Source organism: Gossypium hirsutum, chromosome A09 (genome assembly GCF_007990345.1).
Source record: "Gossypium hirsutum isolate 1008001.06 chromosome A09, Gossypium_hirsutum_v2.1, whole genome shotgun sequence".
NCBI lineage: Eukaryota > Viridiplantae > Streptophyta > Magnoliopsida > Malvales > Malvaceae > Gossypium > Gossypium hirsutum.
The window spans coordinates 53297715-53369803 of record NC_053432.1 but is presented as its reverse complement, the minus strand read 5'-3'; the positions used below and the strand labels follow the sequence as shown (position 1 = coordinate 53369803).

The 72089-nt window shown below is 36.4% G+C and overlaps 1 non-coding gene across 1 annotated transcript; it reads right to left on the bottom strand.

The window, feature by feature from the left end:
* Positions 1 to 54472: 54472 nt before the first annotated feature.
* Positions 54473 to 54579, bottom strand: LOC121206820 (small nucleolar RNA R71). Its single transcript, XR_005901993.1, has one exon. It is a non-coding gene; the product is annotated as a small nucleolar RNA R71 (small nucleolar RNA).
* Positions 54580 to 72089: the final 17510 nt, after the last annotated feature.

Sequence of the window (72089 nt, the reverse complement as noted above, 5' to 3'; positions counted from 1 at the left end):
GTCAATTTTCACACCCTCTAAACCTCAACCCCTGTCGGCAATACCACTGCAAAACCACCATACCAAATCATCTTCCTCTTCACAGTTTCAAAAGCCGAAAACACCATAGTTTTTAGGGACATATAGCCGAATCTTTAGATCTCTAAGATTCGATTTCTGCTAGTGTTTAAGGGCTGGATCTACATCAGATCGAGTAGAAACTGAAGTGGAATCGTTTTGGTTGAAAGAACCTGTGGTAAGTACTCAAATCTATTCTTTATTTCAGGTTTTAGAAAAGCCAAAATCCCTAAAGGCATAGGGAGGCTATCGATTGGAGCTTAAGGCTCTAAGGGTTGTAACAATTGATTTGTTTTGGTGTTAGTGTGATCTAGAGGTTGCTGATCGAAGGCTTGGACAAGTAGAATGACTAGATCTAGATCTAGTCACTAGTTTTGGCAAAGGTAGGATCTCAAGGGCCATACGTATTAATGGCCGATTATGGTAAGTAATTTTATGATGTTTGCCATTATACTTTGGATCTGATATGTCTAGTGACCGATTGTAGGATATTGTAGGAGATTTCAGTAGCATTTGTCGTAAATCAGGTGTGTAAACGACACCCACTAGTAGACTAGATCTGCGAAAATCGAAAAGTCGAAATGTCGAAAAGTCGGCTTTTCGAGAACCTGCGAGCGTGCGAGTGCTCGTGGGATTGTTTGTATTGATAATTTTGGTAACTTAAATGGTAAGATTTCAGAGTGCGTAATTTCGTGCACTTTAGTATATTTGGGCTTAATGGGCCGAAATTGGGTTAAATGGGCCAACGAGCCCAATTCGGTAAAAAAGTTCGGTAAGTGTTTCTGTTAATATGTTAATAACTGTAATGAGTATGAAACCCTAAAAAGACTGATAAAATTACTGAAATACCTCTGTAAGGTAAAATTACCGTAATACCCCTAAAGGGGTAAGTTTACGATTACACCCTTAGGGGGTAAATAACTATTCTTACGCTATAATCTGACTGTCTTTCTAAAGCATTCCTTGTTAATTATATATATTCTGCATACATGTCATACTGCATGGGGTTGGGTTTTGTTATGGAGGAAGAACCCGTTCTAGTGGTTGTGCTACATATTCTGATATAAGCAGCTTTGCTGCGGATTATAGTTAGTGCCGCAACTGGTGCTAACACTGTAAGTGTAGGGATGGCGTGGGTGATTTATTCCCCACAGGAAGTGTAGGGATGGACTGAGGCAAGTGCAGGGTTGGATGGGGTTATCGTGCATTAATCATATGAGACTGTTTTGAAATGGGCCCAACTGTGTTAATATGGCCAAGGCCCAACATATCTCGACTTGTAATAGGCTACGGCCCAAATTGACACTGATATGGGCTAGGCCCAGTATACTCTGATACTGTAAGGGGCTATGGCCCAGATTAATATTGATATGGGCTAAGGCCTAGTTAACTCTGATTTCTGAATAGGGCTTAGGCCCAGTAGAGCTTGAATTGATTTAGGGTCTAGTTGGGTTTACTTTACACACTAAGTTTTCCAAAATCACCCCCTTTTTCCCATCTTTGCAGGTGAGCCTTAATCGGTGGACTTGGAGCTGGAGGGATTTAGAGTGGCCATGTGGACTGTTTAAAATAAGTGTTTATACTTTCACTTTTATTTTAGATTATTTCCTTTATGTTTTCGGGTTTTAATTTGTAATAAGGCCGCTTTAATTATTTTAGTTGTTTTTAGTATGTTTTGTTAGCTTAGATATGATATTGTTTTAACTGTTTGAAATTGAATAGCTCTATGGCGCGTTTTAAAAAGGTTACTTGATTTCAAAATATCGCGATAACAAAGCAAGGCTTCCATAATGAAAATGTTTTCAAAATTAATAACCTTTTCAAATGGCTTTAAATGAATTGGTTTTCCCTAAACAATCACTCAGTTAAAGTGTGGCAATGGTTGTGTGCATGTCTAGGATTGGATCCATGATGAGCTGGGTACTTAAGCAGTCTAATGGACTCACTTCCTCTTTTCTGGCATCCTACCTGGTGCACAGTTTCCATTCACTTTAATCTAAAACAAAAATATTCTTTAAACACTAAGAAAGACTTTAGATAAAACATGACTTTTCTAGTAATGCTTCAATGTGACACGCCAGATTCGGGCGTAACATCTAGGCCGGGTTTGGGGTGTTACATAACACCCTGAATTTTCGACCTAGAAGTATTAAGTCTTAAATGGGTGCAATTAAGAGGCTGTACATAAATGTTTATTCGTGCATGTAAGTGACAAAAATGCATGCTTGTTTCAGTGGTTAAGTGTTCTGAGAAGTATCTGAGAAGTCTTAAGCTCAAGCCCTGGCTTTTGTAAAATTTTGATTTTACTTGATTAAAACCCTGTCTCTAGTCAGTAAGCTTCTTAAATAGATATGGATAAAACATGACATAAAAAGCCTGCTAGTCTAGTGGTAAATGGCGTGTAGAGTGTTCCAAGAGGTCTGAGGTTCAAGTCCTGTTGACCCATGGGAGTGTTTATTTTGCTGCAAGCATGGTGGGGGAGTTCTAGGTTGGCCGAAACTCTGAGGTGTTTGAATAGAGTTTGAAAAAAATTTAAATAAAATTCAAACTAAGTGGTTGAGTTGTGGAGGGATCGGTTTGAGTGATTTGAGGAGAGATTTGAGGAGGAAAATTTGGGAGGTTGAGATGGTGCAAGAGTTGTGCCGAATTGATACTCTAATTAAGGGGAATTCAGGTATGGTATGTTGGCTACTCAAAAATTTCGGCTGAGGTAGGTTATACCTCTAGTTTTCGATGTTGTTTCTCTTTTGGTGGTTGAGTTGAGCTAGGGGCTTTTGGTGCCTTCTTTGGTTTACTGATTTTTTCCTCTTCTACTTTTCTTTTCAAATGTACCTCCTTTGTTACCTTAGGCCGAATGTTGCAAAGGTCAATGGGGTCTCCTGGTTTTTTGTTTCTTTGTTGGCCGACTAGTATCCTTCTCCCCAATCAGTTTCTGCTCTCCTTATAACTGAATCTTTCCCTCTCCACAAGTCTCTTTCCTTTCTCTTCTCGTCTTCTCTTTGCTCACTCATTTTTCCCTTTTCTCTCTATTCCTTCAGTTCTTTGGAATGTCCCTCATTGCATTGTTAAAACCGAATACTCCTCCCACCATTTCTCTCTGTTGGTTCTCTACTTTTTGGTGTTAGCCGAATACTCCATATCAGGTTTGAGTGCACATTTATTGTTTCCTCCCTCTTTCTACGTAAAAGTATATTACTTAACACCTTTCTATGCTGCCGTTTTGCTAGGAGTGTGGTTGTCTTAGGCCTTGATTTTGTAGAATCGTGTGCTTTCGGCTTTTGTTAGGGGGTGGAGCTGATTGGCTTTTTATCCTTTACTGACTTGGTACATTTGGTAAGTTACTATACTTTTGGATCAATGGCTTACGAGTGTGGTTTAGTTAACAAATGACGATTGGGATGCAGGTAGTCTTTAAGGATTCCAAGCAATCTCTTGCAATGGTTAGTGTGTGATCGATCTGGACAAGTGATAGGTAATCTTTTGAATATAAGTGTTTTGATTAGGGTTCGCTTCAACTCGTTTGTTAGCGTATTAACCGAAGCTTCTATTTGAAATAAGTTGGAGTGCTTGTGGGTTGGTTGCACGTTTTCGCAAACAGGTGTGTAAACATTGCCCAAACTGTAAATCGACAAAAGCCGAAAAACTCGACTATTGACACTACACGAGCGTGCGCTCACTCGTTTGGTAATCCAAACACGTACAATGTGGGCGTTTGATCGTAAAGGCCACCATGATCGTTTTCATGAGCTTAGGCCGTTTTGGGCCATGTTGGGCCGAAACGGGCTGTGTGGGCCCCACGGGCTTATGGACCCCACATGGGTAAGCTACACGGACATGTGGAGATTATTGGGCCAGGCTGTGTATCTTATACGACCAAGAGCTTCTTTGGGTTTTGTGGGCCACACAAGCATGTGGGCCCACATGGGCTACATTATAAGCTTTGGGCCCATTTTTACTATTTGATTGTCAAGGTTGCACAAGTTGCCCGAAACGACTGTGGACCTACTGTTGGGTCAGTAAGTATACCTAGACCCCAATTTGATAAAATGACCGTTATACCCTTATGAGGTACTTGACTGATATACCCCTATGTGATGTATGACTGTTTGAGCATGCCATTTTTACTATATATACATTTATATTATGTTGCATTGCATGGGGTGGGATATATGATATTGGAGGAAGTGTACTGAAAGGCTATAAGCCTATTACTGGCATCTCTGCTGCAAATACTATTTTAGTGCCACAACCGGTGCTACTTGGTGTGTAGGGATGGGTGGGTCGATTTTATCCCCACATGGTGTGTAGGGTTGGTACGGAGATGGTGTGTAGAGGCTGGACTGGGTAGGAATTTCTGATTGCATATCATACTGATTCTGTTATGGGTTTAGGCCCCACTGGTACTGTTATTGTAATGGGCTAACGCCTAACTGATACTGGACTTTTCTGATACGGGCTTAGGCCCCGATTGTATTTGCCTATTGTATGATTGACTGTTTCATTAATAAGGGATTACACACTGAGTTTTCGTAAACTCACCCTTCTGTTTATCTGCTCAGGTAATCCTTAGGCAGATCGGTGCTGCGAGGGACTCGAAGGTAGCCACACAACAGCTTACGCTTCCGTATTTATCTTTTAAATTATAAGTAGTTTAATTTGGGTAATTTTATGAAATAAGGCCTCTTTGGATTTTATTTTAATTTAGGGATTTATATTTGTTTTGTTTTAATACTATTAGCTATAGGAAAAACACACGGGTTTTCAAAAAGATAAATGTTTTTCAAAAATACCTTAAATACGTAAATAGTTTTAAGAGCTACCGTAATAAAACAATGTTTTACAAGTAAATGCTAGAACGCAACTGTTTTAAAAAAGCTTCTGCTACAAATGAGATTTTGAAATTAATAACGTTTTAAAGTAAATACTTTTAATAGCGACACAAGTTTTAAATTATCTTTTAGATCACACAAAGAGGCTTAATGAAGATTGGGCTTTGCAAACGATATCATGCTTTACGAAAAAAAACACTTCAATGTGACATTGCCAGATTCGACCGTAACATCCAGGCCGATTTAGGGGTGTTACATGAAAAGATGGATATGCACATATACAATGAAAAAGATGATAATTTATAATGTGACGGATGAAATAAGCATGGAATTTATTTCTTAATATATGTTATGTTTCATAGATTTTATGTTTACTTACTATCTAATAACTATGTGGACTCAAATGTGTAGAATATGAAATGGATATATAAAACCTAAATGATTATTAGGTATATACAATGATTTACTATGCTATATTATGTGTGATAAATGAAGTTTGAGGTGTGAAGGGTAATGAAAATGAAATTTCATAGTATATGATGAAAGTAGTTGATTATTTGAAAAGCTTGAGATGTTATATGCCTTGGTTAAATTTATATGTGCATTGCTTCACCTACTAATCTTGTGAGGTGCTGTGTATAGGAAAAAGAAATTTGGACTATGGCTAAATGGAATTATTTATAGTTGTTTAATTAATGCACTTGGTAAGTTTAAGTTCCTTATACGAACTTACTAAGCATTAGCTGCTTACCTAGTTTATTTTCTCTATTTCTGTAGGTCATCCTAAAGCTTGACTGGTTGGAAATTTTGTTAGAGCATGATCACACTATCTAACAATCCATATTGGTAAATTTTGGTTATTTTGGAAAATGGTTATAAATGGCATGTGTTATAAGTGTAGTCTCGATAATTGGTTCATTTTTAAATGGTGCCAAGTTCATTCATTTTCATATCTTTCGATGAAAGCTTAAATGATGTGTATTCATATGAGATGATAGTAACTATGCATGCCCTCATGTGAGTAGAAAGAAGATGATTGTGTGATATGTTTGATATGGTTATTTGGCATGTATAGGACTTTAATAATGGTAGTTCTTGAATGTCTTTGGAGTATATATATTTTGTTTGATGGATTTATAGTGTTTGGAAAATTTATGTTCTTTGGTCACTTTTAAGTATTTTGTAATATGAGGTGCATTTGAATGGCATATTGGTTAGACGAATTAGGTTAATTGAATTGGTATGTTTATATGTTCTTGAAAGTTGTTTAGGTCTATTGAATGAATGCAAAAATGGAATGAATGATTGAGTAAGTTTTGGTCTCTAAATAGCTTGTTTTTAGGGTTAAATTATGGAGCGTACGGCTTGGGACATGGACTGTCACACAACCATGTGACAGACATGGCTTGGCTTCACGGCTGTGTGTGTAACAACCTGGATTTTGTGGCTAGAAGTTTTGAATTTTGTGGTTAGGGTCAGAATGGACCTGCTGGTTTGGTGGTTGTATGAGTGCTAGTATACCTTAAGGTTCTGGGTTTGAGTCTGTGTGTGTGCATGTCGGGTAAACTTATGTAATTTTGTTTTGCTAAATAGTAGTTTTTCTTTAATTTAAAATATAAAACCATTTAGTTATATTTTATTTGGAATATTATTTTTTAAAACTTGCTGGACATTATTTTCCTCTTATTTTTGTTTTCTTTTATTTTTATTTGGTTTTTGCTTTTTTTTTCTTCTTTCTTTCTCTTGGGAAACAGTTTTTGTTGCGTATATTTTGAAGAATTTCACTCCTCCGTTGTCGAATTAGGTGTGGGTTTCCTACTCTTTCTATTTTATTTGCAAGTTTTAATTTGACTCTTTGAAGAATCGACATTTTTCGGGGCTATTTTAGGGTGGTTTTGTGACCATACGGGTGACCACACGGGCATGTGCCGGTTCACACGGCCTGTACTTTTAGGACTTAGGGTTTTCCGGTGAATGCTGTTGCCACACGACCGTGTCACAGGATTTGGGGATTTTTTTCGATTTTCACACGATCGTGTCCCTTGGGTACACAAACTTGTGTGATTAAAAATTAGGGATTTAGTGATTTGGTGCCACATGGCCTGACCATACGGCCGTGTGGATAATTTAGGGATTTAGGGATCCCACACGTGTGTGTGTTTTGAACTCACAGCCATGTCTGGTGGGCATATAGGCGTGTGACACCTTTACAGGGCCATGTCTTCCCTGTACTCTATTTTAGCACAATTGGACAATGAGTTACATGGCTTGTCCACACGGCCGTGTCCTTAGTTCATAGGGGTGTGTGCCTCTGCCACATAGCCGTGTGCCTCCCTCCACACAGGCATTGCCCCACACGACCTGGGTTTTTCCACATGGCTGGAGCATATGGCCATGTGGTTATAAGTCACTAATGTTGGTATTAGTGTATGTTTTGTTCTGATTATGATTCTGTGTGTTCTGACCCTTGGCGAGTCTTTAGTGAAGGTCGTTAGGATTCTGATCTGGGCTTCAGCTTATGGGTTAATTGTGACTATTGCGTGTGATGTCTGATTCTAAACCTAGTTTGTTCGGTGTGTGTGCATATCCGAAATTGTTTGATTGTATGTTGATGTGTTCATTGTTTCTGTGGGATTGAATGGATACATACATTTGCATAAAGTAAAATTTGGGGGGTTGGTTGTGAAGAGAAGGGAGACTGATTTTGGTTTGATCTGACAGTTGTACTGCATTTTTTTGTATAGTTGTTTACCAATTGTACTGCATGTACGTCATCTTGCTGCATACCATTATCTGATTTGGTAGTTTAAACTACAATATGACTGAACAACAGACTATTGCATTGCACTGTACTGCATATACGCTAGCCCTGCTATGTATTATATTCTGAGTGGCTTAGTTCACATTCTTGGAGTGTAGGGTTGGATTGGCCTTTCGTGTAACACCCCCTACCCGTATCCATTGCCGGAATAGTACGAGGCATTACCAGAGTTTATTGAACATTTTCAGATAATTCTGAGTCATTTATTATTCATATTTTGAAAATAATCATAACGTCTCTCTATTGGGCCCTTGAAGCCCTAAACATACATTAAAAACCAACCGGAATTAAATCAGGATCATAAAAAATTTTGCAAAATCTTAAATATTTTCATCTAAGTACTTATCATTTCAATGCTTCTTATAATTAAACATGTTACCATTCAATCAATAGCTTGACACTTGCCTAAGCGTCAAACAACCTCATTGTTAGTAAAATTGCACATATTTCATATAAATTCAACATTGATATACTTAATTTCTCGACATGTCATGCTTGAGTTTAATAATTGTCTTTACTTACATAATTTCCTTGTATCAACATATCAAAGATAATCATATATGTATATGTCATGAAACATATCATTCTCTTACCGTTTCTTCATAAGTATATATCAATCATTTCATTATACCAATATTTCATGCTCCATCATTTCCATTTATTTTATGTATATTTGTTTCGGTAAAGTTTATATCAAACTTAACATAAATTATATTCCATGAACTTATTCTTATTTCGTTTATCTATCTTCATAATTATTTCATACAACTATTTTGTACATACATTTCCATATGACCAGTTCTTGTAAACATTTCACACAACCATTTCATGTAACCATTCGTCATCTGATACATATTACCTGAATATCAATTTTTCAATAGATGTCATCGCGTCTCCCATCCACGGTCTTATTTATCTTTGACATGATGCTATAGTGTCTTTCAACTATGGTCTTACTCATTTTCTGTCAGGTTGCCATGGTATCTTTCAACCATGGTCTTTTTCATTTCATGTTACATTGCCATGGTATCTTTCAACCATGGTCTTATTCATTCCCGTCATGTTGCCATGGTATCTTTCAACCATGGTCTTACACATTTTATATCCTGTTGCCATGGTATCTTTCAACCATGGTCTTACACATTTCATATCATGTTTCCATGGTATCTTTCAACCATGGTCTTACACATTTCATACCATGTTGCCATGGTATCTTTCAACCATGGTCTTACACATTTTATATCCTGTTACCATGATATCTTTCAACCATGGTCTTACACATTTCATATCATGTTGCCATGGTATCTTTCAACCATGGTCTTACACATTTCATATCCTGTTGCCATGGTATCTTTCAACCATGGTCTTACACATTTTATATCATGTTGCCATGGTATCTTTCAACCATGGTCTTACACATTTCATTTCAGAAAGCACATTCCCGCGAACCTCATCCTTACAGCGGGATTACCAGTCCAGGCTAAATCCCCTGTAATATAAACTCATAGAGTATTGTCAGGATTACCAGTCCAGGCTAAATCCCCTGCAACGACAATTACTCTAATGAGCTTGGATCTGAATTACTAGTCCAGGCTAAATTCAGACCCTAATTCGGATTACCCATCCGGGCTAAATCCATTTTACACGTATTCTTCAGGAGGGCTATATCAGAATAGGATCACTCGTCCGGGCTAGATCCTTTTTACCGTCAATTCCTTTTCCAATGATCCATCGAATTCCATTCCATTCAACTGGGATTTATTTTCAATTTATATCGAGTATTATCAATATTTCATCAATTACCATGAATTGAACATTCAAATCATATTTTCATCACATAACCACATATTTCAAGTATTTAAAAATACAATTCAAGTTACACAAACTTACCTCATTGCTTGTTTGTGTTTATAATTTCATTAATCCGATATCTTTTCTTTTCCACGATCAAGTCTCATATTTGAGTCATCCGGATCTTTATAAATAAATTTGATCATCATTTTCATTCATTTCATATTCTAATGCATTTAATTAATGCTCTAGGCAAAATTACCATTTTGCCCCTAAACTTTTAATTAATGACGATTTCATCCTTAGGGTCAGGAAAATAAAATTCTTGCAATTTAATCCTTATTTCCAGCTATTATTCTCATACATATTGATAACAGTCCATGAATTCTATAAACTATCAGAATTTTCCATAATTTCAACTCTTTTCAATTTAATCCCTAAAACATGTTTTCCCCCGATCTTGAACTAAATTAATAATTTCATTCAATTTTATAATTTAAATAATAAAATAATCCATTTCATGCAATTTGGACATTTTTGACATTTTTACAAAATTGCCCATAAAGTTTTACTTTTATTCAATTTAGTCCCTGAGCCTAAAATATGCAAATTAGCCATGCTAGATGAATATTCATACATATTTTTCCTCCTCCTCCTCTCCATTCCACATCCTTAATGTATATACACACTTGTAAGTAACATTATCTATAATTTTTATTATTTACTTTTATGAATATTCAAGTTGTCTATCTGCGTCATAATCACTAAATTATTTATATATAGAGATATAGAACTTCAAATTAAGATCCGATAATTTTTCCTAAAACTAGACTCATATATCTTCTTTCCATAAAATTTTCAGAATTTTTGGTTTAGCCAATAAGTACAGTTTATTCTTTAAATTCACTCTTATTCTGCTGTCTGACAGTTGTGACCCTTCTTCACTAAAAATTAATTATCTCCTCATAAAGAATTCGAATGATATTCCCATTTGTTTTTAGTGAAAATAGACTCATTCAGGATTATAAATATACAAATTTCAGTCCATAATTATTTTTATCCAATTTTTTATGATTTTACAAAGTCAAAACAGGGGAACCCAAAATCATTCTAACCTTGTCTCACAAAATTCATCATATCTCATGATTTACAATTCCATTGCTTACATAATTTCTTATATAAGAAACTAGACTTAATAATATTTAATTTCATATTTTATTCATCCTATAATTAGATTTATACAATTTTTTATGATTTTTCAAATTTAGACTACTGCTGTTGTCCAAAACTATTTTAGTGCAAGATATTAATTACCATGTTATAACACCCTTATTTTCTTTTTCTACACCATTTCTCATCACTTTCTCTTATTTTCTCTTCACTAACATATCAAGAATATAGGACCTTATGTAATAAAACTCTACTATTATATTATTTCCATACTTTGTTAATAATAGCAAACTTAAAAACATATTGAAATCTTGATGTACTTACCTTGTTCTATTGATACTAATCTTTAACTTGATTTTCTCTCTCCTCCAGCTTCTATTTCTTGAATCCAACTTGATATTCTAACTCCTCATGGTCTTCTTAACATTTTTCTCTCTTAGTAGCTATGGAAATTCTTTTGATTTCTAGGTGAAAATGGTAAATTTTTGGTGGAAGGACCAAATTGTAAAGAAAGAAAACTTATTTTCTTCTTCCTCTCTCTCACGTTGGTTTGCATGGGAAAGAAAAGATGATGATTCTTCATCTTCCTTTCCTTATATATACTAAATAAAATAATAATAAAATAATAAAATATCATTTAAAAATCAATTTAAAGTATTAATAAACTAATATTTATTTATTTAATTTATCTAAAATATCTCCAACATCATCATTGTCTCTAGATTTCTCTCTCTTCCAATTGACCATTTTGCCCTTAGTGATCTTTTAAAATTCCATTATTGAGTCATCACTTAATTTGGTAAAATTACAGTTTAGTCCCTCATAATTCTTCACGTATTCAATTTGATCCTAATTTATCAATTTTCCTTGGTTTATAGATCATTCCACCCTTAAAATATTTGCACTATTAGTCCTTCAACTTTTCATATTTACATTTTAATTCCTCAAATTTTGAGTATTTACTCTTGGGCCACAAAACTTTCCTCACTTTTACAACTTAGTCATTTCTTAAATCAGTATATCATAATATACTTCCTAGTGACATAACTCAATTTTTCCTCTTCTTGTCACTTTATTTCCTTATTTTACTATATTAAGGATAATATCTTATTGTAGAAATTTTCAGGGTGTTACATTTCGTGGTCCAAATTGGTGTGATTGGTTGGATGAGATTTAACAGCTCTTTTGCAGTGTGATCGGGGAACGGAAATGTGTGTTGGCTGGATGGGTGGGTTTTAGTTTTTGACTGCATTCATGTGAATCAGTTTAGGTGTAAGATTATCTGTCCGTATTCTGTTTGTCTGAACAACACGTGTGTTAAGTGTTCTGTGTGTACTTTGTGTGATCTGTTTTGATTGCGTGTTGGGGTGTTGGTTCCTTGTCCGGTATCTGTTTCTGCTTACATCTGTAAGTATGTTTTGTTTTGTACTGCCATCCGGTGTTCTCTTCTAAAATCTATTTTTAACCGTTTTGGAACTCCTAGAGCTCATGTAGCTCACCCCTTTAGTGCTTCCCCTTGCAGGTATGTTTCTGAACTCTGATGCTGGACGTGGTATGCGGAGGTCTCAGATAGTCTCGGTTGAAAATACTTAATCAATTCTCTTTCCAGTTTTGATTTACAGTTTTAATTTGTAGGGTTTTATAAAACTGTGGTACAAGTTTCGTTTTAAGTTTTAAATCGTACATTTTTTTGTACATTTATTAAAATTTACTATAAATTTTTTGATTGGAAGCTAATGTTTAATTAATTTCAGTTTCTTAAACTTTAAAATGTTGAAGTGGAATTTGAGACAATTTGTTTTGGGTAAAATTTTCCTTCGATCACTTTGGTGGTCAATGTAATATTCGAAACTCGGTCTAACTGTAACACCCCGTGCCCGAGACTGTTGCCGGAGTCGAACACGAGGTGTTAACGAACTTAATTCATTTATTTACACAGTTCATTTTAAAATTTCCAGACAAGCTGGCTAACTGCATCACTGTCACCTTAAAAATCATATCTCAAGTTCCAAAACTTGAAAACTGATTCCGTGAATTTTCCATGAAACTAGACTCATATATCCATCTACAGATTTTTTTCTAGAATTTTTGGTCAGGCCAATTAGTACAGTTTATTAGTTAAAATCTCCCCTGTTTCAGGGTTCGACTACTCCGACCTTCATGCATTACGACTTAGATATCTCCCTGTACAGAGCTTCAATACTTATGCCGTTTGTTTCTAATGAAACTAGACTCAATAAGGAATCTATACATATAAAGTATGACTTCTAATTATCACTGGTTAATTTATGGTAAATTTTCAAAGTCAGGACAGAGGATCCAGAAAACGCTCTGGCCCTGTTTCACGAAAACTTAAGCATCTCATAAAATACGGCTCATATGGTCGTTTTGTTTCTTTCATATGAAAATAGACTCATCAAGATTCGATTACATAATTTATTCACTATTTAATTTCATTCCTACTATTTTTAGTGATTTTTCCAACTTACGTCACTGTTGCTGTCAGCATCTATTTTAAGGTAAATTTTACCTATTTCATAATTTTCTATAAATCAAATAGCAAATTGACATACATTATTATCAAGGGTAATCCCGATTAGCCATGATGTACGTAGCACCAATAGGACCATAATTGGCCATTCCAATGGCTAGTCATTACCAAACATTTCCACACCACTTAATAACCATATCACAAGACCATAATGTTATACTTCGAAATATACGAGCCATTTTCGCATGGCTATACGAATACACATTACCAAAGGGTACTTAATTAACAACAAGGGTCAGCCCTATACATGCCATTTTCAAAATTGAACTAAAAGAGTACCAAAAAGTGGCTTAGATAGTGTGGATGACTTCGACTTTGACACTCCCGAGTCCGATAGCTGACGAACAAAATCTATAAAATAGAAAATCAAGTAACAGAGTAAGCATTTTAATGCTTAGTAAGTTCAAGTAATGAAATTATTTACGACTAAAGTATAGCATTCATATGACTAAATGAATAATTGCATATATGCATGTTCTCAAAAATCATACTTACTTCACGCTTCAACCATTATATTCATACACAGGGAATCAAACCTAACTAGAGGTCGGAAGTTCGTTAATCAATTGAGCGAATACTATTTAAAAGGAATCAACCTTTTCGATGCATATACGAAACATACCTTATCGTTTGGATTTTATGAGCGTATTAATTGAAATTATTACAGCAAGATCGCTCACTTCCAAACTCAAGTGCCTTCAGGATTTAGCCGGATATAGCAACTCGCACAGATGCCTTCGGGTCTTAGCCTGGATATAGTCAATAGCACAAAAGCCTTCGGGACTTAGCCCGGATATAATCACTAGCACAAATGCCTTCGGGACTTAGCCCAGATATAATCAATAGTTGTGACAGCCCTAAAGTGACCCTAGTCGGAAAGCAATTTCGGGACCGCTAAACCGAGTCACCAAATTATTTGAATATGATATTTATTGTCTAAAATATGTGATTATGAATGTGTGAAAGTTTTAAGCTCCGATTTAGTAAATTGCATGTGAATTTAGTCAATAGGACTTAGGTGTGACACTTTTGAAATGTGATAGGTTAATCTATAAGGATCAATTAGTGCATGAAATCAAAGGGTGGACTTGCATGTCAATTTTTCCCCCCTAATTAGTAGTGGCCGGCCATGAGCATGAGGGTGGACAAATTGTTATGGCTAAAACATGTCATAAACATGTTGGGTTTATGCTTTATGCCGTATGTGCATAGAGATCGTGGCATAAAGCAAACTAAACCATGCTGTTTGTATGTGGCTAGTGAGCCGAAAATGGGATTGCTTAATACGTGACTTGTGTTTGAACTCTAATTATGAAAATGAAATATAGATGTGTCATGATTTATTGATATGTGCATGAATATTTGGATGATAACCGGGCTAAGTCTTGAAGGCATTTTGCGCTAGTGACTAGTTCCGGGCTAAGTCCCGAAGGCATTTGTGCGAGTTATTACATCCGGGCTAAGTCCCGAAGGCATTTGTGTGAGTTACTATATCGGGCTAAGTCCCGAAGGCATTTGTGCGAGTTACTATATCCGGGCTAAGTCCCGAAGGCATTGGTGCGAGTTACTATATCCGGGCTATGTCCCGAAGGCATTCGAGCAAGTAGCTATATCCGGTTAAATCCCGAAGGTACTTGGCTTGGGAATGAGCGACCTTGCTGTAATAGTTTCAATTAATACGCTCGTAAAATCCCAGCGATGAGGTATGTTTCGTATATGCATTGAATTAGTTGATCCCTTACAAATAGTATTCGCTCAGTCGATAAATGAGCTACCGGCCTTTGGCTAAGTTGATCTTTTGTGTATGAATATAAGGGTTTGTAATGTGAAGTAAGTATGATATTGAGAATTTGTGAATATGAAATTATCCGTTTAGCCATATGAATGCTACACTTTAGTTGTGTCTAATTTCATGGCTCAAAACTTACTAAGCATTTAATGCTTACTCCGTTTCTTTGAATCTCTGTTTTATAGATTTTGGTTCGTTAGCTATCGGACTCGGGATTGTCGAAGTCGAAGTCGTCCACACTATCAAAGCCCCTTTTGGTACACTTTTGGTTGAACTTTGAAATGGCATGTATAGGACTACCCTTTTTGATGTTGGTCATGTACCTTTCGGTATTGTACAAATTTGGATAGCCATGCGAAAATGGCTTATATACATATTTCGAGTATAATGTTATAATCATCTTGTATGTATATAGTTATTGAGAGGTGTGGATATGCTTGGCAATGATTGGCCATTGGAATGGTTAATCATGATCATAATTTTTGCTATATATGGTAAAGGGCTAGTTGAATCATGGAAACTATGAAATAGGTAAAGTCTACCTTAAAGGCAGATGCTGACAGCAGCAGTGGCGTAAGTTTGAAAAATCACTAAAAATAGTGGGAACGAAATTAAATGGTGAATAAATTATGTAATCGAATATCGATGAATCTAATTTCATACGGAAGAAACGAAATGATCATATGAGTTATATTTTAAGGGATATTTAAGTTTCCGTGGAACAGGGCTAGAGCGATTTCTGGATCCCCTGATCTGACTTTGGAAATTCATTATAAATTAACCAGAGATAATTAGAAGTCATTCCATAAATGTATAGATTCCTTTTTGAGTCTAGTTTCAATAGAAACAAACGGAATAAGTATTGAAGCCCTGTACAGGGAGATATATAAGTCGTAATGCAAGAAGGTCAGAGCAGTTGAACCCTGTAACAGGGGAGATTTTAACTAATAAACTGTACTAATTGGCCTGACTGAAAATTCTAGAAAACATTTTTTATATGGATATGTGAGTCTAGTTTCAGGGAAAATTTACGGAATAAGTTTTCAAGCTTCGGAACTCGAGATATGATTTTTAAAGTGGCTGTGATGCAGTTAGCCAGCATGTCTGGAAATTTAAAATGGACTGTGCAAATAAGTGAATTAAGTCTGTTAACCCCTCGTGTCCGACTCCGACAACGGTCTCGGGTACGGGGTGCTACAATAGCACAAATGCCCTCGGGACTTAACCCGGATATCATTCGAATACTCATGCACATATATCAATAAATCATGACACATCCATATTTTATTTTCATTACTAAAGTTCAAACACAAGACACTTATCAAACCTTACCAATTTCGGCTCAATAGCCACATACAAAGAGCATGATTTTGAGTGGCTTTCTAACATGATCTCTATACACATTCGGCCACCCGTCATAAGTATAAACTAATCACCACAATATATAATTCAAGTGGAATCATTATATCTCCGTTTATTCGTTATGCTTATATGACATGACTTAATCAAGTTTCATTACTCGAAGACTTACCTCAGACGTTGTCGAACGACTTCAACGGCTATTCGATTACTTTTTCCTTTCCCTTATCTAAAATTGCCCCCTATGCTCTTGAGCTTAAGTTCAACAAATTTTAAACTAGTCATTAATCGACTATTCAAGTATTACTTTCAGAATATAATACATATAGATTCGACTTTCACACATATAGATTATAGTAAGCTTTATAAAAAAAATCAATAAATAATTCATTAGCAAATTTTCATTAATGTTTACAATATAATTACAATTTCCCTATAAGCTGACTTCCTGAGCAACAGTCACTAAAGTTTTTATAACTGGAGCTACGAAACTCCAAATCAATTGCCGTAAATTTTTCTTAACAGAAGACTCATTTATCTATTATCCATAAAATTTTAAAAATTTTTAGTTTAGCCCAACAATACCAGTTTTTTCTTAAAGTTCACATTGTTTCTCTGTTTGACTAAACTGACTACTCTTCACTACGAATCAAATTTCTCATTGTACAGAATTCAAAATATGTTCTCTTTTCTTTCATTTGAAACTAGACTCATTAAGGAGTCTAAGCATATAAATTTTATCTTAGGGCCATTTTTGTACAATTTATACTGATTTTATAAAAACAGAACAGGGAATCTAGTAGTCATTTTGACTCAGCCCCACAATACTTCAAATATCTCAAGATCAGTAACTCTTTTGTTTTTATAGTTTCTTTTGTAAGAAACTAGACTCTTCAAGCTTTAATGACATGATTTATTCAGCTTCTAACTCAACTCCTACAAATTATGTCGATTTTCCAAAATCACCTTACTGCTGCTGTCCCCAAGCAGATTATTACCAAATCAAATACTAACATTTGCATTTCTCCTTAATAGCTAGCTTAGCAAACCTTAATTTAACATATAATTGTTCATAACACAATTAAAGCATCCTCTCCATTCCATCAATTCAGAACACATACATTACCCAATAATATCCAAAATCATATTCGGCCTTAGTACACAACTTGTTAGCCGATTTTTCTCCATTTAGCAACTAATGCACATATGTGCTTGTTTGTTAGACTCTACTTCACCTAACTACCATTTTCTTTTTCATCCAGATAACATGAACAACAACCATTTCTTGAACATTTTTTCTTCAACAATTCTTCATAAAACATAAAGACTATAACCCAATCTCATCCTTTAATAACTAAAACCGAATGCTCAAGGCACCACACCATTTCAAATTTTGGTCATGGGTTAAGCAAAGAACTTAAGAACTAACTCAAAATATACTAAAATTTCAAGATTTAGCATGAACTACTCACCTTATTTTGAGTTCAAGATCACCGAATGCTCTTGTTCTTTTCTTTCTTTAGAATCGGCTAGGAAGAAACATGGATCAAGACTTTGTTTCTTTCACCCATTTTCTTCCTTTAATTATCATTTCTTTATTTTATTACATCATCCATACTAATATGGCATCTAGCTAATTAAAGTTAATAGAAAATTCACATTTGATTATATAATTTGTAGCATGGCCGGCCACTACCTATAGTTTGGCTAATTTGACATGCAAGTACAAGCACTTTCCCACATACATTAATAGGCCACTTTAGCATTTGCCTAGCACATTTCTAAATTGTCTCACATAAGTCCCTACTAATAAATTTCACATATACTGACCAAATTAAAGTATGAAACTTCCACACATTCATATTCACATATAATAAGCATCAAATATGACAGTTAATTATTTTTATGATCGGTTTTGTGGTCCCGAAACCACTTTCTGACTAGGGTCACATTAGGGCTGTCACAACTCTCCCCCACTTAAGAAATTTTCGTCCCCGAAAATCTTACCGGTAAATAGGTTTGGGTATCGTTCTTTCATAGAGTTCTCGGTTTCCCAAGTAGCTTCTTCGATCCCGTGTTTGAGCCACAACACCTTTATTAACGGAACCCTTTTGTTTCGCAACTCTTTCACCTCACGAGCGAGGATACGAATCGGTTCTTCTTCATAACTCAAGTCAGATTGAATTTCAACCTCTGATGGACTAATTATGTGCGAAGGATCAGATCTGTAACGTCGAAGCATCGAAACATGAAAAACGTTGTGAATCCTTTCAAGTTCAGGGGGTAAAAGCAACCTATATGCAACTGGACCAACTCGTTCGGATATTTCAGACGGCCCTATGAACCTCGGACTCAGTTTGCCCTTACGGCCAAATCTGAGTATTTTTTTCCATGGTGAAACTTTAAGAAACACTTTGTCTCCCACCTGATACTCAATATCTATTCGTTTTAAATCCGCGTACGACTTCTGACGATCTAATGCTGCCTGCAGACTTTCACGAATTATCTTTACTTTCTGCTCAGCATCTTTAATCAAATCAACTTCGAAAATTTTACTTTCATCGAGCTCGGTCCAAAACAATGGTGTACGGCATTTACGACCGTACAAAGCCTCGTAAGGTGCCATCTTAATGCTTAATTGAAAACTATTGTTGTAAGCGAATTCAATCAAAGGTAAATACCGCTCCCAAGAACCACTAAACTCAAGGATGCAACATCTCAACATATCCTCGAGTATCTGAATTATCCGTTCGGATTGACCATCAGTCTGTGGATGAAAAGCGGTGCTAAAATGCAACTTGGTACCCAAAGCTTCTTGCAATTTCTTCCAAAATCGCGAGGTGAATCTCGGATCTCTATCCGACACAATGGAAATAGGTACCCCGTGTAATCTTACAATCTGAGAAACATACAATTCAGCTAGTTTATCCAGTGAATAATCTGTACGCACGGGAATAAAAGGAGCTGACTTTGTCAGTCTATCAACAACAACCCAAATCGCGTCTTTCTTACTTGCCGACAATGGCAACCCAGATACAAAATCCATCGTGACTCGATCCCATTTCCATTCAGGTATCATGATCGGCTGAAGTAAACCTGTAGGTACTTGATGTTTCACTTTCACTTGTTGACATATTAAACACCTCGAAACAAAATCGGAAATGTCTCGTTTCATACCATGCCACCAAAACTGACGTCTCAGATCGTTGTACATTTTCGTACTCCCCGGGTGAATTGACATTCGGCTACAATGAGCTTCGTTCAGAATCATCGAAATAAGTTCTGAATTTCTTGGAACACACAAATGACTTCTGAACCTCAAACAATCGTCATCATCTATTTGGAACTCTGATTCCATATTCGAAACGCATTCAGCCCGTTTTGCAACCAATTCATCATCGACTTTCTGAGCTTCACGAATTTGGTGAATCAACAATGGTTTGGCCTTTAATTCTGCTACTAACACATTGTCGGATAGAACAGACAAGTGTACATTCATAGCTCGTAAAGCAAACAATGATTTACGACTTAAAGCATCCGCAACCACATTAGCCTTTCCCGGGTGATAGTCAATGACAAGCTCATAATCTTTTAACAACTCGAGCCAACGTCTTTGTCGCAGATTCAAGTCTCTTTGAGTCATCAAATATTTGAGACTTTTGTGATCCGAATATACATGACACTTCTCACCAAATAAGTAATGTCGCCATATTTTCAAAGTGAATACGATGGCAGCTAGTTCGAGATCATGGGTTGGATAATTTTTCTCATGTGGCTTCAATTGTCTCGACGCATAAGCTACAACTCGACCTTCTTGCATCAATACAAAACCCAACCCAAGTAAGGATGCGTCACTGTAAATGACAAACTCTTTGCCTGATTCAGGCTGCACTAGCACTGGAGCTTCAGTCAAGTAAGTTTTTAGTTGATCGAAACTTTTCTGACATTTTTCTGACCATTCGAACTTAACATCTTTCTGAAGTAGCTTCGTCATTGGTGTGGCTATCATCGAGAAACCCTTTACAAACCGTCTGTAGTAACCGGTAAGTCCCAAAAAGCTCCGAACCTCAGTAATATTTCTCGGGGGCTTCCAGTTAAGTATGGCTGAAATTTTGCTCGGATCAACTCGAATACCCGATGTAGATACCACATGTCCCAAAAAGCTAACTTCTCTCAACCAGAACTCACATTTACTGAACTTAGCATATAACTGCTTATTCCATAAAAACTGCAACACTAACCCAGGTGTTCAGCATGATCGGTTTCATTTCTCGAATAGACCAAAATATCATCAATAACACAACTACAAACCGATCCAAAACGGTTTGAAGATCCGATTCATCAAATCCATAAATACCGCTGAGGCATTAGTGAGCCCAAACGGCATCACTAAGAACTCGTAGTGACCGTATCTCGTTCTGAAAGTAGTTTTGGGTATATCCGAATCCCGAATTCGTAACTGATAATAACCCGATCTCAAATCTATCTTTGAAAACACTGAGGCTCCCTTTAGTTGATCAAACAAATCATCAATACGCGGTAACGGATATTTATTCTTTATTGTCACTTTATTCAGCTGACGATAGTCGATGCACAACCTCATGGTTCCGTCCTTCTTTTTCACAAACAATACTGGTGCACCCCAAGGTGAAAAACTCGGTCGAGCAAAACTCTATCTGTCAACTCTTGCAACTGAGTTTTCAGTTCTTTTAATTCCGTTGGTGCCATACGATACGGAGCTATCGAAATCGGTGTAGTCCCAGGTACAAGTTTGATGCCAAACTCTACCTTCCGAACAGGTGGTAACCCGGTAATTCTTCAGGAAAAACATCCGGATATTCACAAACCACTGGTACCGATTCAAGTTTCTTTCCTGATTTTTCATTATCAAGCACGTATGCAAGATACGCTTCACACCCCTTTCTCACATATTTTTGAGCTAACGTCGAGGATATTATTGTTGGCAATCCATTCAAGACAGTAGACTCAACTCGGATTATCTCATTATTTGCACACCTCAAATCAATAGTCTTGCTTTTGCAATTCACAACCGCATCATGCACGGTCAACCAATCCAAACTGAGAATAACATCAAATTCATCAAATGGTAAAAGCATCAAGTCCGCCGGAAAACGGGAAACTCGAATTACTAGGGGACATTTCTTACACACCTTATCAACAAGCATACAATGACCCAAGGGATTCGACACTCTAATAACGAACTCAGTAGACTCAACAGGTAAAGTCTTACTGGATGCTAGAGTCTTACATATATAAGAATGAGTAGAACCAGGGTCAATCAATGCAATCACATTAGTATCAAAGAGAGTGAATGTACCGGTAATAACATCAGGTGAAGAAGCATCCTCGCGTGCACGTATAGCATAAGCTCTGGTAGGAGCACGAGCCTCAGATCTGGTGGTAACATCTCTAGATCCTCTCTGACCGCCACTAGCATTCCCCGCATTTTTAGATGGTCTACCTCGAGCAGTAGTAGCACTCGGTTTCCCACTCTGATTTACATTCTGTTCAGACAATCTCGGGCAATCTTTAATAAAGTGGTCAACTGATCCGCACTTGTAACAGGAGCGATCACGGAATCTACAACTCCCCGAATGCCATTTACCATAATACTGGCACTCTGTTCTGCCTCGACGATCATTTCCAACACTGGCGACCGAAGTAACTCGTGTACTCACAGGGGGTCGATCACGGTCTCGTCTAGAAAAGCCCAACGTTTCTCTAGATCGGCCTAAATCATCTCTAAATTTCTTCGATGACTGTTGAAAGGGCTTTCCCGAAGATCTCTTACGAAACTCCTTTGCTCCCATATCAGCTTTTTTTTTCTCCTTACTGAGCTCTTCGGCTTTGCAAGCTCGCTCGACAAGTACCACGAATTCTCAGATTTCTAAAATGCGAACATACAGCTTTATATCATCGTTCAGTCCATCTTCGAAACGTTTACACATCACAGCTTCTGAAGAAATGCATTCTCGCGCGTACCGGCTAAGCCTTACAAACTTTCGTTCATAATCAGTAACCAACATGGAACCTTGTTTAAGTTCAAGAAATTCTTTTCGTTTTTGATCAATGAATCTCTGGCTGATATACTTTTTTCAAAACTCGGTTTGGAAAAACTCCCAAGTTACTTGCTCTCTGGGCACAACAGAAATCAACGTATTCCACCAATAGTAGGCAGAATCACGTAGCAAGGAGATCGTACACTTTAGGCATTCATCGGGTGTGCAAGATAGTTCATCAAGTACCCGAATAGTGTTGTCCAACCAAAATTCAGCTTGTTCGGCATCATCTCTGTCTGTAGCCTTAAATTCAGTAGCCCCGTGTTTTCAGATTCTGTCAACTGGGGGCTTATTTAATCTTATCTGGTTAGTTACCAGAGGTATCACAGGTGCAGGGGTTGTATTATTCGGGAGTGGGGGTTGTGGAACAGCCGTATTAGTTCAAATGTACTGATTGAACTAGTCATTCATTACGCTATAAAAAGCTTGTCTAGCTTCGTCATTCTGATTACTAGCAATAGGTTGAGAGTCCACCGGCGCTGTCCCTTGTGCGGGAGCAGGCGCTACACTCTCAAGATCATCAGCTACCGCTTAATTGGGATCGGGATCCATTACTATAAACAAACACATTTTTAACTGTCAGAAATCACCACACTATCAAATAGACACATAATGGCATGTATAGCTAGACCCGAACGTATTTCGGTAGTCCTAGAATCGACTAAACCGTGGCTCTGATACCAATAAAATTGTAACACCCCACGCCCGAGACCGTTGCCGGAGTCGAACACGAGGTGTTAACGAACTTAATTCATTTATTTACACAGTTCATTTTAAAATTTCCAGACAAGCTGGCTAACTGCGTCACTGTAACCTTAAAAATCATATCTCGAGTTCCAAAACTCGAAAACTGATTCTGTGAATTCTCCATGAAACTAGACTCATATATCCATCTACATATTTTTTATAGAATTTTTGGTCAGGCCAATTAGTACAGTTTATTAGTTAAAATCTCCCCTGTTTCAGGGTTCGACTACTCTGACCTTCATGCATTACGACTTAGATATCTCCCTGTAAAGAGCTTCAATACTTATGCTGTTTGTTTCTAATGAAAGTAGACTAAAAAATGAATCTATACATATAAAGCATGACTTCTAATAATCACTGGTTTATTTATGGAAAATTTTCAAAGTCAGAACAGGGGATCCAGAAAATGCTCTGGGTTTCAGGGTTCGACTACTCTGACCTTCATGCATTACGACTTAGATATCTCCCTGTAAAGAGCTTCAATACTTATGCTGTTTGTTTCTAATGAAAGTAGACTAAAAAATGAATCTATACATATAAAGCATGACTTCTAATAATCACTGGTTTATTTATGGAAAATTTTCAAGTCAGAACAGGGGATCCAGAAAATGCTCTGGCCCTGTTTCACGAAAACTTAAACATCTCATTAAATACGGCTCATATAGTCCTTTCGTTTCTTTCATATGAAAATAGACTCATCAAAATTCGATTACATAATTTATTCACTATTTAATTCCATTCCTACTATTTTTAGTGATTTTTCCAACTTACGTCACTGTTGCTGTCAGCATCTATTTTAAGGTAAATTTTACCTATTTCATAATTTTCCATAAATCAAATAGCAAATTGACATACATTATTATCAAGGGTAATCCCGATTAGCCATGACGTACGTAGCACCAATAGGACCATGATTGGCCATTCCAATGGCTAGTCATTACCAAACATTTCCACACCACTTAATAACCATATCACAAGACCATAATGTTATACTTCGAAATATACGAGCCATTTTCGCATGGCTATACGAATACACATTACCAAAGGGTACTTAATTAACAACAAGGGTCAGCCCTATACATGCCATTTTCAAAATTGAACTAAAAGAGTACCAAAAAGTGGCTTAGATAGTGTGGATGACTTCGACTTTGACACTCCCGAGTCCGATAGCTGACGAACAAAATCTATAAAACAGAAAATCAAGTAACAGAGTAAGCATTTTAATGCTTAGTAAGTTCAAGTAATGAAATTATTTACGACTAAAGTATAGCGTTCATATGACTAAATGAATAATTGCATATATGCATGTTCTCAAAAATCAAACTTACTTCACGCTTCAACCATTATATTCATACACAGGGAATCAAACCTAACTAGAGGTCGGAAGTTCGTTAATCAATTGAGCGAATACTATTTAAAAGGAATCAACCTTTCTGATGCATATACGAAAAATACCTTATCGTTTGGATTTTATGAGCGTATTAATTGAAATTATTACAGCAAGATCGCTCACTTCCAAACTCAAGTGCCTTCGGGATTTAGCCGGATATAGCAACTCGCACAGATGCCTTCGGGTCTTAGCCCGGATATAGTCAATAGCAAAAAAGCCTTCGGGACTTAGCCCGGATATAATCACTAGCACAAATGCCTTCGGGACATAGCCCGGATATAATCAATAGCACAAATGCCCTCGGGACTTAACCCGGATATCATTCGAATACTCATGCACATATATCAATAAATCATGACACATCCATATTTCATTTTCATTACTAAAGCTCAAACACAAGACACTTATCAAACCTTACCAATTTCGGCTCAATAGCCACATACAAAGAGCATGATTTTGAGTGGCTTTCTAACATGATCTCTATACACATTCGGCCACCCGTCATAAGTATAAACTAATCACCTCAATATATAATTCAAGTGGAATCATTATATCTCCGTTTATTCGTTATGCTTATATGACATGACTTAATCAAGTTTCATTACTCGAAGACTTACCTCAGACGTTGTCGAACGATTTCAACGGCTATTCGATTACTTTTTCCTTTCCCTTATCTAAAATTGCCCCCTATGCTCTTGAGCTTAAGTTCAACAAATTTTAAACTAGTCATTAATCGACTATTCAAGTATTACTTTCAGAATATAATACATATAGATTCGACTTTCACACATATAGATTATAGTAAGCTTTATAAAAAAAATCAATAAATAATTCATTAGCAAATTTTCATTAATGTTTACAATATAATTACAATTTCCCTATAAGCTGACTTCCTGAGCAACAGTCACTAAAGGTTTTATAACTGGAGCTACGAAACTCCAAATCAATTACCGTAAATTTTTCTTGACAGAAGACTCATTTATCTATTATCCATAAAATTTTCAAAATTTTTAGTTTAGCCCAACAATACCATTTTTTTCTTAAAGTTCACCTTGCTTCTCTGTTTGACTAAACTGACTACTCTTCACTACGAATCAAATTTCACATTGTACAGAATTCAAAATATGTTCTCTTTTCTTTCATTTGAAACTAGACTCATTAAGGAGTCTAAGCATATAAATTTTATCTTAGGGCCATTTTTGTACAATTTATATTGATTTTATAAAAACAGAACAGGGAATCTAGTAGTCATTTTGACTCAGCCCCACAATACTTCAAATACCTCAAGATCGGTAACTCTTTTGTTTTTATAGTTTCTTTTGTAAGAAACTAGACTCTTCAAGCTTTAATGACATGATTTATTCAGCTTCTAACTCAACTCTTACAAATTATGGCGATTTTCCAAAATCACCTTACTGCTACTGTCCCCAAGCAGATTATTACCAAATCAAATACTAACATTTGCATTTCACCTTAATAGCTAGCTTAGCAAACCTTAATTTAACATATAATTGTTCATAACACAATTAAAGCATCCTCTCCATTCCATCAATTCAGAACACATACATTACCCAATAATATCCAAAATCATATTCGGCCTTAGTACACAACTTGTTAGCTGATTTTTCTCCATTTAGCAACTAATGCACATATGTGCTCGTTTGTTAGACTCTACTTCACCTAACTACCATTTTCTTTTTCATCCAAATAACATGAACAACAACCATTTCTTGAACATTTTCTCTTCAACAATTCTTCATAAAACATAAAGACTATAACCCAATCTCATCCTTTAATAACTAAAACCGAATGCTCAAGACACCACACCATTTCAAATTTTGGTCATGGGTTAAGCAAAGAACTTAAGAACTAACTCAAAATATACTAAAATTTCAAGAATTAGCATGAACTACTCACCTTATTTTGAGTTCAAGATCATCGAATGCTCTTGTTCTTTTCTTTCTTTAGAATCGGCTAGGAAGAAACATGGATGAAGACTTTGTTTCTTTCACCCATTTTCTTCCTTTAATTATCATTTCTTTATTTTATTACATCATCCATACTAATATGGCATCTAGCTAATTAAAGTTAATAGAAAATTCACATTTGATTATATAATTTGTAGCATGGCCGGCCACTACCTATAGTTTGGCTAATTTGACATGCAAGTACAAGCACTTTCCCACATACATTAATAGGCCACTTTAGCATTTGCCTAGCACATTTCTAAATTGTCTCACATAAGTCCCTACTAATAAATTTCACATATACTGACCAAATTAAAGTATGAAACTTCCACACATTCATATTCACATATAATAAGCATCAAATATGACGGTTAATTATTTTTATGACTCAGTTCTGTGGTCCTGAACCACTTTCCGACTCGGGTTTAGGGTGTTACCGTGTGTCACTTATTAGTTCATGTCAGTGAGTTACGTGGTCTAGCACACGGCATACGACACGGCCGTGTGACCTAACTCAGTGAGTTACACAATTTAAGATACGAGTTGGGACATGGCTGTTTGTCCCTTTGTTAGAACACCAAATGGTTTGGGCTATGTCATGCGGCCTGGCCTCAGGCCCGTGTGGCTCCTGCTTTCAAGGTTTTCAACTTTTTTCCCAAATTTTTTGAATTGTTTCAAATTGGTCCCAAATTGTTTCTAAACTATTTTTAGGGCCTCGAAGCTCGATTTAAGGCCAAAAGGTATATGTTTGCTAGGTTTATAATGAGTTTTATGTAATTATCGTGAAATGATATCAGTGTTCTGATTGTATGATAATTCTTTGTAACCCTAATTCAACAACAGATGGAACAACACGTTTTTAGTCAAATTGGAATAGTGATTTAAGGACCACAAATTCAAATTCAAAATAATTATTTTTATTATTATTTTAATGTCTACAGCATGATAATATGTTTGTGTGAAAATTTTATTAAGAAATTTTATCATTTGATTAGTCAATTTGATAAAAAGGACTAAATCGCATAAAGTGTAAAACTTGAGTTCTAATAGTTAAAGGTGTCTGTTAGCTATGGAACATTAAAGTGTAGGTCCTTATGTTGTAATTAGACCAATATAATGGTGGGTGGACAATTATGGGCATATATTAAGTGAGATTTAATGTTTTAAACCAAGGTTAATATAGTAATTTGTAAATAACTTAAGTTAAAATAATAAAAACATGATGTCTTCATCTTCATTAAGCTATCACCATAGAAATTAGGGATTAAAAACACCATTTCAAAGCTTGGAACATTCAGCCATGGTATATTGAGCATGTAAGTCCATTTTTGGTCCGGTTTTTAATGATTTCTATGTTTTTGAGATCGTTGCAACTAGGTCTAGCTAGCCTAGGGACTATTTTGCAAAATTTTTAAAGATTTTTAATGTTTCCATTGATGAATAAGCATATGTTTTGAAGTTTGATGATATTTATACAAGTTTTGTTAAGTGATTTTTAGTGAAAATGCAAATTAGGGGCTAAATTGTGAAAAGTGTAAATTTAGTGGTTAAAATGTGAAATAAATGAAAAATATGGGCTGTTAGGACCTAATTGAAATTTATCTATCATGGTTTGTGGTAGAATTTCATGAATTTGTGATTTTATGAAGTAAGGACTAAATTGTAAAAGTTGTGAAATTCTAGGGTTAAAAGTGTAAATGTGCTTTAATATGAATTTTGGACTAAATTGAATAGAGAAATAATTAAATAAGCTAATTTTGATTACATATAGATCAAGAAAAGTGAAATACAGGCTTAGATTGGGAAAAGAACAAAGTTAAGGAATAGTTGACTCGTTTCACCGTTTTAACACCTGAGGTAAGTTCGTATGTGATAAATTTCATTATAAATGAATTTTATATGCTTTGATATTATATAAACTGTGAATATGAGATTACAGACATGTTTGACAATTATTCGACGATGATTCGGCATTCGAAATCCTCGTTGAACCTAAGGAATATATTAGGATACTAATGACATGTCATTAGGGGATACTTTGATTTGGCTTCGAGCCATGATATTGGCACTTCGGGTGCTAGCTTCATTGATTTGGCTTCGGGCCAAGATATTAGCACTTTTGGTGTGAGATAGATTGAGTTGGCTTTGAGCCATGATATTGGCACTTAGTGTGCGAGACTCTTGAGTATTCGACTTCTATTCCAAATGGTTCAACGGGTATATTAAAGATGTGAATTGATGAGAAATGGATACGTATCGGTACAGGTATGTATGGAAAACTATTTGAACAATGAGTTAAAGGAAGTTGAGAGCTTATGATCATTTATGTGGTTAAATTCTATGTTAACTTGGTGATTAATGTTTAAATGCAAGATATGTTATTTATTTTGAAATGTAAATGAATAGTGATATTTATTTCTTATTTTCATATGAGCTTTTCATATGAGCTTACCGAGCTATAAAGATTACATTGTTTATTTTCCCATGTTTTATAATGATTTCTAAGCTAGCTCGAATTTGGGGATTTTCAGAGACTATATCACACTATCAAGCTATCAATTCGGTACTTTTAAGCTTATGTTTTGAATATATGGCATGTATAGGATTATGGTCATTTTTGTTATGAGTTGATAATGATTTTGGCCATTTGAATTCATTTGTAAATGTTTATGTTTTGGATTGTCTATATAGCCATGTGAGTTGGCTTATATTGGTGATTTTGATGATGTATATAAGTGTGCAAATGACCTTTGTATTGAGTTTGGTAATGGTCCTATAAATGCTAATTGTGATGGGTGGTTTTTGAATTAGTATTTGGAGTATGAAATAGTCCATGTTTGAGAAATGATATGTTTGTGATATTAGGTGAAATAATGCATGTTTGAATGTATCTTTATTGATGATTTGAGATTTTGGGTATTGGTATGAAATTGTTTAGCATAATGTAGATTTTGTATGCCTTGTTGTGGTTGGAAATAAAATGGTATGATTTGTGTTTGGATGAATTTAAAAGAATGTCTATTAATGCTATGATTTGGTGCCTTTGAGTTTGATGTAGGTGAGCATAGGTTTGGGTGGAAAAATGGCTTGGTAAATAGCCTATTTTTGCCCACACAGGCATGTGTCTCAACCATGTGCGATGCACGGTCAGATTACACAACCGTGTGTCCTCTAGTGTTGAAATTGAAACCAAGTCAATATGCTCCACACGGCCTCACACACTGGTGTATGACCTGGCCGTGTGGCATAAATCAATATACCTTATAGGTTTGGCACGGCCTAGCACATGGCCTAGCACATGGGCGTGTATGGCCATTTTTAGGGCACACGGGCTAGCTACACGGGCTTGTGTGTTGGCCATGTGACCCAAGTCAGAGTGTTACACAGGGTTGGACACGGGCTGGGACACGACCATGTACTCCCATTTCAAATGTTCATACAGCTTGTGACTCGGGCTTGTTTGTTGGCCGTGTGAGACACACGGTCGGGTCACATGAGCGTGTGTCATATAACATCCCAAACCCGGCCTAGACGTTATGGCTGGTCTGGCGATGTCACATGAATTGGAGTTCAAAATCAAACGTAACAAGTTAAAACCATTTCTGTCTGTTAGCTTTTATTTATCTTTCATCACTTTCAAAACTATTTTCTCGTTAACTGTTTTGTTTAAAAACATATTTTGTGGCAGAAGCTTTTAAAACCGTGAAATTTGAAAAAAAGCCGCTCACTTTTAGGAAAAACGTTATCTCTATTTAAATCAAGTTTTTGTTGAGTTTGCAGTTTAAAAATCCACGAAAATAGTAAAAATCCAAAGTAAAAGTAACAGTCCCAAAAGTCCAATCTACATAAAAAATAACCTAGTAAATAAATATGAATTAGAACCATAAAAGAAGTTTAAACAGTGTGATAAACATGCGGTCAAAGATGAGTCCTCTGCTGCACCGGCCCGTCTAAGTCTGGGGATTACCTGGACACATAAAACAGAAAGGGGTGAGTTTGCGTAAACTTAGTGTGTAAACCCCACAGAAAACATGCATACAATCAGACAACTAACAGTCAAATGCAGTCTGGGCCTAAGCCTATTTCAGTTTTAGTAGTAGTTCGAGCCTGAGCCCATTTCAGTTTCAGAATCAGATATGCATAAGAGCCTAAGCCCATCATAGTAACAATATCAGATATACATTAATCAGTAACAAATCCCTACCCAACCAACCTCTACACACCATCTCCGTCCATCCCTACACTCAATGTGGGGTTTAACACACCCACCCATCCCTACACTCCAAGTAGTACCGGATGCGACACATAAATAGTAAATTGTAGCTGAGCAGCTAGATAATAGGCTTAGGAGCCTTTAAGTACACTTCCTCCAAATATCAACATCCTAACCCAATACAATACAACAAATAGTATATGACATGCTAATACATGAATATCAGTTATACATACAGTTCAATATTCATTCATCATACATACAGTTCACTCATTTAAGGGTTTAAGTAGTGCTTACCGACCCTACAGTAGGTTCACAGTTGACTTGGGCGACCCGTGCAACCTTAAAACACATTTCAATTAAAATGGGCTCACACGCCCATATGGCCTGCCCGTGTAGGCCCACACGCCTGTGTGGCCCACACAGCCCAATTTGGCCTTGGCTGTGTGGATCATACGGCCTGGTCCAGAATCCCACACTCTCGTGTGGACTACCCGTGTGGGTCCACACATTCGTGTGGCCTACACGACCCAAATCAGTCTAGCCCATGTGTCGTACACGGCCTACCTGGCCATCACATGACCGTGTCTTGTGCGTATGGCCTGGCCTCGTCGATCACACGCTAGTGTTATGGCACACGGCCTACCACACGGGCGACCACATGTCCATGTGGCATCAACAGTGAGGCTTTTTCCTTTCGTCGAAACCCCATTTTCTACGTTTTCAGGTACATACTTAGTATTGAATTGACACTAAAACACTCCCGAGTTTTTTAAAAATGAAAAAAGAACATAACAAACATCGATTTAGTGACTATACTTACTAACTTTTCAACCACAAATTGACCCCAAAATCACAACTTACCAATGACGAACCACACTGTTAACATCGATCGAAAAACGAAACAAAAGGCACTACTCGTTGATGTCCCTTACACCATAAAGATATAGCAACGTTCAAATCTTCAGAAAAACAATACGAGGAAAACCAACGAAAACTCACTTACCAACTACACGAAGAAAAGCAAGGATTTGCAACACCCCAACAGCGAGATTAACAAGAGAATAAAAAACGGAGGAAGAATTTTAGTTTGGCAGTGAAAAGAAATCAATCAGAACGAAAATAAGGATTTGTTTCTTTTAAAGGGAAAAACGTCAGAAGCAGAGAGAATTTGGGAAAAAATAAATTCAATTTTTAACAAAACAAAGATATGATGCACATCCCCTAAATTGCTCCCACTAAACCCAATTCTAAGAATTTAATTTCCACTGAAACACTTGCGCAAAACCAAGCAAAAATAAATACCCACACTCACGTAGGGATTCGAACACAGGACCTCCCTACAACACACATAATCTCTTACCACTCGAACCAGCAGGCTCATTCTGATATGAAATTACAAGTAATTAAATATAAGCCCGTTGAACAAGTATAAGGCTTAAGTCAGAAAAATACCAAAATTTGCTAAAGCTAGGGCTTGAACTTGGGACCTTTCACACATACCCAGAACACTTAACCACTAAAGCAAATACACATTTGTGTCACATTTTCACAAAAGGTGTAATAAGAATTTTGGGGCGTTACATGTCCCCTATTTTTGGGAAAATTTTCTAAGTGTCCGAAAAGTTTTTAAAGTTATTAGTTTAGTCCCAAACCACTCCCAATGCATGGTTAGAGCCTTGTAGACTCGTATTAGGGACAAAATGTTTGGTTGTGAATGGAGTGTATATGATTTGAGTAATTGTATGTGAAATGTATGTTTAAATGTGTTACAAGTTCGGTAATGCTTCGTAACTCAATTCTGGCGCTGAATATGGGTGAGGGGTGTTACATTTGTTGGTATCATAGCTACAATTTAGTCGATTCTCAGACTAACGTAGCATGTGTGAGAGTCTGTTTATACATGCCATATATAACCTGTGATAGTTTGATGACTCCTGACAATTTAAAATGTGTTTTCGTATAGTAAATGGATCCCGATCGAGCTATAGCTGACGATGTTGAAAGTAATGCTCAGCTCCCGCTCAAGGGGCAGCGCCGTTTGAATTTAGAAACGTATCGAGAAATCATGGAGGAAAGGCTAAAGGCGCCTTTTCCAAATGATGAATGAATGGTTCATGCAATTTGTCCGGACAAATCTGACTGCTCAACAACCTCCACCCCTACCTAATCCACTACATATTCCTATAGCTGCTTAAGGTGTGGAACTTTTACGAGTAAATAAGCCACAAATTGATAAAATATGAAAATACGGGGCCGAAGAGTTCAGAGCTACAGTTGATGATGATCCTAGGAAAGTTGAATTTTGGCTTGAAAATACTATTCAAGTAGCCAGTCGAGTATTTAAAGTGTGCCATTTCATTATTGAGAGACACAATGTATTAGTGGTAGAATACTTTAGTGTCTATAATACTGAGAGAAAGAGTGACTTAGTATTTCTTTCAAGTTGAGTTTAGGAAGAAATACATAAATCAGAGATTCCTTGATCAAAAGCACAAAGAGTTTTTAGAATTGAAACAAGGCCAAATGACTGTAATTGAGTACGAAAGAGATTTTGTATGGTTGAGTAAATACGCTTGGAAATATGTTTCTACTGAGGAAATCATATGCAAACGGTTCGTTGATGGGTTGAACAAGGATATTAAACTTTTAGTCAGAATTCTAGAATTGAAAGAATTTGTTGTCCTGGTTGATAGAGCTTGCAAAGCCGAGGAGCTTAGCAAAGAAAAGAGAAAAGCATATTCAAAGGCTAGAGATTCGAGAAAAAGACCAATGAATAAGCCATATTAATCTTTTTCAAAGAAATCTAGAGATTTTTTCACTTATCCAAATGCTTCAATCGGGTATTCGAGCAGAGATCGTGGAAAATAATACTCAAGTCCTAAAGCTCAAGCTACATCAGTATCGAGTGTTGGCAGTGTGAGAAACAATAAACCTTAGTGTTAACATTGTGGGGGGTGACATTTTGGAGAATGCTGGAATAAAAGTTATAAAGTTTTCTACAAACGTCGTTTACAAGATTATTTTATACGGGATTGCCTAGAACTAGTAGAGAAATATAATATTCAAATTGCAAGACTGAGTAATACAACCACTAGAGGGAGGCCACCAAGAAATACAGTAAATACGAGTGGTAATTGTGGTATTATGAGAGATTATACAGTAAGATCCGAGGCCAGAGCACCTATTAGAGCTTACATTATTCGCGCTTGTGAAGAGGCGTCGTCACCTGATGTTATCACTGGTACATTTTCTCTTTACGACACTAATGTGATTGCTTTGATTGATCCTTGATCAACTCATTCGTATGTTTATAAGAATTTAATGTTCAGTAAGAATTTGCCTATTGGTTCTGCTGAGTTTGTGACTAAAGTATCGAACCTCTTAGGCAAGTATGTTTTAGTTGATAAAGTTTGCAAGAACTGTCCTTTAATGACTCGGGGTTACTACTTTCTGGCTGATTTGATGCTTTTTCCATTTGATGAGTTCGATATAATTTTGGATATGGATTGGTTTACGTTGCATGATGTTGTTGTGAATTGTAGATGAAAGATTATTGAATTGAAATGTCAGGATAGTAAATCATTCAAATTAAATTAGATGAATCGAGTGAATTGCCTGTTATTATTTCGTCTATGTCAGCTAAGAGATGTGTGATAAAAGGTTCTAAAGCTTATCTTGCTTATGTGTTAGATACAAAAGTGTCTAAATTAAAGATTGAATCAGTGCCTGTAGTTTGTGAATATCTGGATGTATTTCCAGAAGAATTACCAAGGTTGCCACCGATCAGATAGGTTGAGTTTGCTATTGAGTTAGTACCAAAAACGTCACCGACATCGATAGCTCCGTACAGAATAGCTCTGACAGAATTGAAAGAGTTGAAATCTCAGTTGCAAGAATTAACGGATAGAGGTTTTGCACGACCTAGTTTTTCACCCTGGGGTATGCTAGTATTGTTTGTAAAGAAGAAAGATAGGTTAATGAGAATATGTATTGACTATCGATAGCTCAACAAGGATACAATAAAGAACAAGTATTTGTTTCTGAGAATAGATGATTTGTTTGATTAGTTGAAAGGGGCAACAGTGTTTTCGAAGATTGATCTATAGTTTGGTTATTATCAGTTGCGAGTTAAAGATTCAGATGTGCCGAAAACTGCTTTAAGAACGAGGTATGGACATTATGAATTTCTTGTTATGCCTTTTAGATTGACTAAGCTTCTGCAATTTTCATGGATTTGATGAACTAAAATTTTAGATCGTATTTAGATAGATTCGTTGTGGTGTTCATTGACAACATTTTAATCTATTCGCGAAATGAGTCTGAACTTGTTGAGCAATTGAGAATTGTTTACAAACCTTGAGAGATAAGCAACTGTATGCTAAATTCAGTATATGTGAGTTTTGGCTAAGAGAAGTTGGATTTTTAGCACACATTGTTTCAGCGGAAGGTATAAGAGTTGATCCGAGCAAAATTTCAACAGTTGTTGACTGGAAACCACCGAGGAATGTATCCAAAGTTAGAAGTTTTCTGGGATAAGCTGGTTACTATCGACGTTTGTAAAAGAATTCTCGATGATTGCTACACCGATGGCCAAGTTGCTATAGAAAGATGTAAAATTTGAGTGGCCTGAGAAATGTCAACAGAGTTTCGACCAGTTGAAAGCATTGTTAACCAAAGCAATAGTTTTGGTTCAACCTGAGTTAGGTAAAGAATTCTTGATTTATAGCGAAGCATCATTGAATGATTTGGGTTGCGTTTTGATGCAAGAAGGAAAAGTCATAGCTTATGCCTCCAAACAGTTGAAGCTGCATGAAAAAAATTATCCGACACACGATTTAGGGTTGGCCGCTATTGTTTTCGCATTGAAAATTTGGCGATATCATTTGTACGGTGAAAAATGCCATATCTTTACCCATCACAAAATCTTAAAGTATATAATGACTCAGAAAGATCTGAATTTATGACATGACGATTCGGTATTCGAAATCCCAGTTGAACCTTAGTAATAGATTAGGGTACTAGTGACATATCATTAGGGGATACTTTGATTTGGTTTCGGGCCATAATATTGGCACTTAAGGTGCGAGCTTCATTGACTTGGCTTCGGGCCATGATATTAGCACTTCGGGTATGAGATATATTCATTTGGCTTCAGGCCATTATATTAGCACTTCGGGTGTGAGATATATTGAGTTGGCTGTGGGCCATGATATTGGCACTTAGTGTGCGAGACTCTTGAGTATCCGAATCCTATTCTAAATGGTTCAACGGGTATGTTGAAGATGTGAATTGATGAGAAATAGATACGTATCGATACAAGTATGTACAGAAAACTATTCGAACAATGAGTTAAAGAAATTTTAGAGCTTACGATCATTTATGTGGTTAAATCATATGTTAACTTAGTGATTAATGTTTAAATGCAAGATATGTTATTCATTTTGAAGTGTAAATGAATGGTGATATTTATTTCTTATTTTCATACAAGCTTACTAATCTATAAATCTTACTTTGTTTATTTTCCCATGTTTTATAGTGATTTTAAAGCTAGCTCGGATTTGGGGATTGTCGGAGACTACATCATACTATCAAGCTATCAATTGGTACTTTTAAGCTTATTTTTGGAATATATCGCATGTATAGGATTATGGTCATTTTGGTTATGAGTTGAAAATGATTTTTTTCCATTTGAATTGGCTTGTCAATGTTTATGTTTTGGATTGTATATATAGCCATGTGAGTTGGCTTATATTAGGGATTTTGATAATGTATATAAGTATGCAAATGACCTTTGTATTGAGTTTGGTAATGGTCCTATAAATGCTAATTGTGATGGGTAGTTATTAAATTAGTATTTGGAGTATGAAATATTCCATGTTTGAGAAATGATATGTTTGTGATATAAGATGAAATAATGCATGTTTGAATGTATACATATTAATGATTTGAGATTTTGGTATTGGTATCAAATTGTTTGGCATAATATAGATTGTGTGTGCCTTGTTGTGGTTGGAAATAAAATGGTATGATTTATGTTTGGATGAGTTTAGAAGAATGTCTATTAATGCTATGATTTGGTGCCTTTGAGTTTGATGTAGGTGAGCATAGGTTTAGGTGGCAAAATGTCTTGGTAAATAGCCTATTTTTTTCCACACGGGTAGAGACACAGGTGTGAGTCTCAGCCGTGTACGATGCATGGTTAGATTACACGGCTGTGTGTCCCCTAGTGTTGAAATTGAAACCAAGTTAGTATGCTCTACAGGGCCTCACACACGGGCGTGTGACCTGGCCGTGTGGCATAAGTCAGTATATCCTACATGTTTGGCACGGCCTGGCACACGGGCATTTATCTCCATTTTTAGGGCACACGGGCTAGCCACACAGCCCTGTGTGTTGGCTGTGTGACACAAATCATAGAGTTACACGGGGTTGAATACGGGCTGGGGCACGACCATGTGCTCCCATTTCGAATGTTCACGGGGCCTGTGACACGGGCGTGTCTGTTAGCCGTGTGAGACACATGGCCGAGTCACACGGGCATGTGTCCCTATTTTTGGGAAAATTTTCTAAGTGTTAAAAAAGTTTTCAAAGTTATCGGTTTAGTTCCAAACCACTCCCAACACATGTTTAGAGCCTCGTAGACTCGTATTAGGGACAAAATGTTTGGTTGTGGATGGAATGTATATGATTTGATTAATTTTACATGAAATGTATGTTTAAATTTGTTATAAGTCCGGTAATGCTCTGTAACCCTATTCCGGCATTGAATACGGGTGAGAGGTGTTACAATAGAGATGGGTTAGGGTGTTACATTTAGTGGTATCGGAGCTATAGTTTAATTGGTTCTCGGACTGAGCGTAGCATGTATGGGGTCTAGAAATACATGACATTTTATAACCTGTGATAGTGTGATGTCTCATGACTTAATGTGATTCTTTTCCTTTTATAGATAAAATATGTTTTTCACAACTGAGCTAATTCCGATGAAGTCAAAAGCAATACTGAAGCCTTTGATTAAAAGGTTGCTCTTAATGTGCTAAAATTCAATAAGTATAAAGAAAACACCCATTGTATTCTTATTAATGGTTAATGATATGTTTAATATGTGTGAATTAATTTTGTGGCTTTATGACCTCTACCCCCCGTCCTCAAAGTACTATATGACAGAATGTTCATAAGATTTCTATTGATTAAGTCCAAAGGTGTGGAGTTGAAAAGTTTAGAGGTAGAGTGAATAATGATTCAGCTAGAGGATAATATTGGGTAGCAAACACAAAGAGTTCTAGATGAAGAGTTATATTTTTTGAGGATTATCTGATATGTGCAGTGACACTATTAAAAAAAGAGGGTTATTCACTAGTAATCTACTTTAACCACCATGGTATCGAAATAATGGATTAACTGGGATTTCTCCTAAACTGATTTTTTTAAAAAAAAATTAAGTCAAATGTGAGATCACAAGAAATGGTATGAAATGGAAGTTCGTGAGTTCAGCAAAGGTAGCATACCCAAAACATTTATACTCTTCCATAAAAAAAATGAAAGAATCGAGTATTCATTTTTAACATCATTTAGATTGTCTTACAGATATCGAATAAAATAGAATAGTATGAGATTATCAATGCCCTTCAGTAGTCGGTGTTTTTGTAATTAAAATGTAAATAGACTTGAATGCAGCCATTGTGGTCGAAATCATTCTAGAGTGTGTAGTTTAAAAGACAGATTCTATTTTAAATTGTGGATTCTCCTACTATATTAAGAAAGATTGCCCGAATCTAATTGATTTAAGCAGAGAAGAATGTAAGACCTGTTGTTATTTTTTTACAAGAGGCAAGTGGCCAGGAATTTGAAGCACAATTAGAGTCAGTGGAACTGGAACAAAGACACAATCATTTGATCTGAAGCTCAAACTCTCGCCAAAGCTTATGTGATCTGAGTACATATTACTGGTACCTTTTCTATTTCTGATGTTACTACCTTTTTATGAATTTGGCGCTATGTATGATCATTTGATTGTGATTATTCATTATTTGATTATGATTATCCTGGATTTTAGAGTATCTAAAATGGAAGCTGATTAGTTATCAACAATTTGAAGTTTACATATATCCTTTTTACAGAATTATTGGGTTTACTACTAATCGTGTGATTCATAACAAGTAATAAATATTTATAATGAAGATCAAACCTAGACTAACTATTATCATGATGAAAAGGCAAGCGCACCTATCGAAAAATAGTATAGTAATGGCAAGACTGGGATATCGTACCCAAGGGAACCAAAAGTACTAGTAATAACTATCTTTTTATTATCTAGCCTAAGAATAAAAGGGTTTGTTTTAATTAACTAATTATTTAAACTAAGAAAGCACATAGAAAAGAATTGGAGAATTGCTTTTGGGAAAATCAATTGACTTGAGACAATACCTAAGGAAAAATTCACCTAGACTTTACTTGTTATTCTGGCTCCGAATCGAACGATTTATTTATTCAACTTGTTCCATAGAGATCCCTAAGTTATGTTATTATCCCTATTCAAGACTAATAACTTCTAATCCCTAGATTGAATAACCGAGACTTTTCTCTAATTAACACCCTAGGGTTGCATTAACTCGATCTATGGATCCCCTTATTAGGTTTCACCCTAATCCGACAAAATCTTGTCACCCTATTTCTAGGCGCGCAATCAACTCCGCTTAATTATGACAAATGTACTCTTAGACAGGGTCTATTCCTCCTCTGAATAAGAGCGTGTCTTGAATCAATATCCTGGGATGTCAAAACAAGAATTAAGAACACATAATTAAGAACAAGTTAAATATGATAACATACGATTCAGAAAATAATAACAAGATTCGTCTTAGGTTTCATTCCCCTTAGGTATTTAGGGGTTTAGTTCATAACTAAATAAGAAAACATCTCCGAAGAATAAAGAATACAAAACATAAAGAAAACCCAAAACTCCTGAAGGGAAATTGAGGAGAGATCTTCAATCTTGATGATGAATCCGGCTTCTGAGATGGATCAATCGGCCTCCTTGGGGTAATTCCTTACCCCTCTTCTCTGTCTCTTTTTTCTCCTCCTATAGTGCGTATTTATAGGCTTTGGAATGCCTAGAAACCCTCCAAAGTGGCTTTTCTGAATTGGACTTTGGGCTCAGCAAGGACACGCCCGTGTGACACAGCCATATGACGTGATTGCGAGGCCATGTTCGATTCGTTAAATTGTACACGACTGTGTGGGTCAATGGCCAGGCCGTGTGAATCGTGAAAGCCTTGGTCGACACCCTCGAAAGACACGGGCGTGTGAGCTGCTCGTCTGGCAAGGCTTAGGCCATGTCATCTTCTCGATTTTGTCTGTTTTGTCCTTTTTTGGCTCATTTTTGGCTCCTTTTGACTTTTGGTGCTCTCCTAAGTACAAAACATGAAATTAAAGCATTAATAGCATCAAATTCACTAATTCTAATGATAAATCATCTATAAAATGCATTAAACATGGGGTAAAAATATGTATAATTTACAGTTTATCAACTACTAGAGCAAGAAATCAAGTTTTCATAAAATAAATACCAGAAACTACTCCGATCTCAATTGTTTTATGCAAAATGTCTCTAACTGAATTAAAAAAAATTAAAAGTTTAATTGCAAGGATTAATTGATAGAGGTTTTATTCGACTGAGTGTTATCACTTTGGAACACACTTTTATTGTATTGTGAAGAAGAAAGATGAGTCGATGAGTTTATCTATAGATTTGTAGTAGTTGAATAAAGTCACGATAAAGAATAAACATTCGTTACTTCGTATTGAATATCTATTCGAGTAGTTGAAAAATGCTAAAATAGATTACCAATCTAGTTATTGTCAATTATGAGTTAGAAATGTAGATGTATCGAAAACAACATTCAGAATCTATTATGAACATTATGAGTTTCTAATAATGTCTTTTCTATTAAATAATGCCCTGCAGCATTTAAGGATTTATGGAATCAGATTTCTCTACAATTACGTCTCGATGGATTCATTGTTATTTTGTATTGATGATGTAATGATTTGTTATAAGACTAATTCAGAGCATGCTCAGCATTTGAATATCTGTATTATAAATTATTTATTAAGAATTTTTTGATAATTATATTATTGATGATGAAGCTGTTATAGGGACACGTTGCATTTATTTGGTCAGTTAAGTGCCATTAGAGTTTTGGTCAGTTGAAAATTTTATTGATAAAAGCTCAAGTACTGGTTCAGCCTAAGTTTCGAAAGGAATTCATAAAACTATTACAGTTTGATTATTATGCCAGGTGATCTTGAATTATGCCAGTTTGATTATTACAGACTCAAAAGTTAAATTGTTGTTCTTTAGAGGATTATGGAACATAAAATTAGGACTCGAAATTGTTAGTTGAACGGGAACAAATTCAGAATGATCAGATCACCAAGTTTAGTATGGATTGTGATAATAGTTTATATTTTCAAAATTAAATATGGGAGCAGAATAGCTCAGAGATAATACAAGATATTTTGCATAAGGTTCTTAGCATCGTTTAGTTTATTTAAACTAAACAGCAACAACATCTAAAATGACTTGAGGCAAAGTTACTAATGACTAGGAATAAAACACGAAAATTTCAGAATTTGTACCAAGACGTCCAATATGTCAACAAGTCAAAGCTGGGTATCAAGTTTTGTATGAATTATTACGGCTTGTTATGATTTTTAAAGGGGATTAAGAGCGAGTTACGTTAGATTCTATGTCTGAATTATTTTTTACAACATGAAGAAAGACTTGATCTGAATTGTTACTATCAGATTGACGAAGTTGATTTAAATTGTTCTAATCAGAATGGATTAACCACTCAAAAAGCTAGTTTAGTTGCATGTATTTGGGTTTGTCTTTAAATTTCGAAATAATTTTATAGAGCTATGGCACAACCAGACGGACAATCGGAATGAGAAGCTCGGATTCAGGAATATTTAATATAGGGATATATCAACTAGATCAAGGATATATCAACTTGGGAAAATGTTTACCAAGGGTTGAATTCGTTTTGATAACAGCCATCAGTCTTGTATTAAAATGATATTGGTTGAAGCTTTTTTACGGATGGAATGTAGAACCCTGGTATGCAAGACAAATGAAGCGATAACAAGTTATTTGGGATAGAGTAACCAGAATTCTTATCAGGTAAGAAATTTCGAGGACAACATTTACTTAAGGGGAAAGAGTTGTAATAACCCATTCTTTAGTGGTTTCAAGGTCACAAATTTGATGAATGAGTTCGTAAATATTATTATTTCATATTTACAAGCCAAATATTGTATTATAATAAATTTTTATTTAATAATTTATGTTATTTGATCGAATCATTAGGTTCAAGTGGTAAATCCTTAAAGTCAAGTTGTTATAGAAAATGAGGATTCGGGACCTCATATCTATAAACTGAGTAATAGATATTTTATTAAATATTTAGGGAGTGTTGTTAGGGTGATATTAAAATTTGGTTAAGAAATTTTAACGTTTAGATAATTAATTAAGGTAAAATGACTAAATTGTAAAAGGTGCAAAACTTGTTAATTATTAAATTTAGATGATTAAATAGCTTAATTAATAAATAAGGAAGGACCAATAATGTAATTAAACCTTGTTAGGTTTGTATACGGCAAAATGGAACAAAAATTAATTAATTATAGTGTAATTAATGGCAACTTTGTAAATAAATAAAAAATTAAATAAAACAAATTGAAAGAAATGGACATTTCCTCTTCATTTTTCTTTACCTATTGTCGAAATACCATTGAAGGAGGGCTCTAAGCTTCGGTTTCCTCTCCTTAGTGCATGTGAGCTCAATTCTCACCTATTTATTGTAATTTTTATGTTTTTGAGATCGTTACAACTAGGTCAGCTAGCCTATACGTTTGTTTTTGAATCTATTAAAAATTTTATAATCTGTTAAAAATTTTATAAGCTGCCATTGTTTAATTTGGTAGTTTTTAATGATAATTATGTGTTTGAAGCTTTGATTGTGGTATTTGGTTATTTTATGAAGTAATTGTTATTAGTTTTTTATTTAAGGATTAAATTGTTAAATGTCAAAATCATATGGTTAATTGGTGAATAAGAGGTGTTTTCTGGACTGTTTAGAAACCTTGAACATTCGAATAGCATGCTAAGTCTTTAGAAATGGTTAATTTGATTATTTTTGGGTCAAGGGACCAAATTGTATAAATTATAAAAGTTAGGGGCAATTATGTAATTTTCAAAAATAAAAGGGTTTAAATTGTAGAATAAATTAGAATATGAAATGTAAGCTAATAAATAGAAAATTTTACAATTTAGATAAAGACCTATTCACTAATGAAAAGAAAAGGTTACGGTTACATGAAAAGGCACACTATGTGTGAGCATTCCCGAGTATCCAATGATATTCTATACAGTTCAATAAGTAAGTAAAGGTTAATGGAAAGAAAAGTATAAAAAGTTAATGTACTGATGTTCATATGAAATGGAAAAATGGATATGCACATATACAATGAAAAAGATGATAATTTATGATGTGAAGGATGAAATAAGCATGGAATTTATTTCTTAATATATGTTATGTTTCATAGATTTTATGTTTACTTATTATCTTCTAACTATGTAGACTCAAATGTGTAGAATGTGAAATGCATATATAAAATCTAAATGTTTATTACGTATATGCCATGATTTACAATGCTATATTATGTATGATATATGAAGTTTAATGTGTGAAGGGTAATGAAAATGAAATTTCATAGTATATGATGAAAGCAGTTGATGATTTGAAAAGCTTGAGATATTATATGCCTTGCTTGGTTAAATTTATATGTGCATTGCTTCACCTACTATTCTTGTAAGGTGTTGTGTATAGGAAAAAAACAATTTGGACTATAGCTAAATGGAATCATTTATAGTTGTTTAATTAATGCACTTGGTAAGTTTAAGTTCCTTATACGAACTTACTAAGTATTAGTTGTTTACCTAGTTGGTTTTTTACCAAGTTAATTTTCTCTATTTTTGAAAGGTCACCAGAAAGCTCGATCGATTGAAAATTTTGTTGGAGCACGATCACACTATCTAACAATCCATATTGTTAAATTTTAGTTATTTTGGAAAATGATTATAAATGGCATGTAATATGGTTATAAATGTAGTCTTGGTAATTGGTTCATTTTTAAATGGTGCCAAGTTTATTCATTTTCACATCTTTCGATGAAAGCTTAAATGATGTGTATTAATATGGGATGATAGTAACTATGCATGCCCTCACGTGAGTAGAAAGAAGATGATTGTGTGATATGTTTGATATGGTTATTTGGCATGTATAGGACTTTATATAATGGTAGTTCTTGAATATGTAATGCCCTAAATTTTGTGCACAATGGTAGTTCTTGAGATTAATTGACACAATTGTGTATCTGCATTAGTGGTTAAGTGCTCTGGGTGTGTCTGGGAGGTACCAAGTTGAAGCCACGCCTTTGGAAAAATTTTAGATTTTTCTAAATAAAGCTTAACTTTGTTCAATAGGCTTTTATTTAAATGTTTGTAAGTATACAACAAAGTGGGCCTGCTGATCTAGTGGTTGGGTGGAGTGTTAGTGTGTTGGAGGTCATGTGCTCGAATTCCTGCTTCAGCAAGGGTGTTTTATTTTGCTGGGGTTGGTGGCAGAGTTTTGGTTGCATCAGAATTCTGATTAGTGGGATTAATGGAAAGATTTGATGGATTGGGAGTTAGGGTTTATCTTGAGTAGGTTTCTTTTTTCAAAATTTTGGGCTGTTTCTCCCAAATTCCTGACGTGATTCTCTGTTTCTCTGCCAAAATTCATTCTCCCTCTTTCTTCTTCGTTTGATTCCTGTTTCGATTCGTTTTCTTTTGCTTACCGTCTGACTTTATTGATTCGGTAAGGGGAATTAAATGTTGTTGTAGTCTTGTTTTTTTTCAAGTTGTCATTTGGAGACTTAATCCCTATTTTGGCAGCAGCGAATCATGGAGTTTGGGGTTCTCCTCTCGTGAATTTATAGTTTAAATCGCTTGGAGTGTTAAGGTAAGTGTGGCTGTGCGAATGGAGTTATGGTCAGTTTCATGACTTCATTTTAACCAAATTTTAGGTCTAACTCTCAGTGTTGTTATGTCGATATTTAGGTTTTAGAAGGCTCGAGATAGTTTTCACATAGAAACAGTACCAAGTGTGTACCCAAAAATGCAGAAAATGAGGTTTCAGCAAAAGCTGAAAACCATGTTGTTGACGCCACAGGTCCATGTGGTAGGCCGTGTAGTAGGCCGTGTGCCACGGGCATTTGATCAACGAGGCCAGGCTGTACGCACCAGATACAGCCGTGTGATGGGCAGATAGGCCGCGTGCGACACATGGTCTCGACCAATTTGGGTCATGTGGGCCACACAGGTGTGTGGGCCCACATAGGTAAGCCACACAGGTATGTTGGATTCTGGGCTAGGCCGTGTGATCCACACAACCTGTAACGCCCCAAAAATTTAGAGTCTTTAATCTTGTATTATTTGGCACAAATGACATGTTTGCTTTACTAGCTTAGTGATTTGAATGGGTTTGGGAGTGTTTAAGAAGCCTGGGTTCAAGTCTTGGCTTTTGCAAAATTTTTAGTGTTGCTCTTAAATGAATCTGGACATTGTCATATAGGCCTTATAAATAATAGTGCTTGTTTTATGACACAAGAGAGCGTGTAGTCTAGTATCAAGGTGGCGTGCTGCTTCTGTTGGGGGACTTGAGTTCGAGTCCTCGGTTGCACAATGGGGTAATTATTTTGCTATTTAAGCTATGTAGGTAGTAGAGTTAGACTAAGACTGTAAGGTTGAATTGGTTTTGAGAGTTTGAATAGGGTTTGAATGGGGTGTTGGAGTGTTTTGTTGAGAGAATTAATGAGAGATATTAGGAGAAAATCAAAGGTTTTGAGGGTGTGGATGTGGTAGTGTGGAATTGGGTTTCTAGCTGCTCAGAATTTCGGTTGTAACTTCTTTTGGGGGAATATTCCTTGTTTCAGTTTCTCTTTGGACACTTTTTCTTTTGCATTTTTTTCTCTGGCCGAATATTCTTGGTTCATAACAACGTAAAATCGCACTTTGGTCAATTGCTAACAAGCTGAATATTTTTCTCTCTTTTCTCTCTTCTCTGTGTTTCTTTTCCTTTTTTCCTCTTTGCTATTTTCTGTTGGTAAATCGATTGCTGACTGCCTCTTCTCCTCCTCCTTTTCATTCATTCGGTTTTAGCCATTGGTTCGTGACCAATTATCTATTCCTCATCTCTTCATCTTGTTACGGCTTGACGACTATTGTAGGTATATTCGACTCTTGCTTGTTCTCTTTAATTTATTCATGTTACCTCTGCTTAAAGTCGAATGCTCCTCCCTTCTCTTGTTCTCTTGTAGGCAGTTCTTGTTCTCTTCTTTTAGGTGTGTTATTCTTTTGATTCTCAGAATTCCTCGAGAAGTGAAGGAGTTTTGGTGTTAGTTAGCCGTCGAAATCGTTTTCTTATCACTCGATCTAAGGTAAGTATGGGGGCTAACATGTTAGGATATTGGCCGAATGCCCTATCTCTTGTTTTGGGTGTTATTTAGGCAATAGGTATCGATTCAAGTCTTCGGTTTATAAGATTGTTGTAATGGGTTTCCTGGATAATGCAGCTTTTTGGCAAAGGAGGGTGTGGTTAACCTTCGATTAACATTATTGATGGGTTAAACCTCATCCGTTGGCTAAGGCAAGTGTTAATGCTATTCTTTTTTGGGATTAAGTTTTAGTAAGTGGGTGTTGACTCTAGTGCCAAACATTTAACCGAATGTCTTGATTAATGTAGGTTTGAGTTCAAAGGCTTTTTGTAAGTATTTGCAACCAAGTGTGTAAACACACCCCCTTTCAACTATAAAACGGTAAAAGCCGAAAAGCCGAAAATACGATGTTGGAGGCCACATGAGCGTGCGATCACTCGTGTGGTAAGCCAAGCTCACGAATCATGGGCGAAAGACTGTAGAGGCCACCATGGGCATCCTCATTGGCTTAGGCTGTTTAGAGACATGTTAGGCCGAAGTGGGCCGTGTGGGCCTAATGGGCTTGTGGGCTCCACACGGATAAATTCCACAATATATAATAATTATTGGACTGGTCTGTGTAGCTGGCATGGTCGTGGTAATTTTTGGGCTTGATGGGCCATAGAGGCGTGTAGGCCTACTTGGGCCACATAATGGGCCTTGGGCATGTTTGCACGGTTAGGATTTTTAAGGTTACATGAGTCACTTGAGGTTACTGTAGACCTTCTGATGGGTCGAGAAAAGTACCTAGACCCCTAAGGCAGGTAAAATGACAAAAAATACCACTATAGGGTAAAATAGTCCCTTGAGGGTAAATGACTCATTTGTGCTATGATTTGACTGTACTGAGCATGACATCTGCATACTTGTATGATTTATGACATGGCATTCTACATGGGGTTGGGATACTGCTAAGGAGGAAGTGTATTATACTGGTGGCTTTGCCACATATACTGATACTGGCAGCTTTGTTGCGATACTGTTACTGGCAGCCTTGCTACAATATTAGTGTGTTGACTGGGTGGGTCGACTTTATCCTCAAATGGTGTGTTGGTGGTACGGAGTGGTGTGTTGGTTGGTTTGGGATGGGTTGCATTATTGTACCACACTGATACTGTATTGGGCTAAAGCCCAATCTGTACTGTTTCTGAATAGGGCTCAGGCCCAGACTGTCACTGTATGCTGTATACCGATCGACTGATAGAGGATTACACACTGAGTTTTCGTAAACTCACCCTTTCTTTTTTACTGTGCAGGTAATCCCTAGCTATAGGTGATTTTTTGCTACGAGGGACTCGGAGGTGGCCACACGACTGCAATTAATTTACATTTGTTTTATTTATACTTAAAGTTTTGTTCTGGGTTTATGCTTTTTGTAGTAAGGCCATTTTATAGGATTTAATTTATAATTGGGCTTTTAGCTATTTACTTAAAACTGCTAGTTTTAAGAAGTCGAGATTCCAAAATAATAACTATTTTATAAAGACATGTGCTTTAACTTCAAAGTTTTAAAAGCTTCTGCAATCTAAAATAATTTAGCTTATCAAGAGCAATTTATATGGTAAAACATTTTAACAAAATAATTTGGTAATAGCAAAGACCTTAGCTCACTAAAATTTTAGAAAAAGAAAAGAAAAATCACAAAGAAGTTTTGTTTGACGACAAGTTTTTGATTCAGAAGCCTTCATTTTTGAAAAACACTTCAATGTGACACACCAGATTCAGCCATAATGTCTGGGCCGAGTTTGGGGTGTTACATTGCCAAGGTCAATTCAGGCTGTCTGGGCCCACACGGGCAGAAAACATGGGTGTGTGAGCCCGTTTCACTGATTTGTTTCCAAGTTGCATGGGTCGCCTAAGGCGACAGTGAACCTACGGTAGGGTCGGTAAGCTTACCTAGACCCCTAATTAAATGAAATGACTGTATGACTGATGTCTATGTATACATGTTATCAAGCGTGATGATGTTTCGCTAAATTGATATTGTATGTACTGTTATCATGTTATAGCATTTCATAACTGTATATTGCATTGCATTGGGTTGGGGGTTGATATTGTTTGGAGGAAGTGTATTGAAAGGCTTCGAGCCTAATTTACTGGCAGCACAGCTGCAAACTATTGTCTAGTGCCGCATTCGGTACTACTTGGAGTGTAGGGATGGATGGGTTGATTATATCCCCACATGGAGTGTAAGGTTGAATGAGGATGGTGTGTAGAGCTTGGATGGGTAGGATTTCTATGATTGCATATCTGTTACTGCTACTAATACTGTGATGGGCTAAAGCCCTACTGCATGACTATTTTTGTACTAGGATGGGCTAAGGCCCAAACTGGAATGATACTGAAAGGGGCTTAAGCCCAGACTGTGATTAGTTGGTTGTTGTCTGTTCATTTGTATGGGGATTACACACTGAGTTTACGTAAACTCACCCCTTCTTTTTAATCTATACAGGTAATCCCTAGGTATAGGCAAGTCGGTACAACGAAGGACTCAGTGATGGCCACACGACTTCTTTTACACTGTTTATTGCCTATTCATGATTTTACTTTTATTTGGGGGTATTTTGCTTAATTATGGCCTTTACGGATTTTTGTTTAAATTTAGATTTATACAGTTTTATGATTTAAATCTGTTAGTGATAGGTAAAACTCGGGTTTTCAAATTAAATTGATGTTTTATCAAAATACCACGAACACGCAAACTATTTAAAAGCTTTCGTCATGATACGTTTTGGAAATTGAATACCAATTTGCAAATGGTTAATGTTTTGAAAACGAATGACATGATTTGAAATTAACATAAAATAATTAAAAAGGATTAAATAGAAAAGGGGATTTTGCAACGACATATTTTTCAAAAAACACTACCATGTGACATGGTTAGATTCGGCCATAACGTCTAGACCGGGTTTGGGGTGTTAAATTTAGGGGTATCAGAGTCAGGTTGCAAAACTCAGCTATGGATATGGGTTCTTAAGGCGTGATTTTCTGAAAACTGATTTCTAAATGTTGTTACTAGAAGTGTGGTACACTGAGTCTCTAGCGCCGATCCTGTAAGTTCTTGAAACTGTTTTTGATTGTATATCCTGAATTTGCTATAGGTAGTATATGCTTAAACTACTATAGATAGACTGTACTGGAAACACCAAAAATAGGCTATATCGAGACTGTAGTAAAACTGATAGACATTGATTGACACTGTGATGTACGAAACAAACTTTACATTTCTAATACCGTCTTCATAAAATATTTGTTAATAAACACTGGAACTGTAAACTAATTCATAAAATTGTTAATACAAATAAAACACAAATAGACAATGAGCACTAGAGGTACTCGTGGACGGGGTACAATAGGCCGTGGTAGAGGCTATAGGGGTGTTCGAGCTGGGTCTTCATCATCTGGCAAGCTGCCTAATTTGGATACTAGTGAGACACCGGCTTCACCTGTGACTAAGACTGGATCTTATGATTGAGCAGCTGGGGACAACACTCTATCCCAGGCCGTGTTGAGGATTTTAGAGAGTGTTGTTGGGCCCAATACAGAAGCTGTAGGCCGCAGGTCTGTTACGAAACGACTCCGGTCTAACAGAGCTGAGCTTTTTAGGGTATTGCGGGAGTTTCCCCTAATGTGGCTGAGTACTGGTTAGAGGGCACTGAGAGAATTATGGACAACCTAGACCGTACTCCCGAGCAAAAATTAAAGGGTGCTGTATCGCTGCTACATGTTGAGGCATATTAGTGGTGGCATACTGTTAAGAAGGGCACTCAGCCCGATCGACTGACCTGGGAGTTCTTTAAGACTGCTTTCCAAGGGAAGTATGTAGGGGCCAGTTATGTGGATCCCCGTAGGAGAGAATTCCTAAATTTGACTCAGGGGATAGGTCAGTGGTCGAGTATGAGGCCAAATTTTTGAGATTGAGCTGCTATCTGCGAGGTATGTTAGCGCTAAGTACGAGCAATGTGTTTGCTTCGAGGATGGCCTCAGGGATAATCTGAGGGTTCTAATAGCTCTACAGAGGGAGCGAGATTTTTCTGCATTGGTTGATAAGGCGAAGATCACTGAAGAAGTAAAGCGCGTTGAGCTCTAGAACTGAGAGAGAGGTAAGAGTAAGAGGGATTCGGAGCCATCGAGTTCTGTTTAGAGGCCTAAGAAAAATGCCAAAGTTGATGGGCTGATCAGAGTTGGGGCTCCTATAGTTGCTACTGGACAGCCACCGTGTACTAATTGTGGTAGACGTTATTATGGTGAATGTTGGAAAAGAAGTGGGGCTTGTTTGAGGTGCGGTTCATTAGAGCACCGTATTAGAGTGTTCACGGAGGTCCAATCAAATGCAAGCTCTGAGTACTGTACTGCACCACCACCGAAGCAGTTAAGCAGCCACCGAGAGGTTGTGGTCAGGCCAGATGGGGTATGGGTTGGGTCGTTGTCAAAAAGCACCGGGTAGAACTGCTGGTCATACTGAGGCTAGGCAGCTGACTCTAGTTTATGTTGCATGTCGCTGAGAGAATGGAGATGCTCTGGACGTCATCACGGGTACGTTCTTTATTTATAATGTACCTTATACTACACTGATAGATATAGGATCCACTCACTCCTATATAGCTTGTACTGTGTCCGAAAAATTAGGTATCTTGGTTGAGAGCACTACAAGTGAGATGACTGTACTGAGTCTGCTCGGACAATCAGTAAGGGTAAATAAGTTGTTTAGAGATGCTCCTTTAGAGGTTCAAGAGGCTATTTTTCTGGCTGATCTGATGGAATTGCCTTTCAGAGAATTTGATCTGATACCGGGTATAGATTGGTTGGTTAAACACTGAGTGAGCTTAGATTGTGCCACAAAAAGGTTGTACTGAGAACCGAGGAGGACAGCGAGGTAGTCATAGTTGGGGAACGCTGGAACTACTTATTGAATGTGATTTCTGCATTGAGGGCCAAAAAGTTGGTTCGTAAGGTATATGAGGCGTATTTGGCCTATATCAGTGTTTCAAATTTTAGGGATTCTTCGGTTAAGGATATTAGGACGGTTAAGGACTTTTCAAACGTTTTTCCTAAAAAGCCACCTGGGTTACCTCCGAATCGTGAAGTAGAGTTTGGGATTGGGCTCCTTCCTGGTATACCTCTAGGGTTTATTAACCCTTATAGAATGGCACCGAAGGAGCTCATAGAGCTTAAGGCTCAAATTCAAGAGCTACTGGATCGTGGGTTCATCCGTTCTAGTGTGTCTCCGTAGGGAGCACCAATTCTGTTCATGAAAAAGAAGGATGGATCCATGGGTATGTGTATTGATTACCAACAACTAAACAAGTTTACCATCAAGAATAAGTACCCCCTACCGAGGATTGATGATCTATTCAACCAGTTCCGAGGAGCTTTCCTTTTATCTAAGATTGATCTCCAATCAGCATATCACCAGTTGAGATTTAAGGAGGCTAATGTGCATAGGATGACATTTAAGACTCGTTATAGACACTATGAGTTCCTAGTAATGCCATTTAGACTGACTAATGCACAGGCAGCTTTTATGGATCTGATGAACCAAGTGTTCCAGCCTATCTAGATCGGTTCGTGGTGGTATTTATTGACGACATACTGGTACATTCGAAGACCGATGATGAACATGATGAACATATCAGAGTGGTTCTACAGATTCTACGAGAGGAACAACTGTACGCCAAGTTCAGTAAATGTGAGTTTTGGTTACGTGAAGTAACGTTTCTGGGACATGTGGTTTCTGCTGAGGGGATTAAAGTCGATCCTCGAAAGATTGAGACTGTCTTGGATTAGAAGCAGCCTAAGATTGTATCTGAGATTTGTAGTTTTCTGGGATTGGCAGGGTATTATCGATGATTTGTAGAAGGTTTTTCACTGATTGTAGCACCCTTGACTAAGCTGCTACGTAAGGGTGTGCCATTTAATTGGACTGATGCGTAACAAGAGAGATTTGAGAAGCTCAAACGGTATTGATTGAGGCCCCTGTTTTGATACAACCAGAGTTTGGGAAAGAGTTTACTGTCTACAGTGATGCATCACATGTCAGTTTGAGATGTATGTTGATGCAAGAAGGTAAGGTGTGATAAACCATAATTTATACATATTTTTACCCCATGTTTAATGCATTTTATGGATGATTTTCGATTAGAACTGGTGAATTTGATGCTCCTAATGCTTTAATTTCATGTTTTATACTTAGGAGAGCATAGGAGAGCAAAATGAATGAGAAACGGGCAAAAAACGGAGAAAATAGGCTAAAGTACGAAATCAACACGGCCTGGACCACATCACATGGGCAGACCACACAGCCGTGTCAATTTGGCAAGCTCGAGCAAGGCCTAAAGTAATCGAATATAGGCGTATCACACGGGCGTGTCCCTGCCGAGCCCAAGTTGAGTCGAATTCAGAAAAGGCTAATTTTGAGGGCTCTTAGGCATTCCAAAGCTTATAAATATACCCTAGAGGAGGAAGAAAACACACACGGAGAATAGGGGGTAAGGAATTACTCCAAGGAAGCAGATTCATCCATCTCAGAAGTCGAATTTATCAACAAGACTGAAGATCTCTCCTCAATTTTCCCTCAGGAGATTTGGGTTTTTTTTATGTTTTGTATTCTTTATCATTCTGAGATGTTTTCTTATTTAGTTATGAACTAAATACCCTAAATACCTAAGAGGAATGAAACCTAAGATGAATCTTGTTATTATTTTCTGAATCGTATGATAAATATTTAACTTGTTCTTAATTATGTGTTCTTAATTCTTGTTTTGATATTCCAGGATACTGATTCAAGATAAGCTCTTATTCAGAGGAGGAATAGACCCTTTCTAAGAGTACATTTATCATAATTAAGTGGAGTTGATTGCGCGCCTAGAAATAGGGTGACAAGATTTTGCCAGATTAGGGTGAAACCTAATAAGGGGATCCATAGATCGAGTTAATGCAACCTTAGAGTGTTAATTAGAGAAAAGCCTCGGTTATTCAATCTAGGGATTAGACGTTATTAGTCTTGAATAGGGATAATAACATAATTTAGGGATCTTTACGGAACAAGTTGAATGAATAAATCGTCCGATTCGGAGCCAGAATAACAAGTAAAGTCTAGGTGGATTTTTCCTTAGTATTGTCTTCAGTTAATCGATTTTCCCCAAAAGCAAATTCCCCAATTCTTTTCTCTGTAAGTTCATAGTTTAGATAGTTAGTTAATTAAAAAAAAACCTCTTTATTCTTAGGCTTGATAATAAAAAGACAGTCATTACTAGTACTTTTAGTTCCTTTGGGTTCGACAACCCGGTCTTGCTAAAACTATACTATTGTTCGATAGGTACACTTGCCTACATTGCGATAATAGTTAGTTCAAGAACGAGTAATTATAAATATTTAAAACCTACCATGAAATCACGCAATCAAGTTTTTGGCGCCGTTGCCGGGGAATTAAGATATTAGGAACGCTCAATTTTTATTACTTTAACCATTTATATTTCTTGAAATTTAATTTATTTTTATTATTATTATTTATTAATTTACTTTTTCCCTCTCTTGGCAGGTTTTTATAGTTTAAGACTAGAAGAAACCTGTCAGGACCATTACTTTTTGACAAAGAAACCGATCGTACAGTTCGCAGAAATCAAAGAGAAATAAGGCGAAGTTTACAGTACACAGAGAATGAGTAAGAAGATGATACTCAACCCCCATCCGAAGAGATGGCTGAAAACCAAGGCAATCAGCTACCTCCTGCAATTGCAGCTAATCAAAATCCTGCTCCATGCACTATGTATGATTATGCTAAACCGTCTTTAACAGGAACTGAATCAAGCGTAGTTAGACCTGCTGTAGCTGCAAATACTTTTGAATTAAAACCTAACACTATTCAAATGATACAGCAATTTATTCTGTTTGATGGTTTGCAAGATGAGGACCCCAACGTTCATTTAGCCAACTTTTTGGAACTATGCGATACATTTAAAATCAATGGCATTTCTGATGATGCCATACATCTTCAGTTGTTTCCCTTTTCATTGAGGAATAAAGCTAAACAGTGGTTGAACTTGTTACCACGAGGGTCAATTACTACTTGGGAACAAATGACTGAAAAATTCTTACTAAAATATTTTTTGCCGGCTAAAACGGCTAAATTACGTAATGATATCTCTTCCTTTGTGCAGATGGATTTAGAAGCACTCTACGATGCATGGGAGAGATACAAGGACTTACTGAGAAGGTGCCCACACCATGGGTTACCGCTTTGGCTCCAAGTTCAAAAATTTCACAATGGTCTAAATCCTTCGACTCGGTAAATGGTTAACGCAGCTGCTGGCGGAACCATCAATAATAAAACACCTGAAGATGCCTATGAGTTTATTTAGGAGATGTCATTGAATAACTATCAGTGGCAAGTCATGAGGACAAAGCCAACGAAAACAGTCGGCGTGTATAACGTCAATTCTGTCACCATGCTCTCTAATCAGGTAGAACTCTTAAATAAAAAGATTGATGGTTTCCTTAGTTCTTCACAGGTTCACCCAGTGATGCAGTGCGGAGCAAGTGGCGGTGGAACAAGCCATTCTGAATACCAACCTTATGGCCACAACATGGAGATCGAGCAATTAAATTACATGGGTAATAATCCTCGACCTTAAAACAATCCATATAGTAACACTTACAATGCAGGTTGGAGGAACCATCCCAATTTCTCGTGGGACGGTCAAGGAAATCAAAGACCACAACATCCTCTTGGCTACCAGCAACCACCCTACCAACAGGAAAAGAAGCAGAACCTTGAAGAGATGCTCTCAAAGTTTATATCGGTGTCAGAAACTCGTTTTCAGAACATTGAGACGGCACTCAAAAATCAACAAGCGTAGATTCAAGGGCTCAAAAATCAGATAGGCCAACTTTCCAAACGAATCTTCGAACGACCACAAGGTAGTTTGCCAAGTAATACCTAACCTAACCCAAGGGAACAGCTCAATGTAATTAATATTCAAGATGACGAAGGAGTCGTTGAGCCTGAACAAGAACCGAGGCAAGAAACTGTGGTAAGCAAAGGTCAAGGTGAGGTGGATTAAAATACAAACAAATCGGTAGATGTCAAATATAAACCTCGTGTGTCATACCCCACGACAAAGAAAGACCGCTCAGATGAACAATTTGGTAAATTCCTTAAACTCTTAAAAAAATTACATATTAACTTACCGTTTATTGAAGCCCTATCGTAGATGCCAAAGCAATGAAATTCCTAAAATAGCTTTTAGGAAATAAGCGAAAGTTGGACGAGGCGTCGCATGTGGAGCTAAACACAGTGTGCTCAGCTATTCTAAAAAATAAGCTACCAAACAAACTAAAAAGTCCAGAGAGTTTTACGATTCCTTACTTAATTGGTAGTTTAGATGTTAATAATGCATTAGCTGATTTAGGGGCTAGTATCAACGTCATACCTTATAAAATGTTTAAGCAACTAGGTCTCGGGAAACCTAAACAGACTAGGATGAATTAGCAGACAAAACTATAAGATTTCCCAGGGTATTATTGAAGATGTGCTAATCAAAATCGATAAATTTATATTTCCCGTTGACTTCATTGTTTTAGACATAGAGGAGGATAGCAACACCCTTTTAATTCTAAGAAGGCCCTTTTTAGCAACTACTAAAAAATTATTGATGTTGGCACAGGTGAGCTCACGCTTTGCGTAGGAGACGAAACACTCACCCTTCAAGCTTGTAATTCTGACAACACATTGAAAATTGAAGGTGATCGTCTAAACCATTCTATTAAAACTGACCACATGATACAACCTACTTTGTAGGAAATAAGTCTGAAGGAAGTACATGAGCCACTCTCAAACAATAGTAAAAGATCTATTCATGAAGAACGAAGGCTGCAAATAGAGGAGCTAGATGAATGGCGAACACATAAACTGAGAACACATGATAAACCGAAACTAGGCCAAAACGAGCCTGATACCTCTCCAAATCAACTTAAGGTTACTGATAAAGTCTAATTAGATACCACAGATCCCCACATTGTCACTACCACACCAAATGAAGAAATCCCTCTTACGGTACTTAGCGTTTTTCCATTTGGTACGGTGGAGGTGAGTCATCCCAATTTCTGCACTTTTAAGGTAAACAACACCCATTTAAAACCTTATTTTGATGAGACTGATAGCAGGAATGAGGAGTATATACTCTTCGAACCTCCATGATCATTCAACAGAGAGGTAAGTCAAGCTTAGACTATAAATAAGCGCTTCTCGAGAGGCAACCCGAGCACTAACTATATTAACTTCTTTAAAAATTTAGTCTTCAACACCTAACTTACTAACAGAGCTTCTAAATACAGGTTTTCCACAGAGACACGGCCAAGCACACAGGCGTGCTTATGGCCGTGTGAAAACAAGGCAAGGAATTCCCCAAAACATGGGCTGCGATAAAATACCACGACCGTGCGACATGGTCGTGGTCGAACCTTCAAAAACAACACGGGTGTGCAACACGCCCGTGTGAAAGAACCGTGGGCGAACCTATTAAATTACACGGGCGTGTGTAGAGCTACACGACTGTGGGAGAAGCGAATCACATCACACACGGGCGTGCCATGAGGCCGTGTGACAGCATCTCAATTCGCGATGAACACGGAACGGAATATGAGCCACACGGGCATGTACACCAGCCATGCCACTTGAAAAAAGAATTAGACTATTCTTCTTATTTTATTTTTCTTATATTAAGTTTTTAAGATTCATTCGTTTTAAAAACACGACTTATGTTTATGACTACTATCAGATTATTCCCTTAACTCTCCCTTTATCATTCAGAATTATGCTTGCCCTCCAGCTTCATTTCCAATACTCGATCTCGCCAATCCAAGAATATCATTCATTCTTAATTCAGGAAGTTCACTTATCTCCGTATCTTATTCTTATACTCCAATATCTATATTTGTACATTGAGGGCAATGTACATCTTAAGTGTGAGGGGATATTTATTTCATTATCAGAAAAATCCCTGAATGATTGCCTTGTTCTCTTGAAAAGCTCTCATATCATATTTAGGATAAATTTTAATTGATTTATGATTTTGATTGATATATCTTAAATTAAAACATAGGCATTTATGCATTGATTGTTTAAACTTTAAGACATTAGAGAATCAAGCATGACAAGTTGATTTTTAAGATATTAAACTCTTAGGTTGTTTCCCCAAAGTTTAGGTATTACTTTGAATTGGTGTAACAGCCTAATTTTCAGTGGTGTCAGAACAGTGATTCGAGATCACTAAATTCGACAAATGAGTAGGAAATATTATTAATTTAGTGAGTATAAGTTAAATGTGAAGTTAGGAAAAATTTTGAAATAGTGAATAGTGTACTAAAAATAAATACTAAAATAATTAGAATCGAAAACGAGGTATCGAGACCTCGGGAATTTTAAATCGAGCCATAAATATTTTTATAAATATTTATGGAGTGTTAATAAGTTAGTATTAAAGTTTCGTCAAGAAATTTTAAAGTTCTGATAGTTGGGAAATGATTAAATAGCTTAAATGATAAAAGAAAGAGGGTTTAAAAGGCAAATAGACCCAAGGTCTATTTGGGCTGGACGGCAAGAGCATGAAATCAGCAAGAAAATAAGGACAATTAAGGGCAAAATTAGAAAATTGCAAAATTTACTTAATAAAGCTAGGACTAAAGTGGAATTATCTAGATTTCTCTTTATTTTTCTGCATTCTCATCAGAAAAAACGCCATGGAAGAGTTCCCTTAAGTTGGTTTTTTATATTTTTACTTCAAGTAAGTTAAATTCTTGATTATTTCTTGAAATTTTTGTGTTTTTATGACTTTTACAACTAGGTCCACTTGTTGAATTCATTAGTTTTTGATTCTATGAAAGAAATTGAAAGTTGCTATGAGTATGTGCTGGAAGTATATGATGATTTGGCATGGAATTAGAGCTTCAAATTGTTTATATGCTGATTTTTTTGAAAGAATTGAATAGAAAGTGAATGTTTGGGACCTAATTGTAAAAGAGTTTAAAGTTAGAGTTTTATGTGAAAATTATGAATTTCAATAGTTATGAAATAACTTATATTAATTTAGAAATTATCTTAATTGAGGGGTTAATTGAGCAAGGACTGAATTGTATGAATTGTGAAATTTGGGGTAAAATGGAAATCAACATTTTGCACTAAAACTGTTTTGGACAGCAGCAGTAGTCTAACTTTTAAAAATAACCAAAAATTGTAGAAATGGAATTAGAGGACGAATAAAATATGAAATTAAAGCTTATTGAGACTAGTTTCCTATAAAAGAAAATATGTAAGCAATGGAATTGTAAATCATGAGATATGATGAATTTTGTGAGATAAGGTCAGAATGATTTCGGGTTCCCCTGTTCTAACTTTGTAAAATCATAAAAAAATGGATAAAAATAATTATGAGATTAAATTTATATGTTTAGAATCCTGAATGAGTCTATTTTCAAGAGAAACAAGCGAGGACATCATTCGAATCCTGTACGAGAAGATAATTAATTTTTAGTGAAGAAGGGTCGGAACTGTCAGACAGCAGAACAAGGGAGACTTCAATGAATAAACTGTATTAATTGTTCCAACCAAAAATTATGAAATTTTTATGGTAAGAAGAAATATGAGTGTAGTTTCTAGAAAAATTTATGGATCTTAATTTGGAGTTCTTTAGCTCAAGATAAAAATAATTTAGTGGCTATGACATAGATGGGCAGCTTGAATATTCACATAAGTAGATAGTGAAAATTATGGATAATGTTACCTACAAGTGTGTTGTTTATACTAAGGATGTGGATGGAGAGGAGGAGGAGGAAAAATATATATATATGAATGACTCGTGTATAAATTGATCACATGCCTGATTATAATAGATAAGTGTTGAATTAGAAATGATATAATGATTTATTTGGAATATTTATTATGAAATTATGATTATCATTATGATACAAAAATTGAACTTGTGAGTTTATATGGCTAAAATTTTAGTGATTATTTGTTAATTTTATGAATTTCATGATGTGTTATTTCATATGTATTGATGATAAAATCGTGAATAATGTAAAAGCATGAAAATTGAATAAATGATCAAATTGAGCATTTCAGTTCAGTGACAAGATGAATTGAAGGAAAAAAAAAACCATGGTTGGACCATGGCAACAAGTGATAAGTGATAGCTTCGGCTACACTTATTTGATCAAGGAAAAGTGAAAGTGATAAGTGATAGCTTCGGCTACACTTATCTGATCAATGACAAATGACAAGTGAAAAGTGGTAGCTTCAGCTACCTGATCAGTGGAAAGTGGTAGCTCCGGCTACCTGATCAGTGAAAAGTGGTAGCTCCGGCTACTTGATCAGTGAAAAGTGGTAGTACCGGCTACCTGATCAGTGAATAGTGGTAGCTTCGGCTACAAGTGACAAGTGATTTCCGTACAAGACCATATCTGGGATATGGCATCAGTGTGATATATGCTACTGTATAAGACCATATCTGGGATATGGCATCAGTGAGATATGTTATTCGTGTAAGACCATAGCTGGGCTATGGCATCGATATGTGATATGTGATTACGTGTAAGGCCATAGCTGGGCTATGGCATCGATATATGAATATGTGTAAGACCATAGCTAGGCTATGGCATCATTATGTGAAGATGTGTAAGACCATAGTTGAACTATGGCATCGAGAAAACGAAGTACTCAATTCCGTAAGATGTTCACTAATTTGAAGAAGTTTGGTAAGTATTACATGGAATTATGCGACATAAGGAAATACGAGTTGATGAGACATGAGCATAAAACTTGGTTGATGAATGAGTTCATTTGTGATTATATATTTCTACGCCTTGAGTGTATTACCCGTATGAATTGATATTCCAAATGAGTTAATGAGAAAACTTCTAGTATGAAATAATCTAAGTTCGAAATGAAAAATCATGAAAATGTACTTGAAATACATTGGTATGTCTTGTATATACTATTTGAATTCATAAATGTAGAAAGTAAATGTATGTGAAAATATGAGATGATGATATTTGTACATGGAATTTATTGATGAATACGTACATCCAAATTTATATGATAGATTTTAGTGAACATTGAAATTGGGCTCAATAAGTGATTTGGCAATTTAAATCGTGATTGGTAGGAAGAGTTAATGAATTGCATATTTATGAATTGTTACACGTATTTGTCTGAAATACGAGGAAGTGATGGTAATTGATACATAGAAATATGAAACTATGATATATATATAAAAATATGGAATATGTTTCATAAATGTGTTCATTCATAATTATGGAATTATGTACCTCATGTGTGCTATTTGCATAAAGATGATATTTCAAATACTTTGGTGAATAAAGCTTAAATATGAAATAGTATGAAATCGAAACAAATTGTTATGAAAATGTATTTAAATTATCTGTAAGTGTTTCGTGCTTCTCGATAATGCCTCGTACTCTATTCCGGCGATGGATACGGGTAAGGGGTGTTATAATTGGAACTCACAAGTTTTTAACGTCAAAAAGCCATAATTGTTGTGAGATTTTTGAGCCTTTTGAGCATCTATTAATTCTTTCATGCTCACTTTTATTATTGCTTTGAGTGCGTCAGTATTGAATTGTTATTCTAGAAGTTGCTTGATTATGCATGTCGAGACCACACCATTTGATTTGATATGTCAAAATGATTAAGGCACTTAGGATTAACCCACTCATGCCATGAAAAGCCTACCTCCACAATTAACCCCTAGTAAACCCCCTTGAGCCTAACAAGCCATTCCTTATATTACCCTTAATATTAACCATTAACCTATTATTGTTGAAATCCCCCATATTAATTTGATCCCTATTTTTGTCGAGATTTGGGTTGGAAAAGTTGCTTAGCTATTTTTTCTTCCATTTAGTCTATATTATTTAACTTGTTCTTAAAAAAAATATATGTATACATATTAGTAATTCCATATTTTGAGAAGAAGCTCTGTTGTACGCATGTGAAGATTAACTCTTTTTCTAGTTAAGCAATTTTTCAATTCAATCTCGATTCAACCCTTTCTTTCAACTTGTGACAACACCCCCTAACCAAGCCTCATTACAACCCTCTAAAGACCTTTTGATTGATGTATCATCTTAAATTATAGTGGTGGAGATTTGATTTTCAGGCAAGCCTATGGTAATGACTTTTCATTATTGACTATGGAGTGCTTCATTTATTGTCCTTAAACATCTCGAGTGATTTGAGTGAATCTTTAGTGAGGATATGAAACTCTGTGATATTCTAAATCGAAGGTAATTACTTAGATGAGGAGAGACACCTATGTTTTCGGAATAAAATGCTCAACTTGGAATGAGTGAAACTTTTATGTTCTTTTAGTTGAATTCTCGATGTATGATTACTTGTGGATTATTTTGAGATATTATCGATGGAAGTTATAAGTTGAGAAGAATTTATTTTGATTATAAGTTGAGAATTTTGCTTGAGGACAAGCAAATGCATAAGTGTGGGGGTATTTGATAAACCGTAATTTATACATATTTTTACCCCATGTTTAATGCATTTTATGGATGATTTTCCATTAGAACTGGTGAATTCGATGCTCCTAATGCTTTAATTTCATGTTTTATACTTAAAAGAGAAAAAATGAACGAGAAATGAGCCAAAAACAGAGAAAATGGGCTAAAAATGAAATCAACACGGCCTGGACCACCTCACACGGGTAGACCACACGGCAGTGTCAATTTGGCAGGCTCAAGCACGGCCTGAAGTAATTGAACACGGGCGTGTCACACGGGCGTGTCCCTACCGAGCCCAAGTTGAATCCTATTCCGAAAAGGCTAATTTTAAGGGCTTTTAGGCATTCCAAAGCCTATAAATACACCCTAGAGGAGGAAGAAAACACACACGGAAAATAGGGGTAAGGAATTACTCCAAGGAAGTCGATTGATCCATCTTAGAAGCCGAATTCATCATCAAGATTGAAGATCTCTCCTTAATTTTCCCTCAGGAGATTTGGGTTTTCTTTATGTTTTGTATTCTTTATCATTCTGAGATGTGTTCTTTTTTAGCTATGAACTAAATCCCCTTAATACCTAAGGGGAATGAAACCTAAGACGAATCTTGTTATTATTTTCTAAATCCTATGATAAATATTTAACTTGTTCTCAATTATGTGTTCTTAATTCTTGTTTTGATATCCCAGGATACTGATTCAAGATAAGCTCTTATTCAGAGGAGGAATAGACCCTGTTTAAGAGTACATTTATCATAATTAAGTGAGTTGATTGCGCGCCTAGAAATAGGGTGACAAGATTTTGCCAGATTAGGGTGAAACCTAATAAGGGGATCCATAGATTGAGTTAATGCAACCTTAGAGTGTTAATTAGAGAAAAGTCTAGGTTATTCAATCTAGGGAGTAGACGTTATTAGTCTTGAATAGGGATAATAACATAATTTAAGGATCTCTACGAAACAAGTTGAATGAATAAATCGTCTGATTCAGAGCCAGAATAACAAGTAAAATCTAGGTGGATTTTTCCTTAGGTATTGCCCTAAGTGAATCGATTTTCTCCAAAAGCAAATTCCCCAATTCTTTTCTCTGTGAGTTCATAGTTTAGATAATTAGTTAATTAAAACAAAAACCTCTTTATTCTTAGGCTAGATAATAAAAAGACAGTCATTACTAGTACTTTTAGTTCCTTTGGGTTCGAAACCCGGTCTTGCTAAAACTATATATTGTTCGATAGGTACACTTGCCTACATCGCGATAATAGTTAGTTCAAGAACGAGTAATTATAAATATTTAAAACCTATCACGAAATCACACGATCAAGGTGGTAGTGTATGCATCTCGTGTAACAGTCCGGTTTTGACCCTAGTCGAAATAGTGGTTTCGGGACCACAAATCTGAGTTCAAAATATTAATATTTTCTGTGTCTGTGATATGTGAATTTTTATCTGTGAAATTTCTGTGATTTAATTTGTCTGTTTCTGTGCTTAATTATGAAAAAGGATTAAATCGCGAAAAGTGTAAAACTTGGGTGCTAGATGATAAAGCACCTATTTGGCCTGGCTTTTAAAATAAAGGTCTTTGCATGTCAATTGGACCATTGTACTAATGCATGGACAAATATGGACATGAGTTGGTAGGAATTACTGTTATATAATTAAAGGGCAAAATTGGAAAATGCCTTATAATGTATAATTAAATGAAATAAGACATGAAAATAGCCATAAACACATTGTTATTGCCGAAAATTCAAAAGAAATAAAAGGAGAAGAACACCTAGGGTTCGGCTACTTCATTTCTTGATTAAGGTATGTACTTCGGTCCATTTTTAATAATTTCTACGTTTCTATGATCGTTGCTACGTGTTCTTCCAAGCCCATGTTTGAATTTCTGTTGTTGTTAAAGATTTCATGAAATGGCATTTTTGATATCCTGAGTTTTGTGATGTTTTTGGATGAATTATGAAGGCTTGTTAGATGGGTTATATGTTTTGTTCTTGAATTTTTGATGAAATGAGCTATTTGGGCTAATCTGTGAAAATGAGGTTTTGAAGGACTAATTTGTGAATTAAACATGTTGTATGGGCTTATATGGAATCCATGTATATTTGGCCAAACTATAGTCTTGGTGAATTTGGTATATTTGTGAATTTGTGAAAAATGGACTAAAGTGTCAAAATCTAAAATTATAGAGGCTAAATTGTAAAGTGCCCTAAATATGTATTCATGGACTATTTTGAAAGAAATATATGATTGACTGGTTGAATTTGAAGTGTATTAGATCAACAACAAAGAAAATCAGACTTAGATTGAGGAAAGTCCAAAGTAGTCGAATAGTCGACTCATTTTCGTCCAAAATCTGTACGAGGTAAGTCAAACTACACTTATGTGTTAAGTTGATTAAATTTTGTGTTTGTAAACTATTATCTACATTGGACGGCCTTGAGATCCTGATAAAAGAACGTTGGTATTGATCTGAATTATCGTGTAAGACCGTGTCTGGGACACTGGCATCGATTTGAAATTTACGTGTAAGACCATGTCTGGAACATCGGCATCGTATCTGATTTCGTGTAAGACCCTGTCTGGGACAGAGGCTGCGATATTGAATTACATGTAAGACCACATCTGGGACGTCGGCATTGTATTTGTCTGTGAATATCTATTCTGTTTCTAGATTATCCGATGATAAAGTAGGAGATATGAAATGTATAATTCATACAGGTACGTTCGTATCATACTTAATTTCTAAATATGAAAGACTCCGTTTCTGCGAAGTAGGTTCAGAATCATGGAAATTAATATGGTACGCTTACAAGCAAATAAGCATGGTTAAGTTTATGAACAACTCTGAGAAATGGCTATGAATTCTTATTGTTGTTTTGAACTACATATATATGCTTTGTGTAATTAAACCATTTTTGTTTGGCTTACTAAGCTCTTTGTAGCTTACTCTGTGTGTTTACTGTCTATTTTACAGATATCGTAGCTACTGAAGGCTCGGGATAGTCAAGGATCGTCACCACACTATCAAACTAATTTTGGCACTTTTGAAGTGTAAATATTGCTAAGTATGGCATGTATAGGCTAGAATGTCTATGTATTAAGTTTTGAATTATATATGTTATGCCATGTTAATTGGCTAGCAAATGTTAAGTTTTGTGCATAGTTTTGATGCATGTTTTGAAATGTGTTATGTTCTAATATGAAATGGTCATCTTTAAGCATGTAATTGGTTGGAAAGATTGGTATAATTGTTGCATATTAATGCTTGTAGGATTGGAACTATATGGGGTGGTAAATTGGCTTAAACCAAGCCTACATTGTGCCACACGTCCAGGGAACACGGGCATGCCTTATGGCCATGTGAGAGAGTCAGTAGCTAGCTAAATTTTACACGGTCATGGCACACGGCCGTGTCTGTTGGCCATGTTAAAAAGTCAGTATAGAACCTCTTTTTGGCACAGTTGGACCACATGGGCGTGTCTTGTGCCCGTGTGAGTCACACGGCCTAGTCGCACGGGCGTGTGACTTTGTCAGTTTTGAAAAGTTTGATTAAGTTCTGAAAATTCTAAATGGGTTCGGTTTAGTCCCGACCTTCCCTAAATGCATGTTTTAGGTCTCGTAGACCATCTTAATATATGTATTGTTGATGAATGCAAATGCATTAATGTTATATGATATCTGCAAATCTGTGTTGTTCAGAAATGCTTTGTTTGTCCGGTGACACCCCTTACCTATTTCGTCGACGATTACGGGATAGGGGTGTTACATTTTATTGGTATCAAAGCTATGGTTTAGTCGGTTCTAGGACTACCATAGTGTATATGAGTCTAGCTATACATACCATATATTTGAATCTGTGATAGTGTGATGACTCCTAACTTTGAAATGTGCTTTTATATAGAAAATGGATCCCAATAGAGCCGTAGCTGATGATGTTGAAAGTAATGCGCCTACTCTTACACAAGGGACGATGCAAGATGATTCCCGACCGGCTATGAGTAGCCGTGATAGCGAGGCTAAGCAAGCCTTCTATCAAATGATGAATGAATGGTTCACCCAATATATTAGAACCAATCCGGCTGTTCAACAACCTCCACCCCCGGTTAATCCTTCTCGGATTCCTGTCATGACTTCTGTGAATCCAGTTCAACTAAGTAGACCACCTGTTGATAAGATTAGAAAGTATGGGGCTGAAGAGTTTCGAGCTACAACGAATGATGATGCTGAAAGAGCCGGATTTTGGTTGGAAAATATGATACGGGTATTTGATGAAATGTCTCTGAATCCAGAAGAATGTGTTAAATGCACTGTTTCACTTCTGAGAGATACGGTGTATCATTGGTGGAAAACTTTAATATCTATGGTTCTGAGCGAACGGGTTACCTAGGATTTCTTCCAAGCTGAATTTCGAAAGAAATACATTAGTCAGAGATTCATTGATCAGAAACGTAAAGAGTTTCTCGAGCTTAAACAGGGCCGAATGTTTGTCACTAAATATGAACAGGAATTTGTGAGGTTGAGCCAGTATGCTCGGGAATGTGTATCCAATGAAGCAATAATGTGTAAAAGGTTTGAGGATGGACTAAATGAAGATATTCGTCTGCTAGTCGTGATTTTAGAGATTAAAGAAATGGTAGTGCTCGTTGAGCGAGCATGTAAAGCTAAAGAATTAAACAAAGAGAAAAGAAAAGCTGATTCTGAAGCTAGAGATGCTGGAAAGAGATCTTCGAGTAAATCATTTCAGTCTAGACCAAAGAAATTCTGAGATGATCAGAACCGTTCAAATTCTAATATGGGACATTCAAACTAAGATCGAGCTAGATCGTATTCGAACACCAGAGTCCCTGTTACTTGTGACAGCCCAAAATTGACCCTAGTCGGGAAGTGATTTCGGGACCGCTAAACCGAGTCACCGAAAAGTTTGAATGTGATGTTTATTATCTAGAATATGTAATCATGAATGTGTGAAAATTTCAAGCTTCGATTTAGTCGATTGCATGTGAATTTAGTCAATAGGACTTATATGAGAAAATTTTAAAATGTGATAGGTCAATGCATGAGGACCTATTAGTGCATGTGGAAGAAAAAGGGGACTTGCATGTCAAATTCCCCCTCCCTAATATGTAGTGCCGGCCATGCTATGGGTGGAAACATGTCACCAACATGTTGTGTTAGTGATGTATGGTAAGGAAAATAAAATATTAAGCATGATAATTAAAATAAATTAAAGAAAGGAATTAAACAATGAAAAGGAAGGGTGATGAAAAAAAAAAGAAATGGTCTCATCCATACCCCCCCTTGTTGCCGTGAGTTGAGGAAAGAAAACAAAAAAAAAATGTGTGTTCATTCTTGAACACCTTTGGCCGAATAGAGGAAAGAAAGGAAGGGGAAGAGCTTGAGAAAATCGGCTATGGTGGTTTGCTAGACTAAGGTATGTTTGATGTTGTTCTTGAGATGCATGCATGTTTTAGTAGTTGACTTGAGTTCTAAAAACCCATGGTTCAATTTTGTGGATTGATGATGATTTTGTGTTTTGCCATTGATGAGTGCTTGAGCTTTTTGATAGTTGTTGATGAAAAGTGAAAGATATGTTAAAGATTAATATGTTTTGTGTTGAAGTTTTTGGTGATTTTGAGTAGTTAGGGCTAAATTACAAAAACAAATTTTTGAAGGACTCAAAGGTGAAATAAATGAGATGTATGGACTTATATGGGCACTAGGAAGATTCGGCCCTTAAGGAGTGTGACCAAACTTTGTGTATTTTGTGTTTTGTGGAATAAAGACTAAATTGTGAAAGTGCGAAATATTAGGGGTAAAAATGTAATTTACCCATTTATGCGTTATTAGACTAAATTGAATGAAAATATGTTAAATTAAGGCTTGGCAAGCTAGCTATTAAGGTGAAATGCTAATGTTAGTATTTGATTCGGTAATAATCTGTTTGGGGACAGCAGCAGTAAGGTGATTTTGGAAAATCGCCATAATTTGTAGGAGTTGAATTAGAAGCTGAGTGAATTATGCCATTAAAGCTTGAAGAGTCTATTTTCTTACAAAAGAAACTATGAAAACAAAAGAGTTACCGATCTTGAGATATTTGAAGTATTGTGGGGCTGAGTCAAAATGACTACTAGATTCCCTGTTCTGTTTTTAGAAAATCATTATAAATTGTACAAAAATTATTATAAGATAAAATTTATATGCTTAGACTCCTTAATGAGTCTAGTTTCAAATGAGATCAAATACAACACATTTTGAATTCTGTAAAATGAGAAATTTGATTCGTAGTGAAGAGTGGTCAGAATAGTCAAACAGTGAAACAGGGGAAACTTTAAGAAAAATCTGGTATTGATTGGCCAAGCCAAAAATTCTGGAAATTTTATGTATGGAAGATATACGAGTCTATATTCAGGGAAAATTAACGGCTAGTGATTTGGAGTTTTGTAGCTCCAGTTATAAACAATTTAGCGACTACTGCTCAGGAAAACAGCTCGTAGTGAATATGTGATTTTGTTGTAAACATTAATGAAAATTTGCCAATGAGTTATTTATTGACTATTATAAAGCTTACTATAAGCTATGTGTGTGAAAGTCAAATCAATATATATATATTATTCTGAAAGTAATACTTGAATAGTCGATTAATGACTATTTTAAATTATTGATTTGGCTCAAGGAGTTAAAGGAGGTGAATCGAGCAAAGGCAAAGAAAATGTTATCGAGTAGTCGAGTTGGAACCGTCTTACCCAACACGAGGTAAGTCATTAAGCATGTAGTTGGTATTATTTCAATGGTCATAATGTTTATGTATTGATGCTGAATGGAATGAATAAATATACATATATATATATGTGCATGTACGTATGTGATGATGAAATTGTTGAATGAAAGAAAAGAGGTAAGATGTACTGAGTTGTTGATCTCGGCACTAAACGTGCGGGATAACCATTTATGACCATGAGATTGGCGCTAAGTGCGCGGGATTAAATTGTACAGCACTAAGTGTGCGATTTGACTATGTTGCACTAAGTGTGCGAAATGAATATGATGCACTAAGTGTGCGAATTGACCATGCGGCACTAAGTGTGCGAGTTTGACTATGTAGCACTAAGTGTGCGAGTTGATTATATAGCACTGAGTGTGCGGACTCGATATACATTCGTGAATCATTATGGACACTATGTGTGCGACACTATTGAGTCGATCGCGGACAGCGGATCGGGTAAGTGTCTTGAGTACATGGCTAATAGGTGCTATGCTTATACTTGGTGTTGAGCTCGGTAAGTTTGAACCTATGTGACAAATATACTTGAAGTCACGTACATAAAATTTATCGTAGGATGGGTGAAAGGCCGTTTAGTCGTTTGATTGTAACGAAAATAAATTGATTTATGAAAATGCTTCAATGTCCTATTGATGAGTATATGGAATGTGAATACATGAATTGATATGAAATTGAATTGATAGGTTGGAGGAACTACGGTATGGTTCGGAATGGATGGAGTAATTAGCCTCGTTCCATTTTGCTTTCTCTTGTGATAATGTTTTTGATGGATGGTAGTGCATAGCTTATGACTTACTGAGTTATAAACTCACTCGGTGTTTCCTTGTCACCCATTATAGGTTACTTGGACTCATCTATTTTTGCGTGGTCGGGCCATCATCGAAGTCATCACACCGGATAGCAAGTTTTGGTACTTTCTTCTTAGTGTGCTTAGAAGATCATTTTGGCATGTATAAGCTAGTACGTTGTGTTTGAATTATGGCATGTAAACTTTAAGCCATGCGAAAATGGCACGAATGTTCGATTGAGTTGGATCAAGGGTAGGCATGAAATGGACCTAGTTACTTTCGTAACAGATGCTGGCAGCAGCAGTGTCATGAGAAAATCACTAAAAATAGTAGGAGTGGAATTAATTGATGAATAAATTATTTAATCGAAGCTCGATGAGTCTGCTTTCATGAGGAAGTAACAAAAAGATCATATGGGCAGTATATTAAGAGATAATCAGATTTTTGTGGGACAGGGCCAGAACGGTTTCTGGATTCCCTACTCCGACTTTGGAAATTCATTACAAATTAACCAGAGATAATTAGGGGTCGTACCATATATGTACAGATTCCTCCCTGAGTGTAGTTTTCATAGAAACAAACGGCATCAGTATTGAAGCCCCGTGCAGGGAGATATCCAAGTCGTAATGGGAAAAGGTCAGTGTAGTCGACCGCTGCAACTTGGGGGACTTTGACTAATAAACTGTACTAATTGGCCCAACCAAAAAATTCTAGAAAAAAATACATAGATGGGTACATGAGTCTAGTTTCTGGGAAAAATTACGAAACTGATTTTCGAGTTACGAAACTCAAGATATGATTTTTAAAACGACTAGTACACAGATTGGGCAGTGTCTGGAAAATAAATTTTATAAGGGGTTAAAGTCAGTTAACACCTCGTGTTCGACTCCGGTGTCGGTTTCGGGTTCGGGGTGTTACATTTTATTGGTATCAGAGCTATGGTTTAGTCGGTTCTAGGACTACCATAGCGCGTATGAGTCTAGCTATACATGCCGAATGTTAATGTTTAAATGTGTGATGACTTCCGACGGTTGAAATGTTTTTGTTTTGATTAGTAAATGGACCCCGGTGAAGAAAGAACCCTAGCGGATGACGTTGAGAGCGTAGCGGCTGCTCCTGCACAAGGGATGCCGCCTGTTGAACCTCAGTCATCTGCGAATAATCAAGGTGAGGGGGCTAAACAAGCCTTCTTTACCATGATGAATGAGTGGGTCGCGCAATATGCCCGAACCAACCCGGCTGTCCAACAATTCCCGAATTTGAATAATCCACCCCAAGAGCCTGTAATGCCATCAGTCGCTGATCCTGTGAGGCTGAGTAAGCCACCTGTAGACTTGATTAGGAAGCGTGGGGCCGAGGAGTTCAAGGCCATAGTAACTGATGATGCCGAAAGGGCCGAGTTCTGGCTTGATAACACCATTCGGGTGTTCGATGAATTGTCATGCACACCCGATGAATGTCTAAAATGTGCTGTATCTTTGTTGCGAGACTCAGCCTACTATTGGTGGAGGACCTTGATTTCCATAGTCCCGAACGAGCGAGTAACTTGGGACTTCTTTCAAACGGAATTCCGGAAGAAATTTATTAGCCAACGGTTCATTGACCAGAAGCGTAAGGAGTTCTTGGAACTCAAGCAAGGCCGTATGACTGTATCTGAATACGAACATGAATTCGTAAGACTCAGTAGGTATGCCCGGGAGTGTGTAGCTGACGAGGTTGCTATGTGCAAAAGATTCGAGGAAGGATTGAATGAAGATTTAAAGCTACTAATGGGTATTTTGGAAGTAAAAGAATTCGTAACACTAGTCGAACGAGCCTGCAAGGCGGAAGAACTTGGAAAGGAGAAGAGGAAGGCTGAATTTGAAGGTAGAGATTATCGTAAGAGATCGACGGGTAAAGCTCCGTTCTCAGCTGTAAAGAAGTTCAGGGAGGACATTAAGAAGTCGAGGGCGACTGCGGGAATTTCCATCAGGGCAAGACCATCGATGGGCTCCCGAGCTACTTCGGTAGCTAGTGTGGGCAATAATCGTCACGAGAAACCTGAATGTCCCCAATGTGGAAGACGACACCTTGGTGAATGTTGGGGCAAGTCTACTAGCAGGGTCTGTTACGGATGCGGTTCGAAGGACCACTTCATTAGAGATTGCACGGAGCTGGATGAGAAGAATAAGATTCAAGGTGCAAGACCTAGTGGAGTGACATCTAGAGGTAGACCACCGAGAATTTTAGGAGGCAGGGGTGGTAGTCAGAGGGGGGCCTCTGATACGGCCGATCGAGCCGAGAACCGTACTCCTGCTAGAGCATATGCCATTCGCGCACGAGAGGAGGCATCCTCCCCCGACGTCATCACTGGTACCTTCACTCTCTTTGATACTAATGTGATTGCATTGATTGACCCTGGTTCTACTCATTCATATGTATGCGAAACCTTAGCAACCAGTAAGACTCTACCTCTTGAGTCTACTGAGCTCGTAATTCGAGTATCAAACCCTTTGGGTCAATGCGTACTTGTTGATAAAGTGTGTAAGAGATGCCCTCTAATAATCCGAGAATCCTGTTTTCTGGCCGATTTGATGCTTTTGCCGTTCGACGGGTTTGATGTTATTTTTGGTTTGGATTGGTTAACCGCGCATGATGCGGTTGTGAAT